We start from the raw sequence: 71,268 nt of genomic DNA on the forward strand, positions 1-71,268 counted from the left end.
CATCGATCGGTGGATTGTGAGAGAAAGCGGTTGAGGGCAGCTGCTCGTTCGGTTAAGCTTTAGATCTCTTTTAAGGTAGTTGGAGACTTCATCTCTAGGATCACTCGGATTTTCTTAGGTTGTTCTTCAATTCCTCATTGGGTTACTAAGTACCTAAGGAATCGACCTGAAGATACTTCAAACATGCATTTGGTGGGGTTGACGTTCATCTTGTACTTTATAAGGATGTTGAAAGTTTCCGTTAGGTTGCGGATGTGGTCCAACCACTGCTTGACCATGATGTTGTCGACATAGACTTCCATGGTTACCCCAATTTGCTTCATAAACATCATATTTACTAGCCTTTAGTAAGTGGCTCCCGCGTTCTTGAGGTTAAAGGGCATGACCTTGTAGCAGTAGGTGCTTCGCTCGATTATGAGTGTAATTTCTCCTTGTTTGGCCCGTATATGGCTATTTAGTTGTAACCGAAGTATGTGTTTAAGAAGCTGAGTAGCTAGTTCCCGGAAGTTGAATATACGAATAGATCGATTTGAGGAACCAGATAAGGATATTTTGGGCATGCTTTGTTAAGGTCGGTGTAATCTACGCAAACCCTCAATTTGCTCTTCTCTTTTTTCACGACTAGCACGACGTTGGCAAACCATGCTGAGTGTATTATATCTTCTATGAATCTGACCTCCAGTAGCTTGTCAATTTCCACCTCGATGATCGCTACTCACTCGGATACAAAATGTCTTCTCTTTTGGATCACCAGTTTGGCAGCTATCTTCGGATCCATGTCAGGCATGTCAGAAGTTGACCATGCAAAGATGTCTCGGTTTTCCCTAAGGAAAGTCGAAAGTTCTTCCTTTTCGGCTAGGCTTAAACATAAGCCGATTACAGCTGTCTTTTCTGGCTGCTGAGGATTAAGAATGATGACTTCGGCTTCCTTTTCGGGTTTCCATCCTATCTCAACTGCTTGGGCTCCATCTTCTTGATCCGCTTGCTATAATTTTTATTTAGTAGCTTCATCTTTTTGGACTTTGGTAGCCTCTGTGGGGGTAAAGATCTTCTTCTTTGATTTCTTCAACACTTGCACAATGCATCTTTGAGATGTGGCTTAGTCAGACTTGATTTCGCCGACTCCTTTTCCGGGGATGTGGAATCAGATCTTTTGATACTTGATGAAAGTGACATCATCCAGCTTGATCAACCAAGGTCTCTTAAGAATCCTATTGTAGGAAGATGGGTCGCTTACGATCGTGAATGTCTACTTTGAGACAACTGGTGGTGTTTTCACGTCAAGTGTGATGTGGCCAATGGCAGTTGAGGTGTGACCGTTAAATCCAGTGAGTACATATGTTCGGCGTATGATTATGATTTCTAGGCCCATCTTCTGAATGATTGAGAGTTGAAGCAAGTTGATTGCACTTCCGTTATCAGCCATCATTCTATCGACTATAACATGGGCTAGTTGGACAGATACTACTAGTGCGTTGTCGTGTGGGAAATCGACTCATTCTGCATCTTGCTCGATGAAGCCAATGATGGGTCCAGGTTAGGTGTCGACTGATTAGACCTGTAAGACTAGTAGAGCCTGCTGGATCTTTCTCTTTTTGGAGTTGGTGGTAACCTTCAAGTGCACGGATTCGGCAAAGATACCATTCATTCGAATCGTCTTGGTTGGCGACTCCTCATTGTCATCTGCATTCCTTCTAGGCTGCGCAGCTGGCTTGTCCAAGTATCTGTCGACCTTGCCTTCTTTAACTAACTTCTCTAAGTAGTTCTTCCAAGTGTAGCAATTGTCGGTTGTGTGATTGGGACCCCAGTAGAATGCACAGTATTTGGTGTGATCCAACTTGGAAGTATCTATATTTGATTGTTTCGGCAGCTTCAACCATGGCTCATTCTTGATGTCGTGTAGGATTTGGTGGATCGAAATTGAGAACTTAAAGTAGTTCTTGGTTGTCAAGCCTTCTTTGGTCGTGGGTTGGTCCTTATGTTTGGCCTCTTACCTGCTTTTGTTGGACTGCTTCCTGTCTTCCTTCCTTCAAGCCATGACTCTTTTCGAGGCTGCTTGGGTGCCTTGTCTGCTCACTGAGCCTCGTCCCAAAGTGCATGTTTTTCTGCCAGAGCAAATAAGTCTGCTAGAGTTAGGTCTTCTTTCATGATCATTTTTCCGAACAGTAGGTGGTCTGCTAAGAGTCCTTTTTGAAAGGCTGCATTTGCTATCGAGTTGTCTTATCCGATGATCTTTGCCTTATCTTCTTTGAACCTCTTCACGTAGTTACGGAGCGACTCCTTTGGGTTCTTCACATTAAACAAGTGATCGGATTTTTTCTTGATTTAGCGGTAGGATAAGTATTCTTTGGTGAAAACCAAGGAAAGATCATCAAAACTCTGGATAGATAGTGATGGCAAGGATTGAAACCAATCTTGCGCTTCACCTTGTAAAGTGGAGGCGAAGATTTTGCATATAAGGGCATCGTTGCTCCGATAAAGAACCATCGTGCTTTGGTAGTGCTTCAAGTATCTTTCTGGATCTTCACTTCCCTTGAAAGATGTAAAGTGTGGCATGCTAAACTTGCATGGAGGCTCTACCTGCTCGACCTCGTCCGTGAAGGGTGACATGCTCATGTTGGTCATTTCCCGTCGTAGTGCTTCATTGACCCCTTCGTTGCGTTGGAAATTACGCAATCACTCGTTGAGGAGCCTTTAAACCTCTTCCTGAATTTGCCTTTGTTGGGGTAGCGGAGCTCTCGGCTACCCCCAGTCTTGACCTGTTGGTCTAGGCTCTCTTCTACATTATCAGATCGTCTATGCTGCAGCGGCGGTGCATGTGGTTCATTCCTAGTAGTCATAGGCTGCTGGTTGAACTTGAGCCCGATTAAGTGACTGGTTCTTTCCAGTCGTCATGTTGCCTACTCCGATGTGATGTGGATGATGCTCCTTGCGGGCCTAGTTGTGAATAAATGCTTTGCCTAGAAGATTGCTCATGTTGATTATCGGAGCGTGGCCTCAACCATGAGTGTATACTCGTCTGTGAGCCTAATCAAGAGTGCACGCTCCTCTGCGCGCTAAGATGAGAGTATACGTTATCTTGGGGGCCCAATCGAGAGTGTATGTTACCTGAATGCTCGGTTCGTGGCTGGTCGAGTGGCTGCTTGCTGAGACACTACTGGAGAGGTTCTTCGTCTGCCCTTGTCCTATGTCGAGACACCTTGTCTAGGGCATGTTGGATCTCGGTGCGTTGCAAGAGCTGATTCACTAAGGCCATTTGTTGTGCAAGGGTGCTCGTCAACTCTAGGACTTGTTGGGACAAATGTTGTTCGTCATTTAGATTGGAAGAGCTTGGAAAGAATGTGCCTCTTTGGGTAGTGGAAAGGTGGTAGACTCCGGGTGCGAGATTTGAGTTGGGAAATGTTAAATCTGCGAAGAAATGTGGTGAAAATACCCCCAGCTCCATGGTAAGTCCGGATGGTTGAGATAATCCTGGGCCGACTCAGGCTTCTTAGGAAACCATGGGAACAAGCTAGGCTAAAGGAGCAGGCTGGGCCACGAGAGTAGGCTGCTCGACGTATGGCGCACGCGAGTGCTAGGCTTGGGCTTGCTTTAGCCAGTTTACCTTGGGCTTGGAGTGACACGGCTTGGGCCATAGCCTTGGTATCGTGGGCCCTGGATGGCATAGCAAACTTGGATGACATGGCTTGGGCCGTGGTGGTGGTGCCATGGACCTCACCATGGGTGGGCACCGTGATGGTTGACATGGTAGAGCCTTGTGGTGGTGGTGTCGTTCCACTTATTGTCACGTTTAGCCTCGTAGATCGCCATGATCCCATCTCTTAAACATTGGAATTTTCGTGCGTTGAAGTTTCTAAATTTCTAGCCATTGTATTTTTCTTTTACGTTTTATCAAAGAATTTTGCAAATAAAAAATTCTAAAAATAAAAACGTACGAAAAATCTACAAATGGACAAGAAAATAGAAAACCTTGGATGCGAGAGTCTTCTACGAGTGTGGGACTCAACTCTCAATGAAAACACCAATTTGTGGATGCAAATTTCTTTGTTCTTGGACAAAATTGCACCTACAAAACAAATAACACTTTAGGTCAAGACCAAGAGCCTCACACGCTCATGATGAATTTTTTTTTTTTTTTGGGGGGAGGGGGGCTTTGGCTGAAGAACTCTGATGCCAAAGTTCGAATTTTGAGGGAAAAGTGTTTGGAGAATTTAGCAAGAGAATTGAAATTGAGTTTTGGAGAGAATGATGTAGTATTTATAAGGGTGTGGCCGGCCCCTTTAGGCGGAGGAGGACCAGCCACTTGGTTGGTATTTTGGGTGAGGTTCATGATTTGTAGCTAATTAGGAATAATTGAATAATAAATCAATTAATTAGTTAATTAATAGAATAATTTTCTAATTTATTAGCTAATTAATATAATAAAAGATGAATGATTTGGGAGTTACCTTGTGAAGAGGATTTGATGAGGATGGATGACATAGGTTTTGAAGTATTACCTATTTTGGGCACTTTTGACTTGGTTCAGGGATGATTGCTCACTGCTCGCGCGTAGGAGTCCCGATGTGCCTCGAGGGTAATTTTGTCCTTTTCACCCAAAAATTCACATGTCGCCTTGTGATTATTTTTTGCTCCACAATGATGGTGTTAGTAGTGATGGTGACGGTAATGGTAACAACAAAGGTAGGGGTATGGTGGTGGTGCCAATAGTAGGGTGTGTGTAGTTTGGATGTAGAGATAACAATGGTAGTAAGAGCAGAGACATTGTTGGTTGTCGTGGAGTGATGATGGTGGTGGCAATTATGGTTGTAGTGGTGGTGGTGGTGGTGTAAGGTTAGTATTTATTGTGGTAGGTGGTGGCGGTCACTCTGTTCTCCAAAAGATAAAATGTATGTAGAAGATTGAACAATATCATTTTTAAAACCTAATGAGGGTATTATAGGAATTGAAATATTCATTAAAAACTCAAATGTACTTTTGATGAAAGCAACTTTTAAAAGCAACCTACAAGTTGCTTTAAAAATATGTCGTCTACAGGCCGTTGCTTTTAAAACAAGCAGGATATTTTAATTTTACCAAACATTTTTTGTTGTTTAACTTAAGTGAAATAGTTTTTGGTAAAAAAGTAAGAGTGCTGATAAACCCACCTCATTGTCTTATTTCTTCATCCACATTTTAATGAAAATATTAGTGACATGTTTATCCTTCTAGAAAAAGACTTTTAAATCCTACCCATTTTCTCTCCCTCACCATCTCTTTCTTTTCGTCTCCAGTTTTCTCTCTCTTTTGTTTCATCTCTCTCCTCAACTTTAACCGCCACGACCGAAAGTTGTTATTGGTTTAGTACTTTCATTGTAGAATATAACTTGGCTGCTGAAAAATCAACAACAATTCATGTTGCTGACCAATCACAGATGGACACGTGTCTAACTAATTGATTTTTTTAATCACAGATTAGACATGTGTCCATCTGTGATTTGTTAGCAGCAGGAGTTGTTGCTGATTTTTTTCAGCAGCCAAGTTATTTCCTTCATTGTAGCCTCACTATAGGTTTCCTTTGCCCTTGTATCATTTTTTTCTCTGAAATTCATTTCATGGTCTAATACTTAGATGTTAATGACAGTTGGATACAATTAAATCTCGAAAGGTTTGGGTTTTGCCCTTGTATCATTTCAATACCAACATTGGGGATTTTGGGTTGGTGATGTTGAAAATAGTACCAAGATTGGGCATTTTGGGTTGGTGATTTTGAAAATAAAGGCAGAATGAGAAAAGTGGTGGGATGATAAGGGGGAAGAGGGTTATTTGTCCTTCACATGCTACTCTTTCTTCCCTACTTGGTCCTCTTGACTCGCAACCACCAATTAACGCATTTTCCTGCTAAAGGAAGTTGAGGGAGGGATTGAGGTGTAAAGAGTATAATGAAGATGTGGAGATGTGATATAAGGTTATTTTAGGAATGATGGTGGGAAAATATGATTTTAGCTTTTTAATTTTTTTGTAGTGGGGGTAAAAAAAAAAAAAAAAAAGACAACTTGTGGTAAGCTACGGTTATCCTCCTCTTCTAGGGAAGAGAAAACTCACAAAGGCATTTCAGCCTCTTCCGGGCCACAAGTTTGGCTTCCAAACCAGTAGTGGGTTTCGAATCCAAAACCTCCAGTTTTTAATTTTAAGAAATCCTGGCAATTCACTTTTTCCACCGGGCCACTAGCTCGTAATTGATAATGAGGTGAGTCTATCATCACTTAAAAGTAAATACCAAATGGAACCTTAATATAACTTACAATAGTCACATGACTTGTAATTAAAAAAAAAATTAAGAACGAAATCAATCAATTGAAAAGCAAAACGTTATCATACAATCCCAATTTTTACAATGTTTACTGATGAGTTAATTACAATAAGTGAAGATATAACGTGCCTATAAATGTTGGTTGGGTTAAAAAAAACGTCAGCAAACAACTTTGAATATTACATACTTGGTTGTCAGTTGATTCACGACTTATATTTAATTAAGAACACCCTGCCATACAGAAATCAAAATACTAAAAGTTTAAGAGAGGAGAAATAATTTTGAAAATAACAGTTCTAACCACCAAAACACTCAATCATTTAAATTTTTTTTTTTCAACTCTTAATTTTTCTTTTACCAAAACATTTGATGTTCTAAATTTTTTAATAAGTTATTTTTTTTTTAAAAAAACACTACAAACTTAAATCAGCCCGTAATAACCAGTTAATTACAATAAGTGAAGAAATAACGTGTCTATCATTTGACCAAAAAAAAAAATGAATAAATTATTTTTTAAATATCAAGAGAGGAGAAATAAAAATAAAGGTTCAAACTACTAAGATCCTCCATCGCTTAATTTTTTTTCTCTTTTCAATTCTTAAGTCGATGACTTGTAACTTGTAATATTTGTTTAAGGTAGGAATTGCCAACAACTATTAAATACCAGAAATTGAGCACAGCCAACAGATAAGGTGATTGTGGGCGGAAGTCGCGTCACGTGATCTTCACCGAACAATTTCCCAACCTCCTCTCGGTCTCAGCTAGCCATGCCCATGCATGTGCCCACCCGCCCCCTTTGTTGGTAACATTTTAGTGTATGGATATATGACTTCCATTGGATCTCACTTCCTACAAAGTCACCTAGTGTCGTTGCTTTGATAGAAAGCTTCTGAGTGCTTAATTCTTATTACTAATATGTATAATTCGTATAAACTAAATTAAAATCTACATCAAGTTATGGTATCACTTATTGCAAAAAGCATTCTCTTAACTCCTCTTTAATCACCACTTAGTACTACAGTCTTGTGATATTCTTCTTCACTTGGAAGTGAGAGGCCTTAGGTTCGATTCTCGCGGCAAAAGCGAGTTTGAACCACATTATTGCTAGTCCATTTTAAGGCTAAACTCACCCCCTCCTCTTAGTGTAAATAATATTGTTTTTTTTTTTTTTTAAACTCCTATTTAATCGTGTGTACTGTCCAATTGTGATGTTTTATTTTACAAGACATCGACACAGGAAAGTAGTCCTCCTTTATGCAAACATTCACTTATGTGAAATATTGCTGCATGCATTTCTTCCATAACAAATATTCGGCATGACGATAGAAAATAATAAAAGAGAAATTACATGGTTAAGTTGCTAGGTGGAATGTCACTCATCCATAACTTCTATTATGAAGCACACAAAAAGTAGTCATTATAACCACACAAAAGAAGTAAACTATATGTAACCATACATAGTCTACATCTACGACTCTACGTACTTAGGGAAGGCACACCAGTAACACTAGAGAAATTTCGTGTATAGCTGCATAAGAGCATCACAGCCCTTAGGCCAAATATATGTAGACTATGTATGCTTGGAATTGGAGTACAAAAGATTAGTCAGATGGATAGGTTTAAAATGCGACACATGATCACATATACAAGAGATTTACAAATGAATCCTTAGTCATTTGTAATTCTCTCTTAATGCATTAATCTACATATTTTTAATTCCATCTAATATCTTGTAAAGTGTAAGTAATGTATAAAACATTGTAAAGAGTGGGTAATAAAGTTTAGGGAGTGAAGTTAAAGTAACGAATGATTTTTTTAAACTCTCAATTAGCTAGGTTGATAAAGTACACATTAATTTGAGGTAAAAATTTACTATACTTTCCTATAAATAAGAGTACAATGCATTCATTAATAGAAAGGAGTGGCGGCGGCTATGCCAAAATATTGAAAGTTAGTGCCTATACAAACTCCAAAGGGAAAGAAATCATGAAAGTTCATCGATCTGCAGGAGGGCTACCAGTGTTCCTGGTCCTGTTTCTGTTTTCTTTTTCTCTTTCTTTTTCTATTTGGAGGAGATGTGAGTACTGCAAAGCCAACTCAAAGTTTATTAATTAAAATTACAAAAGTTCAGAAGGTGAAACTTTTTTCATCGAGTGTTACAGATGAGAAATTTGCACGCGACCAAAATGCTAGGGTTGTGGAATTCCAACACTTTATTCCTTGTATGTTTCTTGTCTCCAGCTATCAGGTAGCATATTAGCCACCAGAGCACAGGGCTTCCGCAAGAGGCCCACTAAGTATGGTGTGCTGGACCTCATGCATATACACATAGCAACGTCCAATGTTATAGCACACTTCTAGTGAGATATGAACTTTTAAAGTCCCGTTCTCCTCTTCTATTGTTACGATCCGTCTCAAAAAATATTATATTTTAATCCCTCAACGGTGGTAAATAACTAAAATGCCCTTAAAAGGAGAATGTGTTGACTTTGGTTGACCTTTTGAGTCGTGACACTTATGATCTATCAAATTAGCATATTATTGCAATACTCGACGACATAAACGAATGGGGCAAGCTGAACAAAATTCGAATTACAACAAAGATTTTACGAAAATACAAAGTTCAAAGGCGTTTAATAATTACAATCTTCTAGATATTTTCCTATTCTATTATTTTATTTTGTTGGGCTTTGGGCCTAGTGGGACCCACCCATTATTTATTTTCTCAAGTCACCTTTACTCTCCCTCATTTTCCTATTTCTCTTCTTTCTCTTCCCTTCCTCTTTCTTCTCCAACTACTACACAAACACTGACGGCAGCTTCGTCGATGTTCTCCGACAAACCAAGCCACCCAACCACCATCATCGTACTCCCTTCTTCACCATGGACCTAACCCTAGTCTTCGTTTGGCGAAAATCTATCCCCAACGACGATTTGATAAGCTCCGTTGCGGGATAACTTTCCTGCGTTTCACGCGGAGCTAAATCTTGAAACTAGTACCATCTGATAGGTCCCATTTAGTAGATACATATTCACATATTGCATGAGTGAAATGGTTGAGATCTGATGCAGATTCGAAGTGGAGAAGTTTGCCCAGTTTTAGACGAGAAATTGACTACCGACGAGGGTTTTCTAGCCAAACGGTAAGGAATTAACCCTCAAAGCTACCACCATTGTGTTCATCTCCATTCGAAGACTTCAAATATGTCATTGGATCGGACATGGGAGTAACGACAGTGGCACAGTGACGCCATAAAAAAATTATAGCCAAAACAGCAGAATCCGGCGAGGTTGCTGCGGCAACCTAACTCGGATCCGGGTCAACCCCACCCGACAACTTGGTTCAAACGAGGTACGAACCTGATCCAAACATAATCCAACCCGACAACCCAGTTTGACCCTTCTGACCAGACATTCCGACACGTTTCCAAATTCAGGACGAAAATTTTCAATTATATTTCATATATTCTGCCACTTGTTTTAAAAGAATATTCCGTCTAACACGTAATATCCCTCTTTCGATGATGGACTATTCTGCTTCCAACAACCACCTCGGCTCTCGGCGCGTGGAGGCACGTGCTGGCCTTTCGCTGATGTGCGGCGGCATGCGGAGAACTCGAGATTCCTCTTTTGGTTTCTTAGCGTGTTGGATCCAAATTCGTCTTCTGATTTTCTAAATTTGATTATTTTAGTATAGTTTCATCAATCATGTTTCATACAAATACATGATTTTAATTTTGTCCTTAGTAATTATTGTAGTGGTTTCATACTTATTTGAAGCTTATCTTGAGGACCCTTAAAGCTCGCAAGGCGGTTTCGACGACATGTTGTGAGTAAGCTTTTCTTTCTAAACTATTATATTATTTGTTTTCGAAAGTACTTTTATGATATGCTTTCATCTTATGCTTGCTTTTGCTTACATTAATGCAATTGCTTTTTGTTATCTTGATGGTTGTGGTTTATGCTTTGGGAACCTTTATTGGGAAATGTTGTACTTACCGTGCAGTACTTTCTTCGGAGTTGCCATGCTTATGCAATATTATGACTTGAGACATTATCCATGGCATGTTTTCGTATGATTTACTTGCTCATGTATGCTTGATGATGCCTAACGATTCTTTAATAATAGTGTCTTAGTCAAGGACCAGTTTTACGTGTATGTTCAAATGCACTGGTGCATTCATGCATTTATTTTGGATACAGATTAGGTGTTAGCATGTATTAGGCAAGTAGGACTTATATGAAAGCGCATAGCGCCAATTTCACATATATGTAGTACTAGAACATAAACTTTATACACTTAGTCTATTCATTTCACAGGATCTTTACATAAGCTCGTGTGTCTGCATTGTCCGATAAGCATCCCATAATGTTGATTATTGATTGTGTTACTGCTGCTTGGATTTCAGCTTTTTGTTAGTGCTATGAAATATTATATTTAATGTTATTAATGTTATCGATGACATACTCTGGAATTGCGATTCTACTTGTCTTTTTCCTCTAAATAATTTTATATTTCAAGTAAGAGTATTATTATGTTATTCTTTTAACACCTCGTTTTGCATACTTACATAGTACAATACTTTGCGAACTCATACTTGTTTTACAGCGAGCGAGGGGTTACCTACACTTTTGAAAAGAAATGGTTTTAGAAAAACTATTACTTTGCCCATTCACATTTCTATTTTGCGCCCCTCCAGGTCCCAATATCAATTTCTTGGTATGGCGAGAGCTTTTTGATGGTTCTGCCGACCTTGACACAACATACGAATTTACTTTCCTTTTTTGTATAAATGCCCATCATGTTCGAGATGAGAATATTACAATTTACTATTTATTTATGCTCTGGCACTCACGTGTGTATTAATAGCTCCAACCCTTCTCTACGCACTCACGATTAATTTTATACTTAGACTTTTAGGTTAGGTTTAATGCTCTCATACTTTTTTCACATCATCTACATTTTATGGCTTCGTTACTTTTTACGTATCAGCCAGTACGACTTGATTTGAGTGTCCATGTGAACATTTTAGGTCATGGTGTGTCACATATGGTTTTAGAAAATTGTAATCACTCATTATTCGATCATAAGTCTAACAGTAAGTGATTATTTTACTTTTGTTATTTGACTTTCTCCTCCATCGTTGAATTAAGATCAAACGTTAGATTTCTTGAACCATGTGTTCTAGGAGAACGAGATTGATGAAATTTAGATGTTTTTGTTTTCTAATAAAAATTGTTACTGGCAACATCCTTTTCTTCTTATTATTTTAGAAAATTGATAATGAGGAGGAGAACGAATCAAACATAGAAAATTGGGTGTAGAGTGATGAAGGGAGAGCAACTTACTCGGTAATAATATACCTCATTGTAACGTTCTACACTAATGACAAAATATTATATAAATAAAAATTTACACATCATTATATCATTAACCAAAAACAATATGATAATATTATGTACTACTGTTATGAAAGATTTCTCAAAAAAGGGCACCAAACTGGAAGGCACGACTGCCTTAAGAGTTATATAGGGAAGTATGACATCGACCGGGGTTTGGGAAACAAAGTTTGATGGTTTGATTGTAGAACAGCTAGCTAGCTAGGGCTATCTAGTCAAGTCAACACACTCGTCTGTCGATGCATAGATTACGAACATCGTTTTCTTTTTGAGTAAATTATACGTTACCACCTTAGATTTGGAGTTGATTTCTATTTCTTACAACATCTTTAAAATATTTCAATTTCATACCTTAAGTACTATTTTATTTCAATATAATACATCCGTTACATTTTCATCTATTAATTCGTTAAGAACTAACGTGGCTGTCACATTTATACTACGTGGTAAAAAATAATAATTAAAAAAAAAAAAAAAACAAAAAACAAACCAACCTAGAACCCATCTTCCCCCCGCAACACCCCCCACCTTCTCCCTCTCCTCCCTCTTCACCTCCCCGACCTTCATCCCTTCCCTTCACCACCAAAACCTCAACTTCTCCCTCTCCATCACTTTCCTCAACCGCAAGCCTCTCCTCGACTACCTTACTAGAAAGATGTCCTCCTCCGACTCCATCGAGTTCCTCCTCCCTCCCCAGAACGGCGCCATACACCACCCCCAAATCCCAGCCACCCTCAATTCCGCGCACGAAAAACCCCCACTCTCACAGCTCCACTCTCCACCACCGCTCACTGAAACAAACAGAAACCACAAAGTAGTCGATGATGAACCCCGAAAACCTCGATGCGACCAACCACGCCCCTTCCCGGCCCAACCGATTCATGCCCCGATCCTCCAAGGCCAAGCCTAAACCCAAATCTGAACCCGTGCAAGTATGTTTTGGATGTTGTGACATTGTTGCCTACATTGCTATATAATGTAAAGTGGGTTGGGGATTTGTGTTTGTGTTTATTTTCAAACTTTGCAAGGAGATGAAGGTTGGGGAAGGAGACAGGTGGGTTTTGGGGTGGGGGGTTGTGGGGGAGGTGGGGGTGAGGGTGGGATGGGGTGTTTGGGTTGCAGGGAAGGGGAAGGGAATTGAGGAAGAAGATAGGTTATTTTATTTTATTTTTTTAAAATATATAAATAAATAGGGTTAATTATTATAATATTGTAAATGAATAAAAAATTATTTTATTGCCACATGGCACAAATTTAGCAGCCACGTAAGCTCTTAACAAATCAATAGATGAAAAATATAACGAATGTATTATATTGAAATAAAGTAGTACTTGAAGTATGAAATTGAAATGTTTTAAAGATATTATAAGAAATTAAAATCGATCATAAATTTGACATGGTAAAGTGTAATTTACATTTTCTTTTCTAGTCAAGTTGTCAACTTGACAAGTTGTGAGTTTGTCAGTTGTTCCAAATAAACCACTCCTCTAATATTTGCAATCATAAATGTGTGTGTGTCTCTCTCTCTCAACAAGTTGAGTGTAGAGTTGGCTAGGTATGTCCACCTAAGCATAGTTCCTAATCTTCCCTACTAATTAAACAATATCAATAGACTAGTTTCTTGTTAAGCCTTTGTGTAGATCAATAGAAAAAGATCACCGCGGGATCCTTTTCTTGGGGATCTTAAGGATCTCGTAATCATGTCCGTTTATAATATATCGTGCAGTTAGAAATTATTTAAAATTCAAATATAAATAGTACCTAACGAAAACTGATCACACGATATATGATGAACGAACACAATTACGGGATCCCTAAGAAAATGATCCGACGATCAATCTAAATGGTGAGAGACGGTGAATTAATAACTAATAAGTTAGAATTAGAACATACCATATGGTAAATATATCGTGTTATTATCGGGGGAGTCCATGCAAATCTACACTTCAAATCAATTTTTGAATGGAAATACCCAAATGCACCCGTTTAAAACTTTAAATAAAAATTAAGCTTTAGTTTTTTCAAAAACCTTTACTGTACAAGAAGACAACAAGAAATCACAACGAAAGCCTTACCACAAAATAAATAGATTCTCGACAAGGATGTGTTGGAAATTATATATTGTAATATATAATTTTAATAATTGAATGAAAAATATTGTTAACCAATTTCTTGGAAAGGTTATGTTGTTTAGGTGTATTCCTTGATAAGTGATGTATCCTTATAGATGAAAAATTACATCTTTTTAATAAGTAGAAATTGGATTCTATATAAACTCATGAAACCATTGGTATTAAATAGAGAAAATTAGAGTTAATTTTTACTCTTGAGAAATAGGGTTTCCCCACTTTGCTTCTCACATGCTTTGTGTGTCAAATTCTGAATCGTATCTTGAGAGTACGGAATATATAAAGTTCGTCAGAGTCCGAAGATTGAAGTGCTTTGACTTCGGATTATAGATTGTTGAATCCTGGGAGATGGACGCCTACCGAACTACAAGCACAAGAGTAGAAACGAAATTCTATCTTTAGGACATTGCATTTATGCAACCCTCAATCTCCAAGTTTGTCAGTTATTCTAACTTTCTCTCTAGTTGTTTATATTAATCCCATATATAATTGATGTTGTGAATTTCTTTATGATTATTATCATTGAAATTATATTGTTATTTTTCATATTTTCTAATATTGCTCCAACAGGATGTCCTGCAAGAGAAATTCACACCATCTGTTATTATATAAATGAAAAGAAGTTTTTTTTTTTTTCCCAAGTTGTTAATTTTTTAACTATGTAGTTCATCATTTGTATAATGACATATAATGTATTATTTCGTGTCTCGAACACACTGAATTATAGTAAGGAAAAAAAATTTCGATGTGTCTAGAACACAAAATAGTACACCACATGTAAGTATCCATTAAATTTTGGTCCAAATGTTAAGCAAAGATATTAGTGGTAAACAAAAAACAAAGCAAACACAAAACAAAAGAAGAAAACATTGGTTAAAAGGAGATGAGTTGGAGCGCAGCCTGGCAGTGTGACTTTCGCGGAGACACTCTGAAAAAGAAAAGTATTAAAATCAATAATACATCCAATATTATTGGACAGGTAAGCAGGCACTTGCTTGAGCCCGCCCTACCGCCTTCCATGCATCATCATTCATCAGTCTCTCCCTATAAATACACACACTAATGTCTCATAACATACAAGCCAAACTAATATACTCCCTTCTTCTTCTTCCATAAATATAATCAAGATGGCTTTGTCATCAAGAATGCTCATAGCTTCCATGCTTGTCTCTTTTCTACTTCTCCAATATCTCACTGAAGCAGCTGATCATCAGTATAAGACGGTAATATATCGACGTATATATATTATATGTTTCTTTCAACTTTCAAATAGTGTATTCAAATTTTCTTCAATGATTTAAGAAAACATATGAATTGAGAAGTATTTATACCCAACTATTTTCAGATGGACGTCAATGGAGCCCCAAGCCCCCAGGCCCCGACATTAGGTACGTCACACTCTTTCATCTTCAATTCTCTCACTAATCTCACCATTACTGTGATTATGACCATTTAGTCTATTGACATCCAGTCTTTAAGAAAATTTGAGTTCATATCTTACTGATAAAAGTTGTTAGTTATAATTCCATATGTCCAATTAATTAATTGTGCAAAATATACGTGTACAGATTGTGGAGTGGCATGTGAAGGAAGGTGCAAATTATCATCGAGGCCTCGTCTCTGCAAAAGGGCATGTGGGAGTTGTTGTGACAAGTGCAATTGTGTTCCTCCAGGCACTTCTGGCAACTATGAGTCATGTCCTTGCTATTTTAACCTCAAAACCCACAATGACACCCGCAAATGCCCTTAATACGCTTGTAAGTAGTGCGTAATGAAACTTTTGAAGTGCAAGTAATAATTTCCTTTCTATTATTCAATTAAAATTTCACCAAAATAAATAAAACGATAATGTTTTGGCATGGAGATTGTATTAAGATTGCATTGTAACTAATAAAGAACTTTTTTTTAAATTCTTTTGTTTTATTTGATGAGTATTTAATTTGTTGGATTATGTATTTTTATTTCTTTTTTAAGTAAGTTATCAATAATTTTTTGAATTTCCCTAATTATATAGGAAATTAACATAAACATGTCGTAAGGGGTGAATTGCCCTAGTAAATAGGATATTCCTCTTCAATCTAACGTATCTTGAGTTTAAATTCTTCCTCTTCTTGTAGCAATAGTCTTTCAACTTTAACTCAATTGGAGAAATGGTCTCTCAATAAAATTCATAACCATTGGTCCCTTAACTTGTCAAAACGTGCAACTATGGTCATTTTCGTCAAGTCCGTTAGAACATTTTCACGTGCCACGCACATAAGGCTAAATTAAGGGGAAAATATAAGAAACTAAATGAAAAAATTGTAGAAATAGTCCCTTAACTTTAACTCTATTAGAGAAATTGTCCTTCAACTTTAACCAAATTAGAGCAATGGTCTGTCAACTTTAATCCAATTGTAACAATGATTCTTTCAACATGACTTGTTCAGATGGAGTTTACAAAAAAAATTATAGTTGTACGTTTTGAGGAATTAAGAAACCAATGGTCATGAATTTTTAGTTGATGGACCATTGCTTCAATTGGATTAAAGTTGAATGACCATTGCTACAATTTCTTTCATTATTTTAACTTAAAATAGTAATATCACTTATAATAAATAAATAAAACATAAATATATCATGCAGTTTACTAATCCTTCTGCTCGTTATACACCATATGGTCGTAAAATTAATTTCTTGTGTGAGATAAATAATCTACGTATGGAGTTATAAGCTCTCCCGGAGCACGTGTATAAACATACATATGCATTACATGTTGGTGTATTTCTTTCTTTCCTTTTTCGATTATTTTGCTCCTTTTGTTTTTTTCTTGAAAATTATTTGGCACCTAGATCACACGTATGTATTGTTAATTATACTTAGTGATAGTGAGATTTTCTAAAATTAATTTAATCCCGACAGTTTTCAAAGTTCACACTCGATTGGTCAAATGAATCTGAGCTGTGCTTACTTCCCCAACCAAATAAAAAAGAAGAGCTGAGCTGTACGTCAGTCTGCCAAAGAACTACTCCTATACGGAAAAGGATCTCACTAGATCTTTTTTCTAATCAGTTTTCGTTAGGTATTATTTATATTTAATTTAAAATTTAAAATTTAAAATGATTTCTGACCGCATGATGTACAATGAACGGACATAACTATAAGATCCCCTCATACAACACAACTTGAACTCGGCCACCAAATATTCTCTTTTTTCCTAGAGATCTTTCGTTGTACTTCGCTATTACGTGACGTTATAATCTTAACTACATATTATTAGAACTTTAATTAAAATCTTATAAATTATCTTTTAATCCCCTAATATTAATTTTTTTTTAATATTAAATTTTTTAAGCCTCACCCACAAATGATAATAACATATCTCTAATATTAAGAAATTAAAAGAAATAAAAAACAAAAAAAACCGTTATCCCCTCTCTTCCAACTCACACATTCTAAATCACTCTCTTCCTTTTTCCTTCTATTTTAAAAACAAAATAAAAAATATATGCCTAATTTTTTTTTTTTTTAACGAAAAGAGAAAACGTTACAATTTTATATAACATACAGGTTCTAAAAGGCATTAGGCGTTAGTCGGGCAGTGATTAGGGCCTAGCACTTTGGCGGCTAGGCTGGGTCTAAGTGACACACCCTGACCCGAATGTTCACTTGGACTCCAAATCGTGCTATGCTGGTTGACACCTGGAGAGTGACGAAGCCATAAAGTATAGTGATGTGGAAAATGTGAATAAATTTAAACCTTAAAGTGCCTAAATATAAGAGTGCGCTTGTGAGTGGGAATGAACCCATTTCACACGTGATGATAAAATATAAGTAAAATATATTAAGGTAGGATAAGAATTATACCATCAAAGGTAGCCACCTATATTGAGATTTTCCCTCGTCGACACGAAAGCTCAGCACTATGGAGGGGCAAAAAACAAAGGTGAGTGGGGCTAAAAATAAAGCTTTGTAAAAACCCTTTCGAAAACATAATAACCCCTTGCTGTAAAACAAGTATAGTTTCCAAAATATACATACTCTGTATAGTAAGAAAATACCTACCATAATATGCAATATCTCAAGAATTCAATATAGCATGATATTTCGTAAGTAAACACATGACGTCCATAATCGCATAATCTCGCATAAGCAAACATATCATATCGAGTGCTCATCGACACATGCTGACACACGAGTTCATGCATACATATTCTGACATGAACAGGACTGGATGTAACAATGATATACGTTCTAGTACTACAATCATGTGAAGACTGGCGCAATGTGCAGCACATACGAGTCCTAATTGCCTATAGCAATCTAGTACAGGACTGGCACCTACAATGGATCCAAAGTGAGCGTACGGTGCGATGTGCACATACACTTGAAAGACTGTCCCTAGCCGAGCGAGTACTAACACCAGTGCAGCAATGATGAATAGTTAACGTAAATACAATCACGCAACATTATATCGATAATTCACATCGACATAATAGTAATAAATAAAATATTAATCATGGCCGTAATTAAAATCCCATAAAAGTACGCATACCTGTGCATCCTTTAGGATTTATGATAATTTCGTAATTTTCCGTTATTTTGCTAATTCTTATAAACATTAGTCTAATTTAGGCATACGTAGGAAATTCCTTTTCAAATTTATAAATGGAAACTAACAATCACACACACACACACACACACACACACACACACACACACACACACATACACACACACACCATATAAAAGAAGGACACACTCACAATTATTTGCGATGTCACATCCGTTCAAGCTAGAAAGCTAGAGTCTCCGATAGTAAGAATATTCCAGAGAATATTCTGAGCCCATTTCAAAAATGGGTCGGGCTAGAATTTGGGCCAGGTTTAGGCTGAGGTCCTTTTTTTTCTTTCAGGTTGAGCCGAGTTGACCCGATTCTTGTCGCCGGTTTTCGCAAAGAAGAAAGCCGGAACTTTAGAAGCTCTGTTCATCCCTAAAACTCAGCTAAACCTAGCAACCCAATAGATGAAATTGATGTGTAAGAAACAAGGAATCGAAATATACCAATGGGTTCCTTGACCGTGGCCGGAGTTGGCTAGAAGATGGCTCGAAATGGCCGGATCTCCGCCGAAAAACTGGGGAGTATTTCCTCGAGGTGTTTTCTGCGTCCAAAACATCACCAAAACATGTATACAACTCAAAAATCGAATCAAAACATCAAAGAGGGAGAGATCGAAGGTATTTCGAGTCTTACCTCACCGAAAAAATTTAAGAACTTGTTGGAGTTCTCCATCTGGATGTACGGGTAGAAGAGAAAAATATGAGGTGGAGTGAGGGAGGATCAATGAACACATGGTATTGTTGCCTCATCAAACTTGCTAATTGACTCATTTGGCGCTCAAGGTTTTCAATTGCTTTGTCTGTTTTCTGTTGATGAGATTGAGTAGAGTTAGCTAAATAAGCAATTAAATCCTCAAGAGACTTACTTGGAGCTTGTTGTTGTTGAGGCTGAAATGGTGTCTGCGATCTTGCTTGAAAGAAGCCAGGTGGACGGTTATAGTTGTTGGGAACAGATTGTTGTCCGTTGTCTTGATTGTTCCACTTTAAGTATGGATGATCGCGCCACCCCACGTTATAGTGGTTAGAGTATGGATCATCCTTTTGGCTTTGTTGCCCCTGAAACCCTCATAACGCATTAGCTTGCTCAAGACCACCTTGATCCATCAACGAATGGCGCATGTATGTGGCATGTCCCATCATTAAACATACATCACACACCTGTTTTGGAGCCACCATAACATGTTGCACAAGATTAGTCAAGTTAGCTAATTGTAATTCAATACTAGAATTAGCACTTACCTCGTTAACTTTCTTAAGAGGTAGTTCATCTCTCCTTCCAAATTGTCGTGTGTTGCCAGCAATGTTCTTTAATAATTCCTTAGCATTTGTGGGTGTCTTGTCTACGAATGCTCCTCCACTTGTTGCATCAAGCATTACACAATCAGTACCACACAATCCTTCATAAAAGTACTGTATTAGAAGATGCTCTGAAATTAGATGATTAGGACAAGATGCAACCAAATGTGTGAATCGCTCATAGTAATCTCCAAAGGGCTCTCCATGTTGTTGTCGGATTGCACATATGTCTTTCCTTATGCTTGCAGCTTTTGTGGCTTAAAAATATTGCTCCAAGAATGCTTGCTTCACCTGGTTCCATGTGTTCATTAATCCTAGAGGTAAATTGTAAAGCCACTCTTTTGCCTTAGCTTCTAATGTAAAATGGGAATGCCCTTAACTTGACTTACTCCTCATCCACATTTGCTAGTCTCATTCCCGAGCATACCACATGATGAAATGCTTGTTGGCATCCTCTGTTGAGAAGCCATGGAACTTAGGCAAGTAGTGAATCATGCCGGACTTAAGCTCAAATCCTCCTTGTGCATTTGGATATGTGATGCACAATGGTTGTTGATCCGTATTTGGCATTGCCAACTCCCTCAAAGTACTGTTATCAGCCATGCCTTCTTGTGGTTCTTCCTCATCTTCCGAACTCAAATGTGGTGGAGAAGATGGTGGTAAAAACACCAATGCACGCTTCTGCTTGATTTTTCTCTGAAGCTTTTGAAGTGTTCGTTCAAGCTCATGATCGTAGGAAGCTAGATCAATGCTCTTGGACCTTTGAGTATGCATATACTACGAAGAGTACTTGAAATAAAAAAAAAAAAAAAAAACACTAATTAGACAAAAAAAAATCACTCCCTTGGGCGATGTGGGATGCTGACGAGGACGTCGGGCCCCTAAGGGGGGTGGATTGTGACATCCCACATCGCCCAAGGGAGTGATCCTTAAATGTATATTCCCATCCCTACCTAGCACGAGGCCTTTTGGGAGCTCACTGGCTTCGGGTTCCGTAGGAACTCCGAAGTTAAGCGAGAAGAGGGCTAGAGCAATCCCATGATGGGTGACCCATTGGGAAGTTGCTCGTGAGTTCCCAAAAACAAAACCGTGAGGGAATGGTAAGCCCAAAGCGGACAATATCATGCTACGATGGTGGAGCGGGCCCGGGAAGTGATCCGCCCCGGGCCGGGATGTGACAATTTGGTATCAGAGCCTAACCCTGGCCGCGTGTGTGCCGACGAGGACGTCGGGCCCCTAAGGGGGGTGGATTGTGACATCCCACATCGCCCAGGGGTGATCCTTAAATGTATATTCTCATCCCTACCTAGCACGAGGCCTTTTGGGAGCTCACTGGCTTCGGGTTCCGTAGGAACTCCGAAGTTAAGCGAGAAGGGGGCTAGAGCACTCCCATGATGGGTGACCCACTGGGAAGTTGCTCGTGAGTTCCCAAAAACAAAACCGTGAGGGCGTGGTCGGGGCCCAAAGCGGACAATATCGTGCTACGGTGGTGGAGCGGGCCCGGGAAGTGGTGTTGCCCGGGCCGGGATGTAACAAATATAGTAGAATATTTACAAAAAAAATTGTCAGATTTTATTATTTAGAAGACCCAACACATAATAAAGATTTTTTTGATTATATAGCTACGTCTATTTACCCATAATATGGACACATTTAGTTTTATAGTGGATTTGATTTTTTGTATTTCTCGGTACATTTGGAATGTAAGAATGTAAATGTACCAAAAGAGTTATCTGATTGAGACATTTGGCTTTGTGGTACATTTGTGAATTTTTGTTCATTTGGTACATTTGGAATCTAAACATACCAAAAGGGTTACCTGACAATGGACACATTTCGTTTTATGGTACATTTGAAATTTTGGTACATTTGGTTTCTCTGTACATTTGAAATCTAAATGTACCACAAGCGTTACATAACAATGGGTACATTTGGTTTTATGATACATTTGAATTTTTGGTACATTTTGGTTTCTCGGTACATATGAAATCTAAACGTATCAAAAGTCGATACTTTTGTTCTCAAATGTACCATAAGTTTTAAGTATATTTTTTATATATCTATACGTGAAAAAATATGTATTGAAAACTTTTTATTGAGACATTTTTAATAGAAAGAGATTTTTTTTAAAATACTAATAATAAGGAAATGAGGAATTAGTTAATAAATTTTTATTTTATTTTATTAAAAAATGTCATTTAATGCGTAGAAGATGATTGACGAAATTAAATTCCTATATTATAGGCAATTAGTTGCTAAGTTACCTTATGCCTCTATATAAATGCATTTAAATTAATGACATGGAAATTAAATAAATAGAAAATTATTGAGGTGACAATTGATAAAAGCATCTTAATCAAATCTTTAAAATGGATGAATGTTTAATCTAACAACTATAGAAAAGATTTAGGGCATTCTAATTTTCCCTATAATAGATTTATTTAAATCCACCTAGTCCTCCTAGGCGCCTGTCTGGCTGTTATGCCCTAACGCACTTCCAAACTAACGTCTAGCGTCTTTGATAACCATGATCATCGATGGAGATTTCGATGCAAGGAGAGCGGCGATCCAGAGAGGACCCTAGAGGTAGTGGTGGCTGAAGTGAACAACACGGTCGATGGAGGTGACGGTCGCTGATTTCGGAGAGGCGTGGAGATGATGACCATTGACGACTGCTCAGCAAATATGTCACAATTTTTTTGATGACGAATTTGAGTTTGTTTATGCACCACGGTTCAATTTCTGTGATCTGGGTTTGGGGATTAATTGGTGTGGGTTGTGGTTTTCTGCAATTTAGAATTGATAAACATAAACGTGAACATGTGGGTTTGGGGATTTTTGTTGGGATAATAGACGGCCAGGCGAGGCTCGGGAAGGAGACTTTGAGTTTTTTCTTTTTAATTTTTGGTGAGCTTACTGCGCGGTATAAAGGAAAAAGGAATTATATGTTTTTAAACACATTAAATGAATAATGTTAGGGAGATTAAATTTTTAAAAGTACATTTTTGCTCATCACTATTTATTGTGATGTATGCTCACCACCTTACGTTCACCATTAGATGAGTTTGATTTTTGAGATTGTGCCTATTTACTACACAAATCTCAAAATTCAAACTTATCTAACTGTGATAAATAGGATGGTGAGCATACACCACACTAATTGGTGTTTAGCAAAAATGCTCCCAATTTTCAAACTAAATTCGCAAACCAAATGATGTGTCACCAGTAAAAAATAAGTACTTTAATCAACATTTTAGTTATAACATATTCGTCAACATCCACATCATTTTGTTTACAACATCTTGTTTAAAGATTTTGTCCCACTCACATGACCCCACATTAAATGATAGTGGAGTTTATACGACAACCAATAATTGGGAAAGACAGATAAGAAAAGGCAAGAAAGAAAGGTAGCTAGCATTCCTCTTACAAAAAGATTGGGAACTAGCCCCCACCTCCTCCCACCTCTTGTTCCCGCACCTTCTCCCAACTCCCAACCCCAATGGGGGTTTTAGCCTCCATGAAACTACTATATTTGAAGTTCTAATAAGAAATTTCATCCCTAACAAGTCTGATAATGGGACTAGATCTATCACTTGGGTTATCAACTTCCTTTCTTGGGTAGCAAAAAATTAGGCTACAACGAGCCCCAAAAAACAGTGGGTCCCACGAGAAATGTAGCAACCCATGTGAATCAAATTTTACCACTTCCCCCCCATTTGCGAATACACTTACACACTCTCCTTTTATTTTTATTTTTTTTTAATTCTTCTTTTTAACATATTTTTTTTTCCGAAGGTCCTACATTTTGTTTGTAAGTTCAATGCTCAAGACATAAAATGATATAAGATATTCTACTAAAAGGGACTACTTTTATTAATTTCAAACAATATTCTAAAAATCTCAGCCTAGGCGCTAGGTAGTTGGTCAATGCCCCGATTCATGCCTAGGCATTTGAAAATTAAGAAATGGCGCCTAGACCTGCTGAGATGCTTGCCTAAACCGCCTAGGCACCCGTCTAGCCTACCCATACCTGTCTAGACTGCAACTCACTTAGACAAAAAATAGATAACTTTCATTTGCATTTTATTTTTTTCAATAAATTGTAAGAGACTTGTTGAATATTTAAATGGACGCATATTATATGCTTGTTTTCCATATTTTTATTATGTTCCAGTACTTCATAATATATATGTCATTCTATTTTGTAGTTTATGATGAAATTATATATATTTTAAGTATAAACAAGCATTTATTTACACAAAATATAATAGATTTACTTAAATCCGCCTAATCCGTTTAGGCACCCACCTAGGCCCCGCCTAGTAGCCTAGGCGCTAGGCCCCAACCCACCACCTGACTAGCGCCTAACGTTTTTTAGAACCTTGATTTCAAAATAAAATACAATACATATTGAAATGACATTGACAGTTAGATACTTAAACACAAAACATAAACAAACAACATACCTAAATTGTAAAGGCATTACAATTTAATTATTTGAAACAATAAACAAGGAAACACACTTATATTGTAAAGCCATTACAATTTAGTTATTTAAATGCTACAAGCACAAGACTTAGTCTCTATGTACATGTTCATTCCACACGTGTGCAATCAAATTATTTCAGAAAACGAAGTGGCCATTTGGATCTTCCAACGGATGAGATTGAGATAAGAGAATCTAATCCAACAAACGGTTCATAAGTGATGAAATCTAATTTTGACAAATTTTTTTTTTTTTTTGTTTAGATTGAAAAGTTCATGAAAAAAAAATTAAGATAACATGTTGAAACTATAGAGTTAGTACACCCAATTAGGGGTGGGCAAACGGTTCCTAGATCCGTGGGGCGGGCCGGTTCTTTGCGGTTTGGGGCGAGTCCAAAAATTATAAATTCAAAACGGGGCGGACCAAGCCGGTTCCTTATAAATAACGAGGCGGGCTAGTTCTAAAAATTGGAAAAAAAGGGGCCCTAACCCGAACCGTTCATTGCATCTATGATCTACCCTCTATTATTACCCATTTACCCTATCACTCTTATTCTTACTCTCAGAACCAATTCACACTTAACTCTCCCCTCACCCTATCTCTCATATTCTCACTCTCAAACCTCAATCTCGATGACTCGATCTCCTCCCCCTCGATCTCAAACCTCAATCTCCTCCTTCTTGATCTCTCTCTCCCACTGTCTCTCTCTCTCTCTGTCCATCTTTCTGGACGCCTCTGTCTTAGATAACGCACCTTCGCCAGTTTTCGCTCCTTCTCGAACCGAAGATCGCCCGACAAAAGCTCGATCAAGAGGTTTCGGACGCGGTGGAACGAGTGGAGGATCTAGGAGGACGAATTCTAAGAGTAGGTCTGGGTTGAGTTGGGCTTGGCCGAGACGAGGTCCTGGAGCGATTTGAGGATGGATTTGAGGAAAGCGACGAAGATACCGAGTCTGTGTGGGGATGACGCGGTCGACGGTTAGGATAAGCGCGTCTGTGTGGGGGACAGCAAGTCCGGGACAGTTTGCCCACCCAGACTCTAGGATGCGATCAAAAAACCGGAAAAAAAAAAAAAAAAATTAAGAGGACCCGTGGACCGTCCCGAACTGGCCTATTTCATTAGGTCCAGTTCCAATTTTCAGATTTGTAATGCCCAGCCCACCCTGTTTCCTTTTTAAGTGGCCTGGTCCGATCCCTTCAAATTTTGGGCCCGACCAAGCTCGTGCCCACCCCTGCACCCAATTAAATAATCAATGTCATCGAATGAACAAATTAGTCTGTCCGACTGAAACAATCAGTATAATTTGACGTACCAAACGAGACGTAAAAATAGAATATATCAATTATTTCGTTCACTCAACACGTAATGTCATACATTACATTTTAAGTAGTTCCCCGTCCACATAAAAAATTTCCTCGTTTCTTTTCCCATTACATTTTTTTTGCCTTTTATTGACCAGTATGTATCCTAATCCACCTCCAACCTAAAAGCCCAAACCCGTCCGGCTTTAAAGGTTGTTTTTTTCCTAGTCAATGAGAATTTTTATAACAAAGTCCAAATGGACACCGTACAAAAACTCTGCAGATGAAAGTGTGCGTTGAGAAATTTTATGGGTACAAATAGATTGAAATTAAAATTGTAATGTACCGTATATCATATGATTCAATTACCATTAACCTTATAAGATTGGACATTACTTGGTTCCTGACCAGTAAAAATTTAATTTTCTCACCCAATGACAAGGACCAATTAATTGTCTTTTCACACTTGCACAATAGGTGGAAACTCAAAATCTTTGGGTAAGAGGTGGCACTATGAGTTGGGTTTGAGTTTAGGTAGTTTTATCCGCATATTCATTTTTATCTTGAACACATCGCTCTCAATTTTTTGCATTTGGATCAAATAAATTGAAGAAGAACAATGGACAAAAATTTGCAAAAGTATGCGAAAAGTAAAAAATAATGTGTGAACAGCAACCCCATTCAGTTTATCCACTTACTTCTGTGTCATAACCCACGAGAATAATATTTTTAAAATAATAATGTAATAGTAATTACTCATACTATTCGACACCAAGCCAATACATACTCGTATCATTTCATAACAAAAAGGTTACACCTGGATAATCTTACCACTATATATGCAACATAATAAGCAGTGGCAAATTCAAAAAAAAATAAAAATAAAAAATCTTGGGGGGTTAATGAGGAAATAGAATGCGTAAAGTGCAAAATTTTTGTACGAAAGCCTGTAGCATGTAGTCAAACAGTTAGTGGGCTATAGTCATCTGTCGAGCCATATTGCACACCTATCGACAACTTCCAAGCGGGTCTTTGAACAGATGTCTATGCAAGAATGTTTGTCGATAGATGACAATACACAAAAGGCAACGTTGAGTGCTGCGGAGCATCACTCAAGTATTTTGTCCCACACCTTATGTGCACGAAGTGGTTACTATTTGGACAACCAAGGGGTCATCAAAGGCACTCCTCATCAATTTTTTCGGTCGCTACTAATAATAAGCTCACTATTGTATTATAATATGAGTGGAAAAAAACCTCTTAGAAAGGGTGGAAAAATCTCCTCTTGTTATCTTTTTATTTTAGTAAGAAATCACGGGTTGATTTTATGTCATATACTAAGAAAAAATTTAAAAAGTACTATTTTTGTCACTCTAAAAATTTTATTTTTCACTCCGAACTTCCGATAACAGTTTTCAATTTCTTATGGAAGCCCAAACGATCCTTGACCTAATCCACTCTAAGCCCATTACTAAGCTCGAAAAGCCGTCACAATTCAAATGATGAAACCTTAACGGCTAGTTTAGCCAACGTGTCAAATTCGACGAACCGCACGCGCCAACGGTCACATTCCCGTTCAAGAAACCCCGTTCACCAAACCGCCTCTTTATAATCCTTCCAAACTTTATCCCAAAGCCAACGACATTTCTCGTCTCTTTCAAGAATTTGAATATCAGCGCCCACTGCTTTCTTTCTCCGATCTCCAACTTCCGATCCGTCGATCGTTTTTCCGACGACCCTTTTCGTTTCTCAGCGACTTTTCAATTCGGATTCAATGGAGACTCCATCGTCAATCAGGAAAGTCACGAGGTCTCAGACTTCGGTCGCTCAGAACAGCAGCAACATTCCCCTTTCAAGTGAGTCCTCTCACTTTCTTTTGTTTCCTTCCAAACAATCGAATGATCGTGGAAAATAAAATATGGGTACTTAGGGTTCTTGATGCATGGGTTTTAATGGGTTTATCTTATCAAAGTCTGATTTTCTTTTCTTGAATATGTAATTTCCAATCAGAATCGGGACTTTTAATACTTGGGTTTTGATGGGTTTATCATAAATTTGATTTTCGTATTGAATCATTAAATTTTCAATCAGAAATCGGGATTTTAATAAATGGTTTTCTTCTCTTGTTTTGTTGATCTTTCTTCAGGAAAGACTGAAGATTCTGAGAAGGCTCTCTCAAAATCGAGACCAAGAAATGGGAAGCAACAACAAGATTGGTCGGCACTGATTGACATCACCAACGATTCTCCGATTGTTGGACTTGCAATGGGAAGCTTGGAGACTCCATCATCGGCCATACTCAAACAGAGAAGCTGCAGAGCCAAGAACACACCTGGGTCCGGAGAGGCCTTGCTGAGAGGTCAAGTCAAGACCCTTTTGCAGCAAGTTGAAGAGGAGGCTGAGTTCTCAAAGATATCGCTCGAAAGCCGCCCTATTTGCCTTATTCAAGGCCTTATCGCCAACTCTCCGATGGGACTCCTGGCGCCAACGCCAGCGAACACGCCACAGGTCTCTGATCTCTCTGTTGGTGCAAGTGGAAGCAACAAAGTTGGTCCGAGTTGTGAGCAACCTTCTCTTGTTCAAGAACAATTAATTTCTCAGGTTGGTTTCTTCACCTAGTTATCATCTGGTGCAATAATCTGATTGTATTTACTTGTTTTAACTTTTAGGTTTGCCTCAAAAAATTGTAAATTACTGATTATTTTTTGTTCATCCATGAAAATGTGGTAGGTGGTATGTGACATCTTAGAAGGAAAAAATCAGGGGAGCCTCGAATCTCAGAAGAGTATCCTGAGCCGCTCTCTGCTGCTGGATTTCTCCGAGAAGTCCGAAATCTCCTCACTTTCATCAGAGTGCTCCTCTGTGATTACCGACAGCAAGGAGAAGTCATCATCCCCAGATGATGACAATGCTTCCATCTGGTCGATGCAGGTCAATGCTAGCACCCATGATGAAGATGAGGAAGAAGCAACCGATGAAGAAGAAGACTATTATCTGAAGCTGAATGAATGTTATGGAATGGAAGAAGAAAAGAAGCAAGATGGAGGATACAATGTGAATGAGCTTTGTGATGGCATTAGCAATATTTGCGTCGATGAGACGAGAAGGATTCCCAAGTTTGAAGGAAAGCATACCAGATTTGCGTATGACAGTGAAGATGAAATCGTTGAAGAAGAAGAAGAAGAAGATTCTGCAAAGACTCCGGAATCATCTTCACCAGGTGCCCTGCGGCTGAAGGGATTGCCAACACCAAAGGGGAAGCACCTACGGTTTCTTGAGGAGGAAGATTGATAGATTCTGGTTTCAAAGTGCTGAAGTTGTTTGGTTTTCTTTCTTGATAACCATGTTAGCGAAAAGCTTTGTTTTTTGTTTGGATTTCATGACACCAAAAAATGACATGATTGTCATTCATCACTTTGATTTTTAATGAATGAAATATTCTTTGCTAGTTTTAACCAGTTGGTGCTTCTGTGTTAATCATCAATTCAACTATGTTAACTCACTGGTTTCAAATTATTGACGAGAAGGCGAGGCACAATTTGTCAGCAGCAGGCTCGTTTCCTGCGGGAGATGGCCACCATTCCTTTCTATCTGCGGTAGCCGATAGAAACTGAAGCCTCCGCAGCAGCAGGGTCGGGTCCGAATCTTGCATCCCATCTCAGATACCAAAATGTTATCCTGGAAAGGGAGAAGATTTGTTTCCTCTTTGGATACATCGAAAGGTAACCGTGCGGCTGACGACACGGGTCCATTTTACCCAGAGTACTCGTCGGCAACACTGGTGTAAAAATCCATGGAATTCAAGGAACAAGTAGTACATTTGACCAATTTCAAAACCTTGCCCCCGGATCTTGCTCATTTCCATAAATAAAATGCACATGTAATTTACAATGAAAACCCTACTCATGTGGAAAGACATCGGGTCACTAAAAGAGCACCAATATGTACATAAATAGCACACCGTCCGTCTGAATAGATTCATAATCTCTTCTCGACTCTACAATATCTGTGCTACAACTTTAAAACCAGGGGTGCCACGTTGGATCCATCATGCACAAGTTCCTCGGAGTCAAGGCAGCTTCAACCAACTCAGTCACTCCGCGCTGCACTGACTGCGGTGGTTCCATGCCATTATCCTCCTGAATGCAGCACAACACAAATGACACACTTTTAGGGACGATAAATTAGCAATTGGTTCTGGATTCTTAATCAATTTTTGAAATCGATAAACCCTCAAACTTATAGAGGAGTGTTTAGGGTTTAGGAAAATCGATAAAATCAGCACGAACAGCATAAATTATCTTAAATTGAAAAACAACATACCACTGTTTGGATAGAAAAGAAAAATGGAAATACATCACTGAATGCATTGTTGCTCATTTTATGAGACATGCACTCAAACTCAATATCATTGCAAGTGATGCGAAGCTCTATGTTATTTAAAAGATCGGAGGCACTGGTTACCTCTTCGGAAAAGTACTGTGGGGCAATTCCATTGATCCGGCCAATAACATGCTCGACATTGGCGATGACCTTCTGCTTGAAGTCAATGGGGTTCATATTACCCCCTCCAGCAAACGGGGCCATAGGCATCCCGAGGGAGGGTCTTCTCCAAGACCAAGACAGCAGCTCATCACGGAAAAACATAGCCAGCTGATGCCACAGATGTTGACTTTGCTGCAATAGAGAAAGATTGAGATTTAGGACACATAATCTCTTTGCTTACATGCTCATGTAGAAAGCAACTGCCAAGAAAAAACTCACTTTGGGTGAAACCACAGCCTGTGCTGCAGCACACATTGCCGATACAATGAGGCCTTCCACTCCAAAATGGGAGAAGAAAGCTTGCATGTTCCTTGTAAGACGAAAAGGCACTGGCTCATTCAATTCGACCATTCCATTTACATCATATGCAGGATGAAAATCGGTTTGAAATATTTTTCCTGTGTTCTTAGCAAATAAAATTTTATTTGGGGACCTCCCTCCAATTTGTAGCATGAGAGACATAAAACTCGAGAGGGCCAACTGGATGGCAAACTGCTTTTTGAAAGTCCACATATGGTTCCCGTTTAACAGAGTCTTGTACATGTATTGGGAAAAAATGCCGTCAGATACAAGATTTTTTGTTATGTCATTATAAGCTTGGAGGCGAAGGTCTACAACAGCTCCGTTAATGACTTGGCCGGATACAGCCGGATTCAATTGCTCCTTGAAATAGGTTATGGGAAGATCCGCCTCCTTGTCATTCCTTGAGCAGTGATTCTCATACACCTCAAGAAAGGTGCTGTACATCAAATCATCTTCTACCATTCGGACCTGCACATACAGCAATAGTATAATAAAATAAAATAAAATAAACAATTTCCTTCTTCTCTAGATGGTTACAATAGCAACCACATTTGATGCAGCGTATTAATGAGAGGTGGGTTTATGAGCACTTTGGTGATTAATTGGTCACATTCATGCATCTCACTAATTCATACATATGTAACTGCTACTGCACTTGTCTCAGGTCCATGCATTACACTATGTAGTCTTTATTTTGCATCTACGCATCACCTAGCTATCTAAGGGTGGCTTGTACCCTTATTTTGATATTAGAATAATCAATCTACAGACTAAGTTTGTCACATTGAGAGTGCTAATTTCCTATTCAAGGCTTCCTAGTAGAATACGAAGATATTCTTCTAGTTTTCTGCTTTCGTTCTGCATCAACATTCCAATGAGAAACTAACGACAAACCAACCAGGACCTAGTAAAATAGCCCTATCCCTTGTCTAAAAACCAGGAGATGTCTTCAAGGTCAGGAGTTACGTCTAATATATATATATATATAGAGAGAGAGAGAGAGAGAGAGAGAGAGAGAGAGAGAGAAATAATCTAATCCCTCAAATGTGAACAAGGACAAACCTGGGACCAAACAGGAATGATGATTGGGGTGTGAATGGATATGTGGCGTCGCCTTGATTCCTTGTGCTTATCAAACATTTGGTTCATCACACGGAAAAGCTGCAATATTCGTTCATCACTTCTAGCATTAGGGGTTAAAGATGTCTGAACAATAAAATGACGTTGAGAACCATCAGAGCCAATAAGAGTCAAACGCCGGAAACTACTTCCATGTCTTCGCACTATTGGTATATCAGCTCCAACCCTGTCTAACTTTACTGCATGGTCGGGTGCAATTTCCTGCAAACATAACAATCATGTTGTTTCATATAAGAAAATGCACTGAGAAAAGATATAGAATTTTGAATCAACTTGATCTGAAAGCATTTATCAAAAGTTTGATAGTCATTCAACATAATAGAATCAACTTGGGATACAACCACCTCCATTCATCCCATGACACAGGAAGACCAATCAGATAACTCATAAAGAATAAACAACAAAGCCCAGACAATGATAGAAGCAGAAATGTGCAAACACTGATTTAGTTACCTGATCACTAAAGTACTGTCCTGGAACCTCCACATCAACAACATGGAAGTCGCGCAACACCCTGCTTTCCTCTTCCAGCTTCAAGACAGCTGGAAATCTGTCCTCAACATTGCTCTGGAGGACATTTTTCCAATGCTTTAACCGCTCAGTCAATTCAGAGAGGGTGGCTGGGAAAGTAGTAGTACTCCCAGGATCAAGATCACGCTCGAAATCCTGTTTGTACTCTCTCACAAAATCAACGTGCTTATTCACAGCATCTTGTGAAAAGCAAGCTCTACAAACACCGGAGAGTTCCTTCTTAAGCGATTGGGGAACTTCAGCTGTTGTGGCAGTTGGGTACTTGTAACAGCGGTGGAGCAAGGCGTTAACCACAGCTAGAAGTCTCTCCTCTGGCAGAGTGACAAACCTTGAACCAATTTCAGTCAGCAGAGTCTGCACCCAGAAAGTTAACAAAATGAGGATTGACTTTTCTTAATTGTTTGTGTTAATAAAATGAACTTATTAACACACACACACACACACATATATATACATATACATGGTACTTCTAAATAACAAAAGTACATCAAATATTTAACTTCTGAGACAGAGATATCACACCTCAAGTTCACTAGCCAAATTAGTATGTTTGCTTCTAAGAGCCTCCATTATATCCTTTGCAGCATCAAAAGCGCTGGCAGCAGAGGGTACTGAACCCAAAGCACCATTACGCCTTAATGCACTCTGACCACCATCATTGACTGTTGAAGAACTCTGTTGCTCATTACCCTGATGCATGCCACTCTCGACAACTGTGGACCTTTCAGATTCTTGCCCATGAGAGTTTCCACCATCATGAGAACCAATTCCACCAGATTGGGCAGTTTGGTGAACTTGATTGTCTGAGGATAAACCAATGCCACTATGACCTTGTACTCTAGCATTCCCATCGGCTAACCCAATTGAACCAGCACTGGCACCAGAGGCACTTTGCTGTATCCTTTGAGCCATTGCCATTCTACTACCAAGTTCAGCTTTATTTGCAACATCACGCCGTTCAAGCAAGTATGTGCGCAGCCAGTAATATAGGGCCTGAGATTATAATGCTAGAGATAATCAAGATTTATGTTGGAGTGAAATACTGCATTGAATTTTATTTCCTTTGACAAAGTTAACATAACATTGTACCTGGGGATACACAGTGGCGATTTTTAGTAGGACGAGTTTGCAATGGGGAGCTTCTGTCCTCTGCAAAGAAAGTAAGAGTTGTGGAATCCAAGAAAGCCAGACCCAGTGGGGAATTTGGTCAATATATTTATCAAAAGACCTCCCAACATGTTCATTGGGAGTATCAAAGCTTAGAAGATATAAAACACGAGCTAGATGATTTCTTGAGTTAGATATCCCAAATTTGATGCCTTGAAGAAAGCAACAGACAGCATACTCCAACCATGTCTCATCATTCCTTTCTCTGTAAGCCTGTGCAAAATAAATAGAAGATAGGTTACGCACCAAAATTTCAAAAAAACTTAACATCATCAATTGTAATTGAAGCACATTACAGGATATAGGTTATGCACCAAAAGTTATAAAATAAATAAATAAATAAATAAATAAAGCCTTAATATCATCATCGTATTTGAAGCACATTACAGGACATACCATGTCACAATAATTTCCCCAGCTTATCCATCCTTTAGGCACATTTCTGAAAAGGCTGACAGCATTGGAGTATGAAAGATTAGCACCTTCATAATCATTTAGCTTTAACAAGAAATCCCCCTTCAGACGAAATATTTCTGCTTTATGTTTCACAGGAAAATACTCTAAGTTTGTGCTGTTGATTAGATTGAGACCACTGGTAAGCTCCCCTTTCATTTCCAGATAAGCTTTTGCCTGTTCTGTAATCTTAACAAAGGCCTCCTGGTAAAATACATGGAAAGAAATTAGAAACCTGTATCTAGGGCAAATAGAACTGGTTTATGGAAGGATATCACCAAAACAACGTATCACAGTTCAACAATATAAAACATGAGAAACGCTAAGGAGACTCTCTCAAAGTGGGACTCTGCATGGACTGTCCGCCACCTCATCTTTTTGGCACATTGTTTTATAATGTTGGCACAGAAATTGTGCCACAAAGGTGAGGTGACGGAGAGTCCATGGAGAGTCCCACTTTTGAGAGTCTCCTTAGCATTTCTCATAAAACATTAGCTACGGAGGATCGCACTCATACAACATCACCTCAAGGAGGTTCAAGATGATAATTTAACATAATTAACATGGTTACAAGTTGCATAACATTGACCAGAAACGAAAATCATACATTGAGGGCTTTCAACTTATCAGCTAGTAACCCCCAGAATAGAGTCATTGGCTTGTACTGGAGGATGTTCATAAAGCCCCAACAACCATGTTTTTGCTCATTTTTTGAAGGACAGAAATAAGCAATTAAATCAAATACAATGTAACGGTTGTTATTATTACCTGCACTTCCATCGTTGAATGGCCGTACATCTTTTCAAGTATTGAGACACAAACATCGTAAAGGCCTTGCTTACGACCAATGTGAGCAAGCTTATTAACGTTCCAGGCTTTGTCACGATAACCAAGGTGATGAAGTTGTGGATTCGTTGTTGTAAAATCTTTGAATGCTTCTATGACTGCATTGTACATTTCATTCCTCCATTGTAGCAAATCATACCAAACAGACATGTTATCCCATTCATTTGGAGTTCTCAGCCTCCAAGTCTCAAGAATGTCCTTGAGATCAGCATAAAGATTTCCGTGTACACCAACCACAGGATTCCCAGAAAGTTTGTTTCCATTGGCAATGTCCACAAGAATTCTTGACGACTCTTGAACTTCAACTAGCTGTTGGAATTGCTGTAAGAGAGGAATCCTAGCATGGATAGACATCTCTGGCAACTGCCACCACTGATCCAAGGCAAGATCAACACCTTTCCCCACACTGTTCTCAGCGTCCCCCACACCATTTGCATTTCTTTCATGAAGCAAAATGAATGATTGTATAAGCCGAAGTTTCGGAGTATCTTCCACCTGAGCCTTTGTAAGTACCTGATCCTTCAAGTATACCCAATCAGGCAATTTCCAAAGAGTATCAAGTAGTACTTCGTGATTCTCAATACTTTTTCCATATTCTACCAATGGTTCCCATTCGCTGAGTTGACCAGCACAGTACAGCCATTGTTCTTCCCAAAGACACATCTCGGCCTTCGGCACTGTGTTATTATATGTGCCTTGAGTTGACTTAAGCATAGCTTGGTAAAAGAGGCTTTGAGCACGCTGCCAGTAGCCATGCTGAACTAGCGAAAGCCCGGCTCTAGTTTCTGCAGTGATTGACCTTTTCTTCCACAATCCACACCTCATGTCTTCTTCATTGAGCAAACGATAAAGTTCCGCAAGAGACTCGGAGCACTTTGTATCATTTGTGAACAACATGACATGACTTTCCAGCAAAGCCAATGCTATGTGCCATGCATTGTAAGTTTTCCCAATATATTTAATGAGCTCACTTGGCATCCGAGGCTGAGGGTGGCTCAACTGAAGCCCTTCCAGAAGGGCTTGCACAACATTTGGCCTGCTGCCTTGCTGCTTCTTATGATAATCTTTTGAAAGCAGAGCAATCATTGGTTTAGCTAGTGCAACCTGCTCTTCCTTGTCTAAGGTCACCCAGGCAATGGGAAACACCAACACCCACAAATGATAAGCGACATTGGCATCCGCATGAGCAAGCTCTCTCAGTGGAATAATAAGATCAGCCACCTAGAACAAAGGAAGAATTCAGAAGAAAAAGTCAGAACTTTCCATTTGAGTAGTATATCAATTACGCAAGCTTGTCTGACGATGGCTTGCCACCAACAACAGACAAGGGAGCGAAATTACTTAAACCTATTAAACATAATTAATAGTAACAGAATCTGGAAGAGAGAGTTAGAAACCAGGCATTATTTTAAGACAAATGTAATAAAACATTAATGTATGTGATTGTGACCATTACACCAAGTGTCATGAAGTGGTATTACAAATCCATCAAAATTATAACATGTTCTGGGACTCTTAACACCATGTCAGTATGCCAGATTGTCTCACCGTTGCCAAATAGATTCACCAAAGACAAATTTAATGAACCATCATACCTTGAGTTTGCTCATCTCATTCAAAAAATGTGCATGCTTACGAACAAGGGTATCAAATGTTAGAGGAGCATCCTCTGAACCCTCTGGGATATCAGTGACCTGCTGGTGCATTGCAGAAGGGTCTGGAGAATCTAAAACCAAAAGTGGTGGCACCCTTGCAGAGTTTGGAGGAAGAGTAATAGGTTTATCCTCGACTAAGATTGCTAAAAGAAGATCAAGGCCCTGTTTGAGCCAGAAGACATCACCCAAGGCTTCCCAATCCTGAAGGTGAATGACATACTGAAGCCTCGCAAACAATGTTTTCCCGAGAGATTCATGATAAAGTGAGAAAAATTTCATCCGTAATTCAGGATCTCTTGCACGTAAACCAAGCATGAATTGCCTTTCCACCTTCTGAAACACCTCTTGACGCAGGGAGAAGGGATATCTGGAAGTCAACCAAATATTTTAGCATATCCTTTTATTCAAGTACAACAAAAATAAACTCAACTACATTACTTACTTATTTGAATCAGCACATAATCCATAAAGAAGCTGAAGATATTTTCTGTCCCACTCTTCAAGAGCAATTGAGAAGTTTTGTTTATCAACTTGTGAAAGCTTCTGAAGAAAGGAAACTATTTCCTTTGGAGGGAGAAAAGCATTTGAAGTGACAGATGAGCCTGGCTTTCCAAAGTCATCTTCAATCCAACCTTTTATTACCTCAAGTATGCAAAGAAGCACGCTAGCATCAGTGCCTTTCTCAGAAAGCAAGGCGTTTAGTATTTGAGTTACAGATCTTTTGCAATCTGGAACAAGCATGACCCTTTCACTAATAAGTTTCAGAACGGAGTTCAGATTAGAAATGACGGCTCCAACATCAACCCCTTGACGAGAAGAGGAAACTGCGGAATCCAGATCTTTTGTCTGGCCCTGAAATAGAGGACAAGGTTCACTAAATATAATTCAACTGAAGTGAGACAGGATATTATCCAATATTAAGACATCATAAAACCAACTATAAAGGGTGGTGCTATCCACACACCCCTTTTACCTTCCACACACACCCTTCCAGATGAAATATAAGTTACTAGAAGGGCAGAGAATATTGAATGAACTGTACAAATTAAAACCACTGCCTGATTGGTATATGATCACCAATTACCATATAGTCTAGTGGCATTTAGTCCCCACTTTTGATGGAGGAGGTCCTGAGTTCAAAATCTTGTGGATAAGAATTTGCGTTAAAGTTGGAAAAAAGGATTAGTAAACAAAGATAATTCATGCCAGATCACATCTGTGTTCCTCCAACAGGGCTGCATATTGTCATGGTTCAACTTCTGGTTGAAAACGTATGCTCCGGTCTCAAAGGTAGCATGTTGAGAATGAATCTCACATTGATGAGAGGAGAGATCTTGCATGGGCTTATAAGTAAGTTGGGATGCACCCCATATTGCCAAATGGTTTTATGGTGGAACCTCAACTTTCTTCAATGCATAGAACTATCCCACAACTTGAAGGCAACATAAATTCTAAATCCAGAAGACCAAGAACAGAAAACGCAATGATGTGTTTAAAAACCAGAAACCAAACCAAAGTAACAAAGAAAAGCAGATTACTGCCAGCTGATACAACATAATAAATAGATACCAACATATCATGGAAAAAGTAAGCAGCAAGTAAACATATACACAAGAGGAATCGACAAATAAAACTGACTAGATGACGAAGTAAATGAAATTTGATACAACGAAACAAGAATTTATATGAAACACGAAAGAGGTAAACATGAGAAAACGGACATACTTGTCTCAGATGAGAACTTGATGACGACCCCATATCTCGTGCCAGGCGTTGCAGAATACGGACGAAGATGTGAGGATCAACAAAGTTCTTTTGCACCTCTGTCAAGGTTCTAATTACAAGCAGCACAAAACTAATTGAATTAGCAGTGCTCTCCTCACTCGATGTCTGAGGAGCAGTAACAGTATTGATGTGCTTCTTTATTAGTTCATCAACCTTGTGATATATTAGATTCACATCTTGTGGAGTAGCAGCTGCTTCCAGAGGAAAAGCAACAAAGACCATTTTCAACAGGGAGCACAATGATTTTCCGGCATCTAACAGTTTATACTTGAAACATGGTTCAAGAATCTGTCAAAAAAAATGTCCCCATAACACCAAAGTTGAGTGAAGAACTCCAGGTAAGAGCAGACTTTGTAAGAGAAAAAGATAAACAGATGGTGGTGTAAGAACATACCTGGGAAATTTGATTGATGTTATTTCTGATGAATAAATGTGGCTGCTTCTCAAGGACCTTATTCATGACATCCAAGCCCTGTGCAAGGGCTGTGGAAGGGTCCTTGGACTGAGGCTGAATGCTGCTCAGAAACTTCTCTAAATAATTGAATTTAACATTGGCAGTTGGCCACACCTCCAAAGCTTGTGATAGAAGGTCTAACGCTTGTTTGTACATAATACTTGCTTCCTTGTCCTTGGGCTCTATGACCAAAGCAACCTGTTTCCAAAACCATGAAAGTGGTGAGACTATAAACTACAAACAAATATACAAGGACTCCATGACAGCTCAACATTAGTGCACCTACAGAAAGATTGCCTATTCAATTATAGGTGACCTATAAACCAAGCATAAGACCATTCAAAACAAAACAAAAATCAAACAAATTCAATTATATATGGAGTACATAATGTCAAAAGTCCAAGATAGGCTTAGACATCTTTTCCATTCCCAGATGTTCCATGGAAGGAATGTCAACAAGCAGAGTGTCATCGGCCAGAAAGCTTCGGTTCAAATTAATATGCCAAATTGATGAGGTTTGAATACGAAAGTATTTTCAAAGCATCTCACTCATACATGAAACATGTGTGATAAGTTGAAGGAAGGGTGTTACCCTTATAAGGAAATTGATAATCATTTCCTCCATAGCAGCATTTGGCTTGAATTCTTCATCAGGTTGGCTAGCAGACCCAGGGGTCTCAATGTTAGGGATTGTGGAAGGCCCACCAGGCGACATTACACAGAGGGATTGAAGACCAGGTTCAACTTTGACACGCTTCGTTGAATCTTCAGGAAATGTAGACCCATCCACAGAGCGCTTAGGATCAGCACTAGCAGGGCCTGGATTAAACCCCTCACTGTTCTGATTGGTAACATCACCATCCGCCACTACTTTCATTTCATTTTGTCTTTGTCTTTCCCATCCAACAACCAAACCAGCAAGTTCAATTGCAAGACGCCTGTTTTCTGCAGAGGTGTTGTAAGGCAATCCAAGGCGACTAAGAGAATTGACCATCTGAGGTACAAATTGAGCTCTACAGCTGTAAAAGAGATCTGAATGTCGCACAATAAGCTGAAAAATGTGAATCAGATTAGGGATTGAGTGGCCTTCCTCAACCAAAATTTTTTTGGTGTACCGTATCCAAATTGGCATACGAGAATCTCCAAGAGGCAATCTTCGTGGTAGTGCTGGCATTAGTATATCGAGGGCCTGCTTGACCAACATTTTATTCTCTGGTTGACAAGTTCTCAGGAGTGCTACAAAAACCTGCATGCTCAAATCAACGTCAGGGTACTAAAACAAAATAGTTTTTATTAAGAAATTACTCAACAATGAATCCAAAGAATGCATTCTAGAGGGGTGCATGAGCTGTGAGCACATGCTGGTGCATTCCAGATTATCAACAAACAAGTATATACGTTTATAGACCACTCTTAACAATTTAAGATTTGGTAAATGGCTAAGAATTATAGGATTGATGTGATTTTCATTTCAAACACAAACGAGGGAAAAAGACCAATCGTCTGAGCATAAATAATAGCATAAAACTGATAATTCTATGACAATTTAAGCATCAAAACCAAAATTTCCAAAGCATTAAAACTTAGTGTCAATAAGGGGTTAACAGCTTGTGCCAAGTGCCAACAAAAGATTAAAATAGATATCATGCCCACAATGTGCAATACCTGGAGTATAATTTTTTCTGGGGCTTGATAAGCCTCCAAGAAATGGCAAACATTTACAAATGCCCACTGTTTACTGGCACTATCTTCGCGTTTGAGATGATTCCAACCAAATTTGATTAGTTCTTTCCTATGATGTACAAGGTCATTCTGCAGATACTTAAGAAGCAAAGTAGCAAGCTGCAAAAGTTCTATTCTCAAGGGCTCGTCATATTCAGCAGAAACCTATGGATATACAGAAATGGTGAGACAATTAAAGAAAATGTAATCTAGCAAAAAAAAATATGTACTTTTGATGATTTAAAAACAGAACTAAGGAGATGACACATAGTGGCACTGTAAGCCTTTAACTTTTGCAGAAAATATACCTCTTCTGGAGGATCGAGAAGTCTGTCAACAATTGTTTTTATTATAGTTTGGTCAACAACTTCCCAACTCTGATCATTTTGGAAGGAATGAGCAAGCATTGGAAGAATAAGCATTTGCATAATAACCACCAGATGATCATGACCAAGTTGCTTTGATTGGAAAAGATTTAAGAAATGCAAGAGAAGTGCTTTCTTAAAGTTAGGTGGATAACCTTCTGCAACCTGAGAACAGATGATGATCGCTTCACAAACAATCACCTAAGTAAAATACAAATGACATAAAACAGGGAGAAAAGTACGTACCTCAATGATATAAAATTCCTTCAGAAATGTAAAATCAATTCGAGTATGAAACAAGAAGATGGAGAGTATTTCAAAGAGAACATTCACTTCTGTTTTGTCATGCCGTAAATAATTCAGGAAGCATTTGACAAGCCATTTGCTTTCTTTAACCTGCATTTCAAAACATTAGTAAGTAAAGACTTCAGGGCCGCATGGTAAATGATAAAGACCCAGTTAAAAAAACCGAAAGGTCATATAATTAGTTTAAGAAAGAAAGCAAGGGTTTTCCCCATCTCAAGATTACCCAATGGGTTAATTATACTAACAAGCCACTAAACTTGCCCAACAGATGATCAACAAAGAAAGTATAGAACTTCAATACAAAAAGCCACTAAACGTGCCTGCACTAAGTTCAGCTCCTGTTCATTCTGCAAACGGGATAGCCTTACAGGTGACTTCCAAACAAGTACCAAGGTATCAAACACAATGCGGTTACTTTGTAGCCAGCCAGGTATCAATTTGACTAAATTTTTTATGAGTGCAAGTCCCCGAAAATAAGCATCTGGCGTTACACCAGGATGTGCAGATGGGGGATTAGAACTATCAGATAGAGGCTTAACAAGACCGTCATCACCCAACAAAGCAGGAGGTGGAGTTGACGTTCCCGAAGCAGTTGGCAAAAATTCAGGAAAAGCACTTGCAAGTATTTTCTGTGCTGATTTAGCAAGTTCATCTCTCAAAGGCTGGCCGGCATCCGATCGGACTATATACATAAACCTAGATATGAGAAAATATATTAAATGCTAACAAAGAGCACTGGATGAGTATGAACATAATTTAATCAATAATGATATGATGTGTCTGCCTGTGTATTTGGACATACATATATTTGTAGAGAGTTTATATACCACTTGGTCACCAATGACCATGAATACTTCCATGGTCAATCACCCCTGAATCTAAATAATGCCAACCATCCTATTTTAATTTGACAGTTGGTACCATGGATTTTCATGGTAAATGATGGCCAAGAGGTCATAAGGGCTGGGCATCAAACCGGCTGAACTGCGTAAATTGGCTGATCCAAACCGTGTTGGGGGTTGGTTCAGTTTTAACTGTCTATCTATACATACACACACATGCATGTATATCACATCTAAACATTACCTCCTGAAGTACTTCGGTTCACTTAATCGAGCAAGAAAATAATCAACCGCTAATGTCGCATAGCGATTCAAAAATTTTGTGAGTGGAAGGCGATATGGACTGTTGATCTCACTATATACTTGTCCCGGAAGAAGAGCTCCTTCCAATTCAATAGTCAAGGTTACAAGTTCATCAAGGAACTTTGATGCAGCCGTAGGAAGAAGGTGAAAAAGCTCGATAATAGCTGGAAAAAACACAAATGTAACATAATAAGATCTGTAATCATGCACATGTATAGGCATACAAGAAAAACACCAAGGTTAAACAACTGAAAATACATACCAGCTGCAATTTTTGGCTCTTCACCAGCCTTCCATGATTTCTGACTTTGTGCAAGTTTTTCAGGCTCTAACCATTTCTTTAGGTGTTCCAGTAGCTTGCCACCTAAGGTAACATTAAACCAATTGGACAAGAGTTCAAGAAGACGGGCCAGACCTTGCAGAAGAGGCATGCTCAGATTCTTCGTGTGTGCCAAGTTCACTAAAATAGGCCTAAGGCTGCTCTGCAGAAGTTCTTTTGGCATCCTCTGCTGATTAATAACCTACACAGCAATGGAGTACAGTTTTTTTACAAGAAGATGAATGAAGTACATTTTTTCAACAAAAAAAAAAGCCCAATGTTTCCAGTATAGTGCAAGAAAAGCATATGCTGTAGAAAAGGAAATAAGAAACTAGATGAGGTATAATATGTTCATTTATACTTCATGAATCACCCACCAAATGGATATGGCTCAACTAACCAAAACAAACATGACAGATCCCAAAAGAGTAAAATTTCCAGAAAAATAGACAATCAAAAAGGGAGGCCAATAATTCCATAGAACAATCATCATTATACATCCAGGCATGCATTACAATACGACCAAAAAAAAAAAGAGATGGATAGACTAATTCAAAAGAAAACACCACCTGTCGCAGGCCTTCCTTGGCCACAGCAACAATTTCAGGCGTTCGACATGTCAAAGATTTAAAAAACATGGAAATGATCTTTGCGCGCAATTCTGAATGATTTGGAGTTTTAAAATCTGCCCACGCCATGGTAGTACAAAGTAGCTCAATGCAGGCTGTTCGAAGCTTATTTAATGATGTGGCCACTTTGGGGTTCATAAACTTCACAACCCACACAGTTTCATCAGCCTCAGCTATTTGCAATGCTTCTTGGAGAAAATTAACCAAATCTTGTGTCAGCTTGAGAAGAGGTGGCCTCAAGCCCAAACAGAAGTTTAAAGCTGTAACTGTCCCCACCTATGTGCCACCAAATCAAGTTAGAAAGAACTTCAACAAATTCTAGTCATAAAAATTAACAACATAGATTACCTGTTGATCAACAGTTTTTGACCGGAGTGGTCTTGCTAAAATTTGCTGAAGCAAATTTTGATATAATGGCTCAAGTAGCTCAGATACCTCACTACCAGTTCTACTTGCTAAAAGTGCCAAACAGGACTGCACATTCTTTCTGACAATAATAGATGCATTGGGATTAAACAATTCTGCAGCAAGGAAATCAACCACTCCTTGAAAGCTTTGCCGGCGTGATTCACTGTTTGCTTCATCAACATTATTAACCACACGAAGAACCTGTGTAAGCACCTGACTTGTCTCTTCCTGCTCTTTGCTAGCATATATAGGAAGCCTTTTAAGAACATACACCAAACCGCGAACGATTCTTACTTGGAAAAGGCACAGGGTCTCAACAGTGACCTTACCAACCAAAGCGCCAAGTCCCATAACACCTCCCATCTGCGCTTGCCAGGTTGTACCATAGCAACAATGCAAAAGACGGGGCAAAAGTTGCTCGAAAACAGGGATGCGAACACTTGGGGGGGGAGAGTATACAGGATTTAATGATGGACTCGAGACCATCATTGGAGTACCAGGGCCCCTTGACATCAGCAGATCAGCATGCTTTGAGCGAGCAAGAAAGAGAAGTGTTTCACAAAAAACATTTAAAGCACTAAGTGCAGCCTTGGCATGGAGCCGGTTTTCATCTGCTAGCACATCAACTAGAGCATCTAAAAATATCAGAGGGTCTAACTCCTTGAGGTTCGAAGAAGTATTAATCTTTGACCTGGAACTGGAACCCACTTGGGCATTAGATGAAAGCATCGGACCCCCAACTGCAGCATTGGCAACTGAGGTATTAGTTGAGGATGAATCAATATGGAACATCATCGCAAAATGGCGGCATACATTCACAACAAAGTCATCCTTGGGGTCCTGGAGATCTGCCTCCACACTGGCAGCAATGACAGTCATTAAGAGAGTCTTGAAAACAGACTTTTCAGCGATAAGTTGGGTCTTTGTCTTTACACCTAAGTCAGCCTGCAATTATGTCCAGATTTATTATAATGAATATACTATTTTTCTTTTTTCTTTCCCTTTTACGGGCTATATGAAAAGAAAACATAAAAAGGGGCAGGTAAAGAAGATATGGAATAGAAGTTGAAACAGAACAACTGTAACAGACAGAAAATGAGAATACAAAAGCTAGACAGAGTATTCTCTTTTCATTCTTTTTTGGTTGGGGAGAGGAGACTAAAAGTTTCTTGAAAAAAAAGTTTAAAAAGATGAGACATGATAAACAATGGTGTAAGAATGAACATGATGTAGATAAGTCAAGGTATCATACAGACAATTAATATTCTAATACATAGATTCACTCATGCATTAACTGAATTTTTGTGCAGCATCTTCTCAGTAAAGCACTAAATAATGAAGATGGCCTTACAGTGAAGACCAATAACTGGATGACCAAATAGTTCAACCTTCACTTTAACACTATTATCCCAACTACATAGCCAAAAGTGAATATGACTAATATAAAGCAATAAAAGTTTTGATCTTAAGGTTCAAATCACTGGAGGACTCAGCTTTCAGCACTTAACAAAGTGATAACATTAAATCAAACTAACCTTCATGTCTGATGTTTCAGGCCGCTGCCAAGAAGAATCAACAGCAGAGACCAACAAAGTTGACAACTGACTAGGCGTGCCTCCATCGTCCTTAATCTTTTCAGGCAAATTAAGCTGGGACGATAAGCAAACACGAATAAACTTCAATGCCTGTTTTCGGTAGAAAGTATCAATTCCACTATTTTTGTGCATAACAGCTTCCACGGCAAGATTAATGCATCGATCCAGTGGCACCAAAAATGGGGTTGAAGGCTCAAATGTAAGAATCGTGCGAAGTCCATGCTCTGGGTTCTCCTTGCATTCAAGTGCAAGGGGTTCTTTGAGAAAACGCCTGTTACGACCTCCTAACTTGCCAAGGAGTTGCAATGCTTTTGCACCCCAAGGATAGGGAGCAGGCCTCAAGTGTGACCATAGGGTCAAAATCACCTCAGACATTACATTGGCCATGCTGGGTTCCAAGAAATCAGGATTCAAACTGTCTACCCAAAACTCAAGTGTTCTTAAACCTAAACTCACGAGATCATCACTTCCTTTAAGACACAAAACAAGAGGCTTCATAAGACGGGGAAGGTGGGGTAGCAAAGAACTTAAGCGCGCAGGCAAGGTTAAGCACAACTCCAGCAAAAGGTCCCTCATATCTTCCCCTGTTGGACCCTCCAGCATCATCAACAGCATATTAAGACAGGGTTGTAACATAGGAATCAAATCCCTCAGAAGAAGATCAAATTTGCATGCTGCAAGTGCTCGAAACGTTGCATGAAGAAGTTTCATATAACCAAGAGGCTTTTCAACTTCAGTAGCATTTTTCATGCACACTTCCATTATAACAGGAACGTGAGGTTGCAAAATACGTTCAAAATCTGAAGGCGCTTTTGGAACTGCACCAAATATAAACTGAAAGAGATGCAATACTAGTTTTGCTGAAGGTGTATCTGGATGCTTCAGAACATCAAGTTTACTGTTTACAAGGTAATTAACCAAAACATCTGCAAAGGGCCGGTATACTTTAGGGGCTTGGAGAAGTGTAGAGAATATGTGAACCAACTGTGTGTTGCAAATCATGCACTCGAAAAGCTCAGGCATACACAACGAGAACATGTCCATTAAATCTCGAGGTTCCATAATAGCCAGAATCTGGGAAAAGAGCTGCAGCATTTCCCTCTCTTCATCCTTCTCCTTGAATAGAGCCAAGCAATGCACCCCACTCTTTAAAACGCCAGAAGCTTTCCGAACCTACCCAATAACAAAGTCATATTAAGGGATTGGGACCACAAAATGTTAGATTTCATTAAATGAATTTGGAATACCTCATCTTCTCGCATCCCTTTAAATGCCTGAGGCGCTGGTAAATTAGATGATGGTGAAACAAGCACCTGTGGGTGTGTTCCATGCGTAGAAGGAGAAACCTTAAACCATCAGAAATGCTGCATAAGATAACAAATGTTAACAGACTCAGGAATAACTAATAACATAGATAATAATACCTGTGAACGTGGCAAGTGTGCATGAGTGATACTCCATATGATAGTCTTCATTCCTGACAAATACAGCAAAGACTGATCAAATTATTTATAAATTAAAAAAATAAAAACAACCCAATTGAAGAAATAACTATCAGAAGTACAAGTATCATTATAAACTGACATGGAGAAAAATAGCAAAAAATGTGGTGAGGATCAATTACCCATGACCAATGTCTTAATCAGATGCTTACAATCATTGACTTCCTTAGAATGTTCAACGGTGATCTGCAAATTCAAAACTGCCTGCAACAAAATGATATGACACAAAGTAAATTAAAAAAATATATATTGTGCCTCATGATAACGGATAGCTATTTAACAAGGTTCTAAAAGGCACTTGGAGCTAGTTGGGAGGCGGGTAGGGGCATTGCGCCTGGGGGAACTAAGCGGAGGCCCAGGCGGTTTTTTATTTTAATCAATGTTTTAAAAGGCGAAAGCCTAAGGCGAGAGGCAAAGCCTCATGGGACCTAAAATTATTAATATATATTATATATACAATTATACAATATAGTCGAATCAAACATTATACAAGAATAATCAACAATCAAATAAAAAAAATCTTCACTGTAGGTGAGAAACCCTAACTTTAAAACAAACGCCCCAACTAACACCTCAGGCGCGCCTCGACCACGCCTAGGTGATTTTAAGCCTACTCACACTGGGCAGAGGAGTTTTCCTCACCGCCCGCCTTGAAGGCTGCCTAGGCGCACCTCAAGGCTTGTTTTTCAAAACACTGATTTTAAGTAAATAAATTATATAACATATAAATAAGTGTACTTATACATAAAATAAATAAATAAAACATAATAGTCTTAGGAAACATAAATTGCAAAATAGAATGATATAAAATTATACAGTACTACAACATATTAAAAACATAGGGAAAAAGCATATAATCAGTGTTCAATTGTTCATACAAGTACCCAACAAGTATCTTGAAAACATAAAATGCAAAAAGGCAAGCTAGGCGGGCACCTAGGTGCTCTTTCTTATTTTTAAAACACCTAGGGATTAATCGTGGCAGTGGCCAGCTACCTAGCACCTAGGCGGGGCCTTTTAGAACACTGCTATTTAATCAAGCAATCAAAGAAATGGATAAATAGTAAGCAATGGAAGAATTTTCTTAATAAAGAAACGATCGTACTAAGATCAAAGGAAACAACTACGAGGTTGGTCATCAAGACCAAAACAAAAACAGAAAAAATACAGCTTACAAACTAGAGCATAGAAAACAACCCAGCACAAACAAACACCTAAAAGCCATTGGAGAGCAGCCGCTTTCCAGTCTAGCCTAATCAAAGAGAGAAATTCCCCTAAACTTTGAGGAAACAGAGGCCCAATGAGCAGCCAAAAACCAAACTCTGCTCCACAGCTCTGTGAAACCAGCTCCTTCAAAATCTTCAAAGATCCTTCTAGTTCTCTCCTTCCAAATGACCCAAATTATCGCATGAAACATACAACCCCACGACCTTGGCTTTCTTTCCCTCCCAAGGCAAAGCATGAGCTTCACTAAGGGAGGGGCAATTCCTCAGGATTACCCATGTGATACCCATCTCCTTAACATCTTCAGCTACAAACTCAGAGTCACCGGACAATGCAAGAAAGTATGGTCTATCGATTTTAAATCAGATTTGCCAAGGATGGACCAGTAAGGGGATAAACTAGAATAGGGGCGCCTCCTTTGAACCATATTAATAAAACTAATACGCATTGTGTTTCCATACAAAAACTGAATTGGTCTGATTTTCCAAATAATTACAGCAATACAAGCAGTTTCAAAACCTGTGCCGCTCTCAAATTTCCTTATAAATCCACTGGCTTATAATCCCTAATGGTAACCATATTTACTACCATTTTTTAACATCTTTACAAGTGCAACACATGATAAACCTATACCTATCATTAAAAAGAAAACAAAAGTTTAAAACCTTAAACACAAAGTACTTTAGCATCAAATAAAGAGAGCGTGGGCAAGTGATACAAAGACAAAATATAAAGGGCAACTGGAAACCATAAAGGCATAAATGCACATAGAAACAGTATCTCAAAGAAAAGTTTGACAAAACTACCTGCACAGGGAGCTCAAGCTTTGACCTCAGAGTAGCACGGTCCTTTCCCTCCTCAGCCTCCTCCAGCAGCTATCAGGTAATATGAGACATGTCAGTATTGAAAAACAAGCAAGAAAGAAATAACAATCAACCAAGATCAGACGGATTTCAGCAAATGCAAAGAACTGCACAAGCATCAACTTCCCCAAAGTTCAGGAGAGAGTGCTGACCAAGCCCGTTTAGCCAGAAATTGTAGTGTTTTTAATTTAACGACACTAAAGTTTGCTGGGTGGTACTAAAACAACGCTTCTCTTCAAAATGAGAAGTTTAAGGTCTTAGGTGGTGGGTAAAAAAAAAAAAGAAGTTAAAGTGTTCTGGAACTGTTTGGTGCTGGTCAGAGAGGACTCAAGAGAAGTCACTGAATCTTTGAAGATGTCAGGGGGCTGGAAGTGGAGGAGGTGTGGGATAAGGTTAGGTTTTGGGTGGCTCTTCGGGCTCATGTTTCTCCTGTCTTTAGGAACACATCCTATCTGATCTTGTTCGAGATTGGAAAGCTGTAGGGTGTGTTTGGAAGTGCTTTTAAATGACTGGCGCTTTTGATGAAAGTACTTTTGGAATCAATCTTTAGTAAAAATGCAAGTGAATTCTGGAAAAGCACTTGAAGTGCTTCCTACAAGAATCACGTAACTGGTGCTTCTTCCAAAATGCATTTCAAGTGCTTTTGGAACCTAAAACACTTTCAGCAAAAGCTCTTTCAGTCATTTTAAAAGCACTTCCAAATGAGCCTGCAATGTCATGATATTCTACTATATTAAGATCGATGTAGCTTAGTAAATTATGTATATTTTGACTGTATGATGGCACTTTATAAGTACAGTTCTTTGTTTTAGATTAAAGTTTCTTCTTTTCAAAAATCAACTGCCCCAAAACAGAATTAAATAAATAAATTATTTAAATACATTATCGAAAAACACATCTTTGTTTGACCACCAAACAGTATGAAATGCAACACGAAACTCTTTTACTCACATAAACCATACAAAGACGACACACAAAAATATATGTTGACATAACTTAGCCCATCTGGCAATATGAAAGCTTTCACATGAAACAAAATTATCAACTAAACAAGATGCCCATGTGGTTAAGTATATAGAGCAATCAAAGATTACCTGAGGAATAGTGCTCTTGAAAGTACTAAATTTTCCAACAAAAGCATCCAATATACGCCCCTACAAAGAACCAAAATATTTATACGCTGAAGGAAAGAGAAAACTCGTACAATCAACCAATTCAGACCATTCTAGGAAAATAATTAGGCTGTAACTCAGACCAATAGAATTCGTGCTTCATCCATAGATGGTTGGTCAACACCTTTCTCAAATATAGGCTCCACCTGCGTACAGTGTACCAAAAAAAACAATACATAAAACTGAATACCCCAAATGAAAAAAACAGACAATCTCTTGAAGAATAGAGTTAGCATATGCACCAGATTCAGCATCAAGCGAGCACAAGTAGTATGAATGCTAAGCGACAATGAAGCATCATGCATGTTGCTCGAAAACAAGTATATAATTCGGGATAACTGCAGCATAAAGGTAAGCTTGTTAGAAAATAGTGTGAATTTGTGATTTAAAAGTACGACGAGAAATTGTTCCAATAAACATCAAACATTAAGCAATCAAATAAAAAAGGAAAAGAAGTGCCAGATGGGGCACTGACCATCAAAGGAAGAATATAAAAGAAAAACACAAAACCCTGTTGATTGATTTCACACTTTCTCAATCCTATAAAAGGAAGGTTACTTTGGATCATAAAAGTCTTATTGGGAAGCATACTCATAATGCTGGACAACGAATCTTAAACAAAGTTCATTTAAGGATTCAGGTTGAACCAACTTCTTTTAGATAGGAAACCAACCTTCAATGAAAAAATAAATTAAGTAAAAGGGAGTTGAGCAAGTTTGTCCACTAAGCAAAACACGTAGGGCAAACCAAATACAGACACAAGACTAGCAAACCAACCATCAACATAAAGCTCCCACCCATGAACTACTAAACCGTCATTCTTCTCTCACTTTGCAGAAGTGCAACAATCAAGTCAATATAGGTAATTCTCAGAATGCATAATTGAAGGCTGACAACTGGCCTAATTGAAGATGATGAAGAAGAGGTAAGACCGTCCAATATAAAGTGAACGAAAAGTTGTATATGAACGATCAAGCCTCATTAATGAGAAGACAGTGATGGAACAGCAGTCTGGTTTTATATTAGGCATAACACAATAGAAATACCTGTGACAAGGAGAGGTCCGCACGAACATGATGAACAATCTCTGCAAGTAGACTATATGCCAATGGCCTCAAGGTCTCAAAGCAGGCTCGACCACTTCCAACCAGAACCCTGAAAATGTTAAAGAAGATTCATAAAATTGGAACGGAAGTTAGCTACAACAATATTATTACTTCTCTAAAATGGAATAGTTGTTTGCCGTCAGGCGAATTCCAGTTACAATTGGAACTGGTTAGCATATAGTGAAACAGTTGTTTTTAACTAAAACATGTCAGAGAAGAATTGACAAGTAAAAATATGGGGATGGACACTACAGTTCTGGTAAGTGCAAGGTTGAGATTGTTGCAAACTACAAAGAAGAAAAATGATGTTCAAATAGGAAGCAGATAAACGTTCTAAAAGCTTATATCTTAGCACATTCCATGACTCCACATAATAGGAAGCTAACCATTTATTTCTATTTCTCAGAAAAACTGCAAAATAAATCATTTCAATCTGATGGCAACCAAAATGTACTTTCTAGCATAAGACTGGTTAGGTGGAAGCAAAGATTCCCATAAATATTAAAAGGGCGACCCGTATGCATCATGTGCCAAATGTTTTCTCTGGCCTGCCTCTGTCCTTAGCAGCAACATCTATGTACATCTCTCCAGCACACAATGCTTATTGTTTAACCATGAATACATTACAGAGGAAATAAACACCGCTTGAAATCTTTTCTAAGAATATGTTAAAGGCTACTAACAAGAACATATCTTCTCCATTATATGAAGATATTGCATTTATCAAAGATTTCAATAAGTCGTCTGAAATAAAATTTCTGTATCATGGTTTTGGCAATTTAGAGGTCACCATATGATTGAGCCAACAGTGTTACCTTTCCTCCAATAGTGTGTCAATCAGAGGAAATAAACCTCTCTTGAAATCTGTTCCAAGAACATGTTTTAAGGCTACTAACAGTTCCTGCGCTCAACAATATATTGGTGATTCTGAATATAGTCATGGAAGAAGAAGAAAAGGATACAAGTGGAGAAAAAATAAATTAGAGACAAGAATACTTACCTTTCTAATCGATACAGAATCTGAACATGTAACAAGCAAATTGACTATACTTTTACATATGCTTTCCTCATGGGGCCTGATATAATCAGCAAAGCTCTTCAACAGATATGTTAAAAATGAAACTGTCTGCAATAGAAGAGAAACAAACTAGTAAACAACTAATGAAGAAAGCACTGATGGGTGGACAAAAACATGAAATTAACATAAGGCTACAAGGATACGTAAGAAACAACAGTGCCCCGCTCACAGAATTTAATACATATAAATTTAGCCTAAAACACCTGCTTACCTTCACCTGTGCACCCTTCAACTCAATGAAATGAGTCCTCAAATGCAGAGGAACTTTTTCAGGGCCAGGAACAGATATAGCAGCAACCATCAAAGGCAAGAGGTGAGGAATATTGGTCTGCACGAGTCGACTATACAACTGAAACAAAAACATGACCACCAGGGGACTCTCAGTAATTATCTTGAAAGAACGGGTACTAGGGTTAAGTTGCCCACCCCCAGCATACCCACTACCACCAATACTACCGCCAATACCACCACCGATACTACCACCTCCAATACCACCACTCAATGATTGATCTGAAGAAGTATCCATCGGCTTAATATCTTCCACGCCCACCGCCCCATTTTCAAAGAAATGGTTGACAGTCAATTTAAAGTTCTGGTAAACCTTGCAAACAAAGTCCAAGAATGGCTGAACTTCATTTTCCAGAGTCGGCCTGAAGTTCCTGAGGAGGTCAAAGATTATACGGATACATATTAAACCATTCTCTTCGTTGTCAGTGGTTAATACATGCATTGCAACCTTCAAGAGCTCCTGGACAAAAGGACGGAGTACTTCACTGTGGGGGAGACGATTGAGAATCTCCACCACAATATTCCGGAGCTTGTGTTCGGGATTGTCAGTAAACTGTGGCTTTGTAATTTTCTCAAGAATCATGGAAAATGCCTTAAAGTAGCATTTTAGAAAATTCAAGTACTCCGCCGTGTGTGCAATCTCTAGGCTGTCCCGAACCTCCATTGCCATCTGAAGCCTTGCCTGTATTGCTGTTCCAAATAAAAAGAAACTATAACATCTTGAAGACCCATCAATCAAACTTGGTTGCATAAAAAATTAAATCAAAATTAAGCTTTATTTATCATAGTTAATCGGGTCCGAAAACGAAGGCCGTGTTTGGTTTACTGGACATGCACTAACGGAAAAATAATTAAAATTTCCAGTGTTTTGGACTTCAATGCACAGGACGACGAATTTTTCTCAATTTACAATGGTTCGTTCGATAAAATTCAATAAAATTATAACTAAAGAAGGCTTAAAAGTTCAAAAACATAGTTGAATTATGCTTCACAGACACACACACACACACAGAGGAAAGAGAAAGTACGGAGGTCGGGCTCGACGAGACGCCGAGCATGTTGCTCGAAATTCTGAACAGGACTCATGAGCTCTGAATCACAGGCACAAACCACAGAAAAACCCCAGCGTTCCCGGGAAGAAACCCAAAACGCAGAGGTCCGAGACTCCAATCCCCGCAAATTCCAAATGAAACTGCTTCTGCCGCGCGACTACCTCCTGCTTCTTCCACTCCAAGTACCACACTCGAAGCAAAACCCGAAGCTCCCCTACTTGCTGCAGTGGCTGAAATAAAAGGGAACGCAGAAAAATTGGGGATTCAATTTGAGTGTTTGGGAAATTAGGGTTTAGGAAATTGGTGGGAGCTGTGGTGATCGTTCTAATTTCTGTAATGGTTTAAGTTATTTACGGTGACAGTGTCTGTGTATTCTCTCGCTCGCAAAGACTCGGGTCTTTCGGTGAGGACTCGAGACATGGGGGGAACCGCGCTAAGTGGTCTTTTCGGGACGAAAGGCCATTTTATATTGTCGCTTGTCGAAATTCTGGACCGTTGAAGGCCCAAACACTTGGATGTGGCCCATATGGATCTTCTTTGTTTGACCACTTTTAAATATAAAAAATTAAAAAAATTAATATCAAATTGGCCAATATTTTCAGATGATCATGCTTCCTAACACTTGGTTTGTGAGATTAAGCATATATCCAAATTATAAGACTATATTTTGGAGTAGGATAATATTTTACTTTAAAGGTGGACAAAACTTATCCCAATAGCAGGTGATATTATAGTTGTTTTTTTAATTGCATTTATATTTTTACTTCTATATAATTAAAGAGTAAATTGTAGCAATGGTTCTTTAATTTTAACTTAATTAGAGTAATGATCTCTTAACTAAAAATCAATTACCATTGGTCCCTCAACTCATCAAAACATGCAGATATGATCCCTCAACTAAAAATGCATTACCATTGGCTCTTCAATTTTAATTCAACTGGGAAAATAGTCCTTCAACTTTAACCCAATTAGAGCAATAGTCCCTCAACTCTAACTCAATTGTAGCAGTGATCCTTCCAACATAACTCATTTTGATAAAATTCTGATGAAGTTGACAAAAATGACCACAAATACACGTTTTGATGAGTTGAGAGATCCAATTGTAGCAATGATCCTTCCAACATAACGTATTTTGACAAGATTCTAACGAAGTTGACAAAAATGATCATAGCTACACATTTTGATGAGTTGAGGAACCAATGATAATGAATTTTTAGTTGAAAAATCATTACTACAATTTACTCATAACTAAAAGATGATTCTCTATTTCCTTATTTGTACTGTTTGTTTCTTTCCTCTTTTTTCTTCGTCTTATTTTTCTCTTTATCTCTCTTTGTTCTCCTTGCTGCTTGTGTTACCTCCTTCTTCGTGGTTTTCTCTCTCTTTCTCCGATTACTACCCACCGATGGGTCGGTTCAATCCGAGGCTCATATCGATATTGGTGTAACTCCACTCCTCTTCTTCGATAGTTTAGCCTTAACTTAAGGTGTGGCCCAGAGGAATTCGTAGCACATTTTGTAGCTGTGAATTGCCTCGAGGTTGGTAGAAGTTTTTAAGAGTTTTTATCACTAGTGGAGAAGATCACATTTTTTTCATGAAAAGTTATTTTCAAAAAATGAAGCATGAAATCGACGTTTTAAAAGTTTTACATGAGATAAAACTTCATATTTTTTTCAACTACTGAATTATTAGACTTGGTAACAGAACCCTTTAATCTATAAAACCATTATCAGGGAGTAGGCTTGCAAATGCTGTCAGTCCTTTTGTTCTTGGTTGGATGTGAGTTTGGCTTCATTTTTTTTCAACATACCTTAGTGCATACAATTTAGTGCTCCAGAACATGAGAATATAAGTGCTTCAAGGTGTGTTTACGATTTAGGAAATATAAGCACTTTAAAGCACGATTGTCCATTTGTCCTGATGTTACTAATCAGTATAGGCTTATGACACAAAGCCTAAACATGTTCAATAAAACTGCCTAGAAAATGAAAATGTAACTTAAAATGTTTTTGGCCTTTGATTTTCGTAAACGATGGGGAATCAGGTCGAGTCTCATTGCAACGGTCTTTTCTTTGTTTTTTCGAAGTTCATATATCTTTACATGCAGATAATAACTTCATTTTTTTCTCAACTCGGTTCCGGTGTTTTCACGATGATGTTAAAAATAAACATAAAATAGCAAGTAGTCATTTATCGCAATGGTAGAACGATGTTGAGTCATTATATGACGGCATAAGTTCAAAACTAGTCGGTAACAAATCTAACAAAATCTATCGTTTGACAAAAAAAAATTAAATAAATAAAATATGCATTTGCACTTTGGATGTGGATTAATTGTGGGATGTATGTAGAGTGTGTGTGGGGTGTGAGGTTATTATGGAATATGTGAACGTATTAGGATAATTTTTTTAAAAAAGTGTGATGTATTAAGTATGTAGATTGCAAAATGTATGCAACAATATGTGAGTGAGTGTTAACAAAATGACCCTGAAACTAAAATTAATAATCAAATGTTTGGAGGCAGGTAAAATGCGACCAAAAATATTATTTTATTCCCTTCCCGTATTTGGTAATCAAAATTTATTTGAGTTTACCAATGGTATTATTGTGTTAGATGCTTTTCCAAGTAGAAGGAAAATTCCCAAGGAGAGCCAAGGATGTGAATCTTCCCTCCCCTCACGAGTACAATTTTATTTATAGACAACACTGTCCATATGACGTTTGTTAATGTATTTATACCAAAATTATTGTATATGTATAAGTTTTGTCTCTACATAGAGAACATTTGATCAATGGTTATTCCGGAGAATAAGGAATTAAGGATATAAAAAATAATAGCGTTTATTAAGTATGACACAATTTAAGAAGTGTGCAATATCCATCCGAGGGTACACATTGAATTTTGTTTAGCAAAAAGGATGGAAGCCCAAGTTCTTGCTAGAAGTTAACTAACAAAATGATCAAGATGGTCCAACCACACGTGTCAACTTCAATTAACAAAATTCAGTGAAGTGAACGCCAAGGAAACAAAACCCCCCATATGATCATTTTTCTTAACTTCCTTTAAGTAAAGCTAATCTCACACCACACCATCCGTTTCCAACGACCTCCTCTTGCAGCTATAGCTCCCCGTTTTGAAATTTTTATTAAGAGGACCTTCACTCATTAACTCCACCATTAGCATCTATCCTTAATTAGTTTGCCAACCATGAACGCCGACGAGAGTAAATTGGTTGTCATGGGCCGGGCAGAGATCGACACCCGAGCGCCTTTCAAGTCCGTCAAAGAAGCAGTCATGTTGTTCGGGGAAAGAGTTTTGGTCGGAGAAATATATGCCAAGCAGCTCAAAGAGGTAAGCTAGCTTTTCCCTTTAAATATTTTTGTATTTCTTATAATTAATATGGTATCAGAGCCTTTGCTAAACGTGGTGAGAACCCTTTGTTCCTGGGTCTCTCCGCACTCTAAGTTCTCCATGCACCCATAGGGCATGTACTAAAACCGTTCCTCCGAAACCCACCCACCAGTCCGATCATGTCACCCATTTTTTCATGTCAACCACTGACCAGAAACCCATCACCATTAAACCACTTTGCTTGAATTTTCATTTCTCAACGTACAACTTTTTGTCACATATTGTAAATTTATAATGTATTATTATTTTCTATGTCAGATCGGAGCTGCAGTGTCCAATGATACTACTAATGGAGATGCTGCTCAGTCAAGAATCGAGGTCTTAACAGCTGAGCTCGAAGAAACAAAGAAAAGTCTTCAGAAAGTTAGAGAAGAAAACAAGTCAATGGCATATTGCATCAAGTCACTCAGAGAAGATCTTGACCGTTCAAAACAAGAGCTGCACAAGTACTTGAAGGCAAGAGAGTTTGATGATCAGAAGCACCGAGTAGATCCTGAGATTGAAGAAGATTTTAAGTTCATTGCGGACAGAGACACGAAGTTCGAAAACAAGACAATGTTGAGCCAAGAGGCTAAGGAGTTTGTGCAGAAGAAAAGATATGTGAAGTTTGCAAGTCCTGCTTCGTTGGCTCAGGTTATTGTTAACAAGGAAGGGTCGCATGAGGGATATGGAAACCCTAGTTCGGTCAGGAGGACAAATAAGAAGAAGCCTTTGATGCCTATGATTGGGTGGCTTTTTTCAAAAAATAAGGCAAGTCAAGAAGGTGGGTCTTCAAGAGCCTAAGGCTCTCATGAGCGAGAAAGTCTTGTGTACAACTATCGCATGATATCTCTCTTTTAAGCGGATAAGATTACAGGCGGAGACGGAAGAAACAAAAATATAAGGGCTTTGTTTGTGTGAGTGTGGTTGGAACAGATGGCTTGTGTGGCTTACGGACGCTAAAATTCCCCCTAGTTACTGGATTATGCAAGATATTAAGTAGATATTTTGCCTTAATAATTTTTTTCTTCTCATTATCTAGAAAATAAAGGAATATTGCCTCAATTTTGTAAGTTTGTAAGACAGGCTTGGCCCTAAAGCTGAAAGAAGAATGTTGTAAGTGTGCTAGACCTTCTACAATTGAAAATGAGAGCATATGTAATAATATGGGCTAAAGAAGCATTTGCCATTGTTATGTGTTCATGAAAACCCACAAGGAAAACCAATACAACGAAGAAGACACAATTAAAGCCAAAATTTTCCAACAGCTGCAAAGGATGAAATGGAATTCTACTGGATAGAAGAATCAGGATTCGCTCTTGCTAGGGGATTGTAATGCAGTTGGTTAAGAGCATTTATTTCTTACACTAAGATTTCAAGTTCGATTCCATTCCCCAATCCTGCAATTATTGAATAGGTATTGGAAGTTGTCTAATGTACTTTAGGGCACGGATTCATGCATGGCTGAGTTTGATTTCTTAGTGACATGTTGTCAACTCCTTAATTCATGGAGTGGACATTTAGCTTCCCAAAGTATTGTGTAAGGATCTCAAGTATGGGTTGGCATCCTCACTTTAGCTAAGTTATGGGCTAAAGTGATGGTCTTAACCCTACTCTTTTGTCTTCCATACCTTGTCTTGTCCCTTGCCTTCTTTCCTTATTTTATTTTTCTTTTGCTTCTCTCGGAACTAGGGCAGGTACTTAGGGTTGGTGTTTGTTTTTCACTTGTAACCCCGTTTTGTGTTTCTCTATAAGAGTGTTCTCACTCTCTTGTAACAAATAAGAAATATACAACTCAATCTTTGAAAAGCAACAATAGGGTTTTCCTTTTCAACCCTCATCATTCATTTATTTTGTAGACATTTAAAGATCTTCAATTTGATTGACTTTTTGTAGAGATTATCTTTAATTGATGATTAAGAAAACAAACAGTTTCGCTGGCAAAATTCCTCACGCGACTAACCCCCTTACAATTGAGATATTAGATGCTCGGGAAGGTCTTGGTCTGGCTATTCAACGTAATTGGCAGCATGTCATCTTGGAGTCTGATGCATTGCAAGTAATTCAAGCTATTGGCAGTCTTAATTGTGGATCTTCTCCCATCGGATTACTGCTCAATGATATCAAAACTAGCCTAAGGGGATTTGACTTTGCTAGAGTTAGTCATGTTCGTAAATGTGTCAATTTTGTAGTGCATAGAATAGCCAAGTTGGCCTTAACTTCCAATTTTACTAGTCATTGGTTCGAGGAGCCTCCGGATTTTCTCTAGGATGTCCTCATTCATGATTGTCTGTTTTCTTAATGATTAAATAAAACCCGCTATCGTTTCCTCTTCAAAAAAAAAAAAAAAAAAAAAAAAAAAAAGAAAGGGATAGAACTATTAACCTTTTAAATTATATTTTGTAAACTAAATGATGTGGCGAATAATGGTTGGATTTCTTTATTAATAATTTAAATAATGAAGTTAACCATCAAGCGATACATCATGTATCTAAAAAATCTTAACTACATTAATAAAACTCTCTTTGTCAACCAAAAGAGGATAAAAAAACAATTTGTCTTCTACCACAAAACAAAATCATGGGCAGTAAAGTAAATTCACACAAACTAAATTTTACTGTTTTTTTTCCAAAGCCTCACCCAAGGGTGATCCTAACATCCTCTAATTTTGAAAAATAAAATATAAAAATGAAACTTCCCTAACAATCCACATTCCTTTTTTTTCTCCCTTTCTCCTTGTCATTTTAAAATAAAATAAAAATTATTTTCACACACAAAGTGTGGGGCATATGATAGTATAGTTTTAAAAAGGCCTAATTGGATTATTAGTCCCCGTGGTGATACGGTAATTGGAAGATAGCTGATGTGGTAAAAATAAAAATAAAAAAATTTTAAGCCTCTGTGGTAAAGTCTGTTAGGATTTATGCACAAACTTGAAAATTCCATCAAAACTTTTGGTTGATTATTAGCATGTGAGCCATACATATTAGGCTAAAATGGAACTCTCTGTACACATATTAGGTTGAAACATAACTCTCCGTTAATTGTTAGTACATGCGGCTGGCTAACGTGATAATAATTAAGTTGACAGAATTTTCAATTTTGGTAAGGAAGTTGATAGAATTTTCAATTTTGGGCATAAATCCTAACAGACTTCATTATAGGGGCTTAAATCCATTTTTTTTTTCTTTTACCACATAAACTATCTTCTAACTACTCTATCACCACAGAGATTGTTAATCCAATTAAGCCTATAAAAAAAATCTCTCTAGCATCACTTTTATTTATTTATTGAGGTATTTGTTGATCCCCTCCCCTGCCCTTCCTTCCAAACTTGTAAGTACCTATCAATTTCTCTATGAACTTTAATTTTCACAAATTAGCCCATGAACCTTTTTTTATTTGTCAAAAGCCCATGTACTTTTATAATTTTCCCTAACTTTAGTTTCAGCCAATTACATCTCTAAACTTTTATAATTGACCCATTTCCCCCCTGATGTTAGATTTTTGGAAAATTTTATCAAATTTTCCATCCATCTTAGTCACGTGCACGACACATGGCAATTGTCTGAGGGCAAAAGGCCAATTTTATCCCTAATGTGGACAACATATTAGTTTTTTCTTTTTCTCTTCCGCGTATCACTCCATACACTTTTTGTTTGAATTTTATCCATAATGTGGACAACTATAAATTTTTTCCATGGTCTTGCTTTTTCAGCAACATGTTGGGGGTTGTGATATCATTTCATTAGCCTTCCTTGTGACTTAATTAACTTAACCTTATCGATTCACCAATTGCAATTTAAGACTCAAGTTCAAATAAGAAAAATAATTACTAACCTCAACAAATTCATTATTAGAAACTGGCTAATTATAAAAACTCATGGGGATAATTAGTTAAAATCAGAGTTTATGGAGAAAACTGGTCAGTTATAAAAGTTGAGGAGTGTAATTGGTTAAAATTAAAGTTCATAAGAAAAATTGATAGCTCTTTACAAGCTCGGAAGAAAGTCAACTAATACCTCTTTATTTATTTATTTATTTACTAACATATGGGCACACAAAGTGTGTGAGAAAATTTTTTATTTTTGTTTTTGAAATAAAAGGAGAGAGGAAGAGAATGATAGAGAATGTAGGAGTGAGAATTTTTTTTTTTTTTTAATTAGAGATATGTTAGGATTACAGGTGAGGTTTTGAAAAAAAAAAAAAAAACAAAATTTGGTTGTGTGAAATTACATTTCTACATGTTATGTTTTAATTAGAAGGTTAAACTGATAATTTCATAAAATTTTGGTTGACAATAAGTATTTTATTAATTAGTAGAAATTATAAAGTTAATCCTGTAATCACGTTCATGGCATGAATTCCATATGGTGTATAGTCAACGCAAGTACCCCCTCAATATTTTGCATATGCAAAACTACCAACAAACAAACCGACAACAAATCCAATTGGAAGCATGATGGATACATTGAACCCCACGAACCCTAGTTACTTTGCTTCATCTCTCACATATGTACCGCAATTATTTATTATTTGTAACTTAATGAGAATCCTCTTCGTTAGGATCTTGAAGATTCTCCGATTACATTCGTTCATCGTAAACCGTGTGATCATTTTTCGTCAGATACTTATGGAGCCAAACATAATCAAGAAAAATATGGAGACGACACGTGAATTTTTGGATGAAAAAGACAAGATCACCCATGAAGTACATAGAGACTCCTACGCGCGAGCAGCATACAATCACCACTCAATCAAAGTCAAAAGTGATCAAAATAAATATTTATTCAAAACTTATTTCATCAATCCTCATCAAATCCCCCCCCCCCCACAATGTAACCTCCATATATTCATTCAAAATACGATTAATTACCTAAATTAATTAATTAATTTTCTAATTAATTTCCTAATTGATTGCAAGATATTATGGTGACATAATATCTTGCAATTACACCATAAAATCACCAAATGTGGCCGGTTCCCACCTCTCCAAAGGTGGCCGGCCACACCTCTATAAATACCACTTCGTTTCTCCAAAAACCTAAATTGAATCATCTTGCAAAATTCTCCAAATTCTCTAAACACTTTTCCCTCAAAATTTTAACTTTAGCATCAGAGGTTCTTCGCCCAAAGCCCCCCCATTCATCGTGGGCGTGTGAGGCTCTTGGCCTTAACCTAAGGTGTTAATTGTTTTTGCAGGTGCATTTTCATCCAAGAATAAGAAGGAAGAAATTTGCATCCACAAATTCGTGTTTTCATTGAGAGTTGAGTCACACACTCGTAGAAGACTCTGGCATCCAAGGTTTTTCGTTTTCTTGTTCATTTGTAGATTTTTCGTACGTTCTTATTATTGGAATTTTTATTTCTAAAAATTCTTCGATAAAACCTAAAAGCAAAGTACAATGGCGAGAGATTAGGAAACCTCGACGAACGGAAATTCTAACATTCAAGAATTAAGACTGCAGCAATCTACAAGGCTCAACATAACGATGAGTGGAGCAGTAGCATCCCAACGGGGCACCACGTTGGCAACCACCGCAATAACCACCCTCGACAAAACCCATGGTGCCAAAGCCACGACCCAAACCGTGCCACTTCAACCTTCAAGGCCCCAAGCCTTAGTCGAGTCGCCCAAACCCAACGCGTTGCTAAGCTGAGCCCTAGCCTTACACCCACGTGCGCCACACACCGAACAGCCCACTCCCATGGCCCAACCTGTTCCCGTAGCCCAGTTGCTCCAGTGGTCCAACTTGCTCCGATAGCCTTCCAAGCAACCCAAGTCGGCCTAAGATTAGTTCAACCATCCTGGTTTCAAATTTCTAGGCCTATGATTGAACCAGGGGCATTTTTACCTCATTTTCACTGATCAAGGAAACGTATTCCTTGATGGAGAACAACACTTGTCCCGACAAATCATAGAGTTAACGAGTGCCTTCGCACAACAGACGACCTTGGTGAATCATTTCTTGCAACACACTAAGATGCAACGTGCCTAAGATGAAGTGTCCCGAAATAAGACAAGGGCAGACGAAGAACCTCTCCAGCAATGTCTCGACAAACAGCCACTCGACTACTCACGAACTGAGAGTTTGAGCAGTGTACACTCCGGTTGGGCCCCCGAGATAACGTATGCTCTTATCTTAGCGTGCTGAGGAGCATGCACTCTAGACTAGGCCCACAGATGAGCATACATTCACTGTTGGGGCCACACTCCAATAGTCAACATAAGCAATCTTTTAAGCAAAGTGTTCATTCGTGGCTAGGCCCGCAATGAGCATCATCCACGTCACATCAGAGTAGGCAGCACGAAGGATGAAGAGAAACAATCACTCAGTTCACCTCAAGCTCAACCAACAGCCTGCGAAGAATTCCCTAACCCACTAGAAACGAACCACATGCACCGCAGCCACAGCATAGATGAGCCGAGCACGTAGCAGAGCAACCTAGACCAGCATTTCAAGACCGGAGGCAGCCGAGAGCTCCGCTACTCCCACAAAGGCAAATTTAGGAAAAGGTAGAGAGGCTCTTAAACAAGCGATTACATGATTTCCAACGCAACGAAGTGGCCAATGAAGCACTATGACGAGACATGACCAACATGAGCAGGTCAACCTGCACGGACAAGATCGAGCAGGCAAAGCCTCCACGCAAGTTTAGCACGCCACATTTCACATCTGTCAAAGGAGATGGAGATCTGGATAGGCACTACCGAAGCACAATGGTCATTTATCGGAACAACGATGCCCTTATGTGCAAGATATTCACCATCACTTTACAAGGCAAGGCACAAGATTGGTTTCACACCTTACCGCCACGATCCATCCGGAGTTTTGATGATCTTTCCTTGGTTTCACCAAAGAATACTCATCCTACCCCTCGATCAAGAAAAAGTTCGACCATTTGTTTAATTTGAAGAAGAATCCAAAAGACTTACTCCGCGACTACGTGAAAAGGTTCAAAGCAGAGAAGGGGAATATAGTCAGATATGACGACTCGATAACAAGTGCAGCCTTCTAAAAATGACTCATAGCAAACCACCCACTGTTTAGAGAATTGATCATGAAAAAAAATCTAACTCTGACAGACTCTTTCGCTCTGGCAAATAAGCATGCACTTTGGGACGAGGCTCAATGAGCAAACAAAGCGTCCGAGCAACCTCGAAAAGAGTCGGCAATGGCTCAAAAGAAGGATGACGGGAAGCAGTCCAGCAAAAGCAGTTATGAGGCCAAGCGTAGGAACTGACCTATGACCAAGGAAGGCCCGACAACCAAGAATTACTCTAAGTTCTCAATCCCGATCAACCAAATCTTGCACGACATCAAGAATGAGCCATGGTTCAAGCTGCCGAAATAATCAAAGAAAGATACTTCCAAGTTGGATCACACTAAGTATTGCGTATTCCACCGAGGAACCGATCACACAACTGACAACTGCTACACTTGGAAGAACTACCTGGAGAAACTCGTGAAAGAAGGCAAGGTCGACAAATACTTTGACAAGCCAACTGCGCAGCCTAGAAGGAACACAGATGACGACGAATAGCCGCCAACCAAGACGATTTGGATCATTGGCATCTTCGCCGAATCCAAGCACTTGGGGGCCACCAACAACTCCAAAAAGAGTAGACAATGCGCTCTGGCAAAGAATTGATCATGAAAAAAAATCTAACTCTGAGAATTCATCATGAAAAAGATCTAACTCTAACAGACTTTTTCGCTCTGGCAAAGAAGCATGCACTTTGGGACGAGGCTTAACAAACATACAAGGCGCCCGAGCAACCTCGAAAAGAGTCGGCAATGGCTTAAAAGAAAGAGGACAGGAAGTAGTCCAGCAAAAGCAGGCATGAGGCCAAGCGTAGGGACCGATGACCAAGAATTACTCTAAGCTCTCAATCTCGATCCACCAAATCTTGCAAGACATCAAGAATGAGCCATGGTTCAAGCTGCTGAAATAATCAAAAAGAGATACTTCCAAGTTGGATCACACCAAGTATTGCGCATTCCATCGAAGACCCCGTTACACAACTAACGACTGCTATACTTGGAAGAACTACCTGGAGAAACTCGTGAAAGAAGGCAAGGTCGACAGATACTTGGATAAGCCAGCTGCGCAACCTAGAAGGAACGCAGATGATGACGAATAACCGTCAACCAAGATGATTCGGATCAATGGCATCTTCGCCGAATCCGAGCACTTAAGGGCCATCAATAACTCCAAAAAGAGGCAGATCCATCAGGCTCTACTAGTCTCACAAGTCCAAGCAGTCGATACCTAACCTGGACCCATCGTTGGCTTCACCGAGCAGGATGCAAAAGGCGTTGACTTCCTACACGAGGACACACTAGTAATATCTGTCCAACTAGCGTATGCTATAGTGGACAGAATGATGGTTGACAATAGAAGTGTAGTTAACCTACTTCAGCTCTCAGTAATTCAGAAGATGGGCCTGGAAAACACAATCATACGCAGAGCGGACATACTCACCGGATTTAACAGACACACCTTGACTACCATTGGCCACATCACACTTGATGTGAAAACACCGCCAGTTATCACAAAGATGGTGACCAAACAGATGAGATGGGATGGATACCTGAAGAGGACACCGATGACATCATTCTTGATCCCCAACAAATGAATTTTTCGGCTAGAGTCGACTCAAGTCTAAACCTAGCCGAAAATGAAGAACTCACGACTTTCCTTAGGGAAAATTATGATATCTTTGCGTGGTTACCTTCCAACATGCCCAACATTGATCTTGAGATAGCTTGCCATAAGTTACACGTTGACCCCACTGCCAAACCGGTGATCCAGAAAAGAAGGCATTTTGCACCCGAACGAGTGACGATCATCGAAGCAGAAATTGACAAGCTACTAAAGGCCGAATTCATAGAAGAGGTAACACACTCAGCATGGCTTACCAACGTTATGCTAGTAAATAAGAAAGAGAAGGGCAAATGGAGGGTTTACATAAATTACACTGACCTCAACAAAGCATGCCCAAAGACTCCTTATCCACTTCCTCGAATCGATCTATTAATAGATTCAACTTTTGGGAACCAACTGCTCAACTTCTTGGATACATACTCCGGCTACAACAAAATAACCATGTACGAGCTCAACAAAGAGAAAACTGCGTTCACGATCGAGCGAGGCACCTACTGCTACAAGGGTATGCCCTTTGGCCTCAAGAACGCGGGAGCTACTTACCAAAGGTTAGTAAACATGATGTTCAAAAAGCAAATTGGGGTAACCATGAAGGTCTATGTTGACGACATCACGATGAAGGGCAAATAGTGATCAGGCCACATCGGCAACCTGACGGAAACTTTCAACATTCTTAGAAAGTACAAGATACATCTCAATCCTGCCAAATGTACATTTGGAGTATCTTCAGGCAGATTCTTAGGGTACCTAGTAATCGAACGAGGAATCAAAGCACATCCTAAGCAAATTCGAGCGATCCTATAAATGAAATTTCCAACCACCTTAAAGGAAATCCAAAGCTTGACTAGACGAGCAGTTGCCCTCAACCACTTTCTTTCGCGATCCACTGATTGATGCAAACCCTTTTTCAAGGCCATCAAGAGGGCACAACGAGACAAATGGGATGATAAGTGCAAAAAATCTTTCCAAGACCTGAAGAAGTATCTTACATCACCTCCCTTACTATCTTAGCCGGAAGCAACGAATGACTTATACATCTATTTGGCAGTCTCCGAAGTAGCAGTGAGCTATGCCCGCATGCGAAAAGAGTTGGGGGCCCAACTGCAAGTATTCTACACTTCTAAAGCTCTTCTCAATGAGGAAACTAGATACCCGAAGATTAAAAAATTAATTTTGGCACTAGTTGTTACGACTAATAAGCTTAGACCATACTTTCAAGCTCATACAGCCATTGTCATGACTCAATATCCTCTATGATCAATCTTACATAGTTCGGACGTTTCTCAACGAGTGATGAAGTGGGCATTGGAACTTGGCCAATACGGTCTAGTTTTTCGACCCAACACGGCGATAAAGGCCCAAGCTTTGGCGAACTTTATAGCGGAATTCACCCTAGCCTAGATAACGCAACAGATAAGCCGAACGACTTCCCAAAAGCAGCCGAGCACATTTTAGCCGTGCTTGTTCCACCCAATGAAGACTTTTGGCATTTGCATGTCAACGGCGCATCCAACTACAAAGGCTCAAAAGCATGTATGGTCATTTTCACCTCAGACGGTTCGATGCTCAAGCAGGCGATCACTCTAGGCTTCAAAGTATCCAACAACGAAGCAAACTACGAGGCCCTACTAGCAGGCCTCCGAATGGCAAAAGACTTGGAGGTGAAGAATCTCGCAATTCATTTTGATTCCCAACTAATCACCAGCCAGACTACTAGGGAGTACACGGCAAAATGGCCAAGATTAGGCAGTTCTAACCCCAACTTCATCATTGCCCGTAGAGAAGGCTCCAAAAAGATGGATCTCATCTGAGAAGGTCTATACATGATTAACAGAGTAGGCGGCAAGAATAATTACACCCTCACCACCATGAACGACAAAGAGATCGAAAAGTAGTGGAACGCCTACAATCTGAGGTAGTACCATGTGTGACCTCCCGCTATATCAAGGCCTGAAGAACTCAAGTAGCTCAACGGGCACCACCTCACAAGCCGAGGATTATCCAGTTGTTATGTAGTTTTTACTTTACAGTTAAGTTTGCGTTTGTTTCACTTATATTTCAACGAGGAATTCATAAGTCATTTACAACTTGACTTTACTACATATCTACAACAACTGATCACTCATACACTTCAAAAGAAGATTGCGCCTTTCTTAGGGACTCATCCCAGGAATTGCACCCCCTAAATGACTAACCATGCTCTCCAGTACGATAGGGTAAACCAATTCCCTGACACCCACATGGGTCTGCTCTCCAAAGTAGGATGATAAATTCAACACTTCGAATATCTAGACCTGGATGAGCCGAGCTACCCTAGTATAACTAGATGCACGATGGCTTGCACCGGGATTCCTAGAAGTAGCCACAATGGTCTTTTTTAAGGCTTAACTAACTGAAGGATTTTGGGTCTCTTGGCCTAATCTGTGGGGAACCGGGCCCTGGAGATGGAGGGGGCACATAACGAAGTACACCCTATGGATGGTTGCCCTAGAACCCTAAAGATGCTACTGAGTACACTAAGGTAGCCTACGGTTTCCAGAAGACTGCATACGGCTTGCCCTTAAAGTAGTAAACTGCGCTAAACTTATACAACTGCACATTTCTATGAGAGGTTAAACAAGTTAGCGCGCATATACGAAGCTTCATCCATTGCCGACATGCTATGTAGTCGACGAGCTTCATTTCTGGCAAAGCGCGGAACGACCTACACCAAGTCCTAAAGTGTTGTGATACTTGCTATACAACCTATGGAGTTGGAGAAAGCCAAGGTTAACATCTTAGTGGTTACGCGGACTCGTCTGCTTCTGTAAGTAAGGTGTCCAGCTACCGACCTTATGGCTAACAACTTTGCAAAGTTCTACACCAACACCTATGGCTGCATATACTACGTAGGTTTGTCTGCTTATAGAAAAGTAGCACGCCTACCATTGGTCTATAAAGTCTAAAAGTTAGGGCATGAACGAAAGAAACGAAGATGGAGAAAAGCAAAGGAAACAAGTTTATTAAATTTTCTAGAAAAATTGATAAACAATTAGCAATGACCGAAAAAGTTCAAGCAAAGCAAAATCAACAAGGAAAACAAAGAAATCCTAAATTCTACCTAGAATACTACTCTCAGCTGCGGCATTATCTGATGCTTCACCCCCAGCTGCCCTAACCTGTGCACCAGCCTCTCCAACTACTTCACCAATAGAAACATCAAAAGTAAAGGTGAGCTAGTTTCCGGAGAAATAAAGAAGGTCTTGAAGTCTTTACCAGAAAACTCAAAGTTAGATGGCTGCCCAAAGAGATAATTTACATAACCCAGCTTGTAGAAATCAGGTTGACTCTGAGTAAGCGAAGCCTCGAACCCAGCCTTCTCACCCTTCAACTGCTCGTTTTCCTATAGCAGATAAGTATGGACCCACTATAGCTTTTCCACTTCCTTCTTCAAATCGTCGTTGATCAAAGCACCTTGGAGTTCCAACACTTAAGGCTCAAGCCTATCAACGACCATCTTGAAGTGGATCAATTGGTTGTAAGCAACAATCAGTTCTTCATCCTCTATGTAAGCAATAGAGTGGAGCTCAGAGACGGCATGCTCAAGGGCTTGATTTTGAGAGAAGTAAGGGCAGAGATATTAGACCCATTCAAAGAAGCAAGCTCAGATTCCAGCTTATTGACTTCCTCGGCCGAGGAGTAGGCTTTGGCTACCACGGTTCTTGGCATCTCCTTGGCACAGCCTTAGTATCCTCTTGATCAAAGAACATAGACTCGACTGCTAGAATCGCCGTTTTCTGCATCATAGCCAGCAGAGCAGTCATCCTATACTCAATCGTATACTTCGCAAAGGAACTTGGGCCAACAATCCCCCTGACGCCATCAACAAACTTGGCACATACATTCATGTCCTCGAGCAAATCCGGTCTCAAAAGCGCACAAATCCCAGCAACTTCTTTAGAAACAGACTTGAAGATTTCTCACAACTGCCCGCACAAGCAGTCTCCTTCTTCTCAACAGACAAATCAGTCTTAGTAGTAGAGGGAAAAGGGTTTTGTGCCATTTCAGCATGCAAAGGCACCCTGTCACTCTTCATAGTAGCAAGCCCCTCTAAAGGTGAACCAAACTTAGCCCTAAACGGATGTTTTGGCACAAATTTTAGCACTAGAGGCATGGAGGAACTTCAACGCTAAGCAATCCTATTAGTAATCTAACTAGCCATCTTAGGAACTGCAAGCATCATTGGCATAGATCTAGAAACCTCATCATTCTCACCCTTGGGAGAAATTAAGTCAATTAAAAGCTTGGGACCAGTCGGCAAACCCTCACGAGCAGCAGAAGAAGTTTTTGGCTTTTTCTCAGCTGACGTATCTTGAGCAGAAGAGGAAGGTCTCTTTTTCCTACCTACATTTGCAGCATGCTCCACCACAGTGATAGGACGAACCAACACCTTAACCTTGATTCACTTTATCTCCTCTCTCAGGGGCAACATATCTTTCTCCCTACGAAGAGAACTAAGCAGTCAACGTCACTCCTAATACTTAGAGGGAATGCCTAATGCGATATGCATTTTCCTTACGTCTGAAGAAGTCTTAGGAGTTGAACCAAATTCTGAATATGCAAAAACAGCGGGAAACAATTAGAAATTTAGAGAGCAACTTAGCACAAATACAAAGTAGCAGAGAGATTAAGCAGCTTACTTATCGGATATGAAGACCATTGGAACACAAAGCTCAGGGAAGAGTCAGACTCCCACTATCCGCTCATCTCCAAAGTCTCATTGGCCCAGTCATAATCTCCCTTGCTCGAATGATCAAAGAGCCTATAGGGGGACCGTAGCAGCCTAACTCCCTTGTTGTGGCCTATGTCAAAGAAACGGTTAGATCTAAGTCAAAGAATTGGCTTAGATTGAGGAATCCCACCATCACATGGACCGTATTCGGAGAACATTGAGATGAGGCACACTTCATAAAGCAAAGTACTTCCTAGAAGAAATGAGGCATGGGAAAAGTAAATCCCAACACAAAGTAGCAAGGCTAGAACTTGATGGCTCTTCGAGTCCCACCACATGGCTCACGGCTGCTACCATTTTTAACACGCTTCACTCACACTCCCGACGAAATACCGTGCCTATATGCTTCAAGGAAGTCTCTAAACAAGTCATCCGAGCCAATTTTAAAGTGAGCAGCCTTGAAGTAGCCAACCTTGCTCAAATACCTGCCTTAACGATACAAGGGCAGCACACCATCATCGTTCTTATGGCTTGAGGAAAACATGATTGAAGAAATTCTACAAAGATGCAAGGAAGATTCGTTAGATGGTTGTACAAAGAACAAAAAAAAAAAAAAAAAAAAAAAAAAAAAAAAAAGGCTTGGCACAATAGGCCTCACGGCCCAAACAGCTTTCGGCCTCTTTCTTTCCTCTCTCGGACACGGGTCCAAGCCCAAAAAAAAAGGCAGCAGCTAGCGCACCAGGCCTCCCTGGCCCAAAATCACGGCCTAAACTGCAATAACCTAGCGACCATGCCAGGCCTTGTGGCCTAGTCTAATTCCTTAACCCAAAAGGCCTATCGGCCTCATTGCTCTTCTCTCCCAGGCACGGGCCTGAGCCCAGCCTACACACAAAAAATAAAAATAAAAATAAAAAAGGGAGGCCCACGCCTCCCTGGCCCATCTCTCCTCACGATCCAGGTATAGAGGCCCAGATCGCAGCACCCAAGCTTCAGCCAATCGCCAGCCTTCGGCCCGAGCCGAGCCAATACCGCACTAAACCCACAGATCCACCCCGCGCCAGCAACTATGCCGTGGCTTTTTAGCCACTTTTTCATGCCTCCTTGACCTTCATCGAGCCACCCCGAGGCTCCCAAAAAATTAAGAAGACAAGGAAAATTAATTTTTCTTACCTTGAAGCAACGAAAAATGATCATTTGCACGGGCAAGATGTAGAAGATTGCTAGGGGAGGGAAAAAAATATCCTCTAAGCTTTTTCTCTCTTATAGGGAAAAATAAATCACTCTCCAAAGTTGATTTAATAATCTACTTAAGGTAGACTTAAATAGGCTATGAGAGA

The 71,268-nt window shown here is 39.0% G+C and overlaps 4 protein-coding genes across 7 annotated transcripts; 3 read left to right on the forward strand and 1 right to left on the reverse strand.

Moving 5' to 3' along the window:
• The first annotated feature begins 14,804 nt into the window (after positions 1-14,804).
• LOC137718763 (gibberellin-regulated protein 11-like) lies at positions 14,805-15,714 on the forward strand. Its single transcript, XM_068458303.1, has 3 exons — positions 14,805-15,044; positions 15,167-15,209; positions 15,390-15,714. Exons 1-3 carry the CDS (start codon positions 14,949-14,951, stop codon positions 15,569-15,571), a joined length of 321 nt encoding a protein of 106 aa, XP_068314404.1. The 5' UTR covers positions 14,805-14,948; the 3' UTR covers positions 15,572-15,714.
• An 11,404-nt stretch (positions 15,715-27,118) lies between these two features.
• LOC137730317 (uncharacterized) lies at positions 27,119-29,238 on the forward strand. Its single transcript, XM_068469389.1, has 3 exons — positions 27,119-27,362; positions 27,653-28,107; positions 28,237-29,238. Exons 1-3 carry the CDS (start codon positions 27,281-27,283, stop codon positions 28,795-28,797), a joined length of 1,098 nt encoding a protein of 365 aa, XP_068325490.1. The 5' UTR covers positions 27,119-27,280; the 3' UTR covers positions 28,798-29,238.
• A 96-nt stretch (positions 29,239-29,334) lies between these two features.
• On the reverse strand, positions 29,335-53,577 carry LOC137730289 (uncharacterized). 4 transcript variants are annotated; one of them, XM_068469362.1, is made up of 35 exons: positions 53,136-53,577; positions 52,031-52,797; positions 51,742-51,867; positions 51,557-51,642; positions 50,682-50,790; positions 49,878-49,973; positions 49,719-49,781; positions 49,558-49,617; positions 48,407-48,475; positions 46,499-46,580; positions 46,299-46,351; positions 46,122-46,187; positions 44,815-46,047; positions 43,220-44,224; positions 42,812-43,147; positions 42,186-42,444; positions 41,865-42,087; positions 41,099-41,474; positions 40,719-40,868; positions 40,416-40,637; positions 40,051-40,272; positions 38,978-39,631; positions 38,326-38,583; positions 37,872-38,219; positions 36,589-36,998; positions 36,087-36,513; positions 34,414-35,712; positions 33,589-33,849; positions 33,115-33,405; positions 32,548-33,018; positions 31,948-32,379; positions 31,417-31,695; positions 30,271-30,822; positions 29,971-30,183; positions 29,335-29,645 (listed from the first exon to the last, which is right to left on the reverse strand). In XM_068469362.1, exons 1-35 carry the CDS (start codon positions 53,191-53,193, stop codon positions 29,526-29,528), a joined length of 11,676 nt encoding a protein of 3,891 aa, XP_068325463.1. In that variant the 5' UTR covers positions 53,194-53,577; the 3' UTR covers positions 29,335-29,525. The 4 variants fall into 4 exon arrangements, with proteins under 4 accessions (XP_068325463.1, XP_068325456.1, XP_068325480.1 ...); XM_068469355.1 differs by having other exon boundaries at positions 46,122-46,220; XM_068469379.1 differs by lacking the exons at positions 48,407-48,475; positions 49,558-49,617; positions 49,719-49,781; ... (4 more) ...; positions 52,031-52,797; positions 53,136-53,577 and having other exon boundaries at positions 46,529-46,555.
• A 2,790-nt stretch (positions 53,578-56,367) lies between these two features.
• Positions 56,368-57,452, forward strand: LOC137731280 (WEB family protein At3g51220-like). The gene is made up of 2 exons (XM_068470382.1): positions 56,368-56,511; positions 56,830-57,452. Exons 1-2 carry the CDS (start codon positions 56,368-56,370, stop codon positions 57,352-57,354), a joined length of 669 nt encoding a protein of 222 aa, XP_068326483.1. The 3' UTR covers positions 57,355-57,452.
• Positions 57,453-71,268: the final 13,816 nt, after the last annotated feature.

The sequence above is a fragment of the Pyrus communis genome, chromosome 1 (assembly GCF_963583255.1).
Source record: "Pyrus communis chromosome 1, drPyrComm1.1, whole genome shotgun sequence".
NCBI classification, from domain to species: domain Eukaryota; kingdom Viridiplantae; phylum Streptophyta; class Magnoliopsida; order Rosales; family Rosaceae; genus Pyrus; species Pyrus communis.

Bases quoted from the DNA above. Each gene is read 5' to 3' on its own strand.
- LOC137731280 (XM_068470382.1), top strand. From the start codon at position 56,368: ATGAACGCCGACGAGAGTAAATTGGTTGTCATGGGCCGGGCAGAGATC. The intron at 56,512-56,829 runs GTAAGCTAGCTT...TTTCTATGTCAG, and splicing joins ATGCCAAGCAGCTCAAAGAG to ATCGGAGCTGCAGTGTCCAA.
- LOC137730289 (XM_068469355.1), bottom strand. From the start codon at position 53,193: ATGAGTCCTGTTCAGAATTTCGAGCAACATGCTCGGCGTCTCGTCGAG. The intron at 40,273-40,415 runs GTATATTTTCTG...GTATATCCATAG, and splicing joins TTCTCGATCCTCCAGAAGAG to GTTTCTGCTGAATATGACGA. The intron at 32,380-32,547 runs GTGTGATATCTC...TTCTGGGTGCAG, and splicing joins ATTTGGCTAGTGAACTTGAG to ACTCTGCTGACTGAAATTGG.
- LOC137730317 (XM_068469389.1), top strand. From the start codon at position 27,281: ATGGAGACTCCATCGTCAATCAGGAAAGTCACGAGGTCTCAGACTTCG. The intron at 27,363-27,652 runs GTGAGTCCTCTC...ATCTTTCTTCAG, and splicing joins CAGCAACATTCCCCTTTCAA to GAAAGACTGAAGATTCTGAG. The intron at 28,108-28,236 runs GTTGGTTTCTTC...AAAATGTGGTAG, and splicing joins AAGAACAATTAATTTCTCAG to GTGGTATGTGACATCTTAGA.
- LOC137718763 (XM_068458303.1), top strand. From the start codon at position 14,949: ATGGCTTTGTCATCAAGAATGCTCATAGCTTCCATGCTTGTCTCTTTT. The intron at 15,045-15,166 runs GTAATATATCGA...AACTATTTTCAG, and splicing joins CTGATCATCAGTATAAGACG to ATGGACGTCAATGGAGCCCC. The intron at 15,210-15,389 runs GTACGTCACACT...ATACGTGTACAG, and splicing joins CCCCCAGGCCCCGACATTAG to ATTGTGGAGTGGCATGTGAA.